General features: G+C 35.4%; 3 protein-coding genes across 3 annotated transcripts in view; all 3 read left to right on the top strand.

Moving 5' to 3' along the window:
* Positions 1–6,192: 6,192 nt before the first annotated feature.
* Positions 6,193–19,188, top strand: LOC135154645 (phosphofurin acidic cluster sorting protein 2-like). The gene is made up of 6 exons (XM_064101459.1): positions 6,193–6,261; positions 11,183–11,254; positions 14,466–14,686; positions 16,992–17,106; positions 17,523–17,861; positions 18,448–19,188. The coding sequence occupies exons 1-6, from the start codon at positions 6,193–6,195 to the stop codon at positions 18,607–18,609; spliced, it is 978 nt and encodes a 325-aa protein (XP_063957529.1). The 3' UTR covers positions 18,610–19,188.
* Positions 19,189–28,281: 9,093 nt separating this feature from the next.
* On the top strand, positions 28,282–44,066 carry LOC129265345 (phosphofurin acidic cluster sorting protein 2-like). Its single transcript, XM_064101460.1, has 10 exons — positions 28,282–28,290; positions 28,849–28,955; positions 31,525–31,679; positions 32,339–32,449; positions 33,779–33,927; positions 34,662–34,713; positions 36,421–36,547; positions 36,964–37,199; positions 38,490–38,600; positions 39,461–44,066. The coding sequence occupies exons 1-10, from the start codon at positions 28,282–28,284 to the stop codon at positions 39,577–39,579; spliced, it is 1,176 nt and encodes a 391-aa protein (XP_063957530.1). The 3' UTR covers positions 39,580–44,066.
* Positions 44,067–62,281: 18,215 nt separating this feature from the next.
* The window catches only part of LOC129264656 (mdm2-binding protein-like), a 20,424-nt gene continuing 10,984 nt past the window's right edge, over positions 62,282–71,721 (top strand). The window contains exons 1-9 of the mRNA XM_054902571.2: positions 62,282–62,635; positions 63,017–63,078; positions 63,491–63,798; positions 64,429–64,605; positions 65,158–65,252; positions 69,797–70,008; positions 70,772–70,942; positions 71,116–71,235; positions 71,589–71,721. The exon at positions 71,589–71,721 is cut by the window's right edge and continues 164 nt beyond it. Of these exons, the coding sequence (XP_054758546.2) occupies positions 62,574–62,635; positions 63,017–63,078; positions 63,491–63,798; positions 64,429–64,605; positions 65,158–65,252; positions 69,797–70,008; positions 70,772–70,942; positions 71,116–71,235; positions 71,589–71,721 (1,340 nt within the window). The 5' untranslated portion in view covers positions 62,282–62,573. The remainder of the gene's footprint in view (positions 62,636–63,016; positions 63,079–63,490; positions 63,799–64,428; positions 64,606–65,157; positions 65,253–69,796; positions 70,009–70,771; positions 70,943–71,115; positions 71,236–71,588) is intronic.

Here is a 71,721-nt window from a genome sequence, read left to right on the forward strand (position 1 = left end):
ATTCTCCTCATGAGAGAGGCCAGCAACGTTTGAGGTGTTGAATAGATGGAGACACACATACAATCCCGGGGGGGCCACTTACATTGACGAGTGGATACCATGCGCGACCAAAAAAACACGTAAAAAGGTTGTCTTTTTTAAGATAGGGCACGTTACGTACGTAACGTGATAAGGGTGTCAAAAACACAAAATTAATGAAAAAAGGGTATCTATTTCGCTAGGAAAGTTACGTGTTTAGGGTCAAATTTGCGGGGATGATAAAACAAACATAAAATGTTAAAAAGGATGTCCTTTTTGCCCCAACACTACGTGTTTAGAGTCCGATTTGCGCGAGGTGTGGAAAGTACTAAACCAAATGATGTGTAAAGGTAAAACCGACGACCGAAGGACCCGTGACATAACAATAAAATATTCCTGTACTTGTTTAGGGATTCATTTCAGGGAATACTTGTCAACAGTATCGTTTTGTTTCCAATACTTGTTAAGGGTAGGGTTTTACACGCCAATACTTGTTAAGGGGTGCATTTTCAGTATATAGATAATACGTGTTTAGGGTGCTTTTCGAGACCCCATGGTCGCGCATGGTATCCACTCGTGAATGGAAGTGGCCCCCCCGGGCATACAATACAACACATTTTTGGGGTAAGAATATAAATCATGAACAAGTACTGAGTGACAAATGTAGATTCATCTTGAGATTGTCTGTTAAAACTCTTGAATTCTATATTGGTCAACTTATGCTACCACATTGTTGAAATTGTACATTAAAAAAAAATCAAATAAAAATGGAGTTATGCTTTGAAAACAAAAGGGAAATTAGAAATGCAGAATATTCTCTCAAGGCATGACATTTCAGGCATGAAGGTATGATATTACCAATTCCTTTGACAGTTGTGATATTGCTCTAGAAATGAGATAAACATTGAAGTATGGTTGATTGGAAACCGTTTTAGCTGTTGGCAGTTGACCTTTTACTTTAAAGGTCAAGACAACCATTACAGTAAAGTTGATAATACAAATATACAAACATGTGTATCACTGAAAATTTCATAAAAATTTGATATAAAATGGGAAAATTCAGACATTTTGAATTTTCAATTAAAGTCACAAACAGCTCGTCGGCGTTCATACAAACCGTCGTATCAGTCAATTTTGGTTTTAAAAATTGATTTTGGGATTCTTGCAGAAAATGAAAGTAATACAAGTCCTATTCTATTCATAACTAAATTTCTAGGCAGGAGTTTATTTTAGTTTCTGAGATATGTGGGTATTTTCACGGCGATGCCATACAAATTTTTGATAAAATGCGCAAATCCCATAGGAAACATGTACTGTAGCAGAGCAATACGACGTTTTTACTGACTGCGATTTCAATGCGCTCGGTCAGCCAAACCATCGGCACTGCATTGACTTTGCACGTGAACAAGCGATACAACATTTTCACTGATCGCGCGCATTGAAATCACGGTCAGTCAAAACATTGTATCGCTTTTTCCCTATGGCGTTTTTGTACAGGGAAAATCTACATGTAAGCCGCTCAAACAGAAATTACAAGCATGTAGCTCTTTTGCGATATTTTCTCTGATCCTTGATGTTATGTAAAAATAAGGATACCAATGTCAAGCAATTGTCTTGGTCTTTCCATCTAATCCATCCATGTATTTTTCTAGCAATGAATATGTTGTAAGGCTGGGGAACTAAGTGTGAAAACTATAGTAAACTTCGAAGTTGATTTTTTCTGAAATGGGTTTGCACCGTTGTATGTGTGATACGACGGTTCGGATGACCGCCAACACGTTGTAAAAACAGTTGTAACTACACTACAGCAATGATGAAATGAAAATGAGAGATGATGATGTCACACACTTACCTTGCTTTAGTATTCTATTGAACTATAAAATTAAATTTCATACTTTTTTCTTTTTTAGATTTAGGAACTCTTGATGGGATTATATTAAGTTTACAATAATTTTGATTCCACATGTTCAAGATGGAGTCAAACTTTTGTTTACAGTGGAAAGAGTGACACTTGTAAGGTATGACTAATGAAATGCAAAAACAAAATGGTGAGCGTGTGGCAACATTGGTTCCCTAACTGTGTGCGCAGATAATTGTTTTGTTAAACTTTATAAAGGGAGATTTATTAAAATGTAACAATTTTCCTATTTGAAATATGTTTCTCAAACAAAATTGTCAGTATTATTTTTGTTTTATCCAAATAAACTGTTTCTTGAGGTAGACTTGGCCTTTAAGCAATTCAAGATTAATTTCCAACATTGTGTTTTGTAGGAGTCACAGTCTATTGTCTGTACCTATAATGAAACTAGCACTTCATCTAAAAGTTGAGGGGGAGAAAGGGTTATTTACAATATTCATTGAAGTAAAAATGATGAATAGGCGATGATGTGTGATATTTGATCTGAATTCAAGGAAATATTTGAAAGGGGGGCAAATAGTTACAGACAATTTTACAATAATCATAACAGTTACAATCAATTACAATATAAACAGTATCTCTGGGCCCTAGGGCCTACTGTATTCAGCATATTATGTTACAAATTTCAACCTCTAATTTTAAATCATTCATTTTTATATCCATGTTTCATAGACACTTTCAAAGATGCATGTCAACAGTTAAATATTAATGTGTTTGATTACATGTGATTAAAAAAAAAAATGAGCTTGCTAGTAGATGGCCATGACAAATGACAAATAAATGTGAAACAAAAACCTACAAGCAATACAGCAATAGAGATATTGAAATTTTTCTTCACATAATCTACTTGTATTTGATCATGAGTTTGGTAAGGTGCTGAATGTATGGAAGCTAGCTGAGGGGGTTCTAATGGATATCTTCTATTTTGGGAATTTTTATGATATGAGATGGACATGCCCCATAAATTTTGTATTTCAGGGATACATGCACTAGACCGCATTACTGTTTTGAATTGTGAAGGTACCCTGGATCTTGTTTCTTAAAACCACCATGAAACTATTGCTTCATAGAGGCCTGTTCACATAAGCCCAAGGTCTCAAATTTACCTTCCATGTTGTATAGGACAAAAACTGTCCAAACCAGAACAAGTTCAATGTAATTTGCATATAGTTGTTGGGTTTTTTTCAGTTTTTGCATCAATATTAGAAATCTTTTGTGAAGTGCTGCCATAATTGGCAAATCCTCCAGCTAATTAAAAGGTGAAAATTTTGGCTCTGGTTAAGTCATTCATGAAAGGCCAATGCACATCTGTCTGGAAAAATTAAGTGTTATGTGGTCCTGCTCTCCTTCTTTTGTATTGTACAACGAGCACTTAGTTTTATGATATGTCACACTATTCTAATCTTTCCAAAATCTCCATAATAATTAATATGGAGATTTTTGAAAGATTAGAAGCTTAAGTTGTGAAATCTATAGTGTGACATATCATAAAACTATTTGCTCTATATTATAGACAAAACAAAAGCAGACCAGAAATTCTTCTTAGGCCAAAGCCACCATACCATGTAGGCAACTACATTACTCATGTATAATACAACAAACCCAGTGCAGAGCATCACTAATGCAGCTTTATAGGCCAGATTGATGATTGAAAATCACTTTCTTGACCGTACCCCTAAACCATCCCCAGGTCAGGATGGCTTGAAATCCATGCGGGATATTCTGTCAATTAGTGCTTTCTACATGACTTCCCTCTGACCATTCCACTAATTACATAAGTCACCATCTTGAAAGCATCTCAGAATAGAATAGTCTGTTGGGAGAAGATTTTAGCATTTATTTTCCCCGAGGCCATATTCTGAATATGATGATAATAATCTTTTGCATAAATTTGTATTCTGAAGATTATGTAAATTTTTCTCTTTATCATTTCTTGTATCTTACGCACACTGAGTGTGCATGATGTCAGAGCTACATACATGTATGCGTAAAGTTGCATAGAGGCAATTCCATAAAATATGTATGTTTGACCCCCTATATGTGGAACCTTCAAGAAATTATCTGTCTCTGATTTCTTGTTCTTTTGAAAGTCTGTAATGTTCTCAAAGGACCATGACTAGGTCAGTTTATGAAGTGAAGAAAATCTCGAGAAAAATGGGCGGGGGGTTGGATGTACAAAAAGTTTATCATTTTATGGAATTGCCCATAGTAGTGCATAAAATAATATATGCACCAAGATAATATCTTGAGATGATAGGTATTCTGAAATGCTATCTTATCTTTTTTTTATTTGTACTTGTAACTTTACAATACCTGGGCTATATTGTATCTCAATTTTGAATGTATTTTTCTTGGTCAACAACATTAGACCCTGATTGCATTTTACAAGAGGAGACATTCCAACGATGTTGCAGAGTAGAATCTGCAGACTTTTCAGGCATTTATAAATAATCCCATTTGAGATGATGTATCATGATCATCATCTTTTCAAAGATGCTATGCCAGGAAAAAATAGATTACTTTATTACACAATAGCGCATTAGCACAATATTCACAAGATATATTACTCTAAAGTCAATAATGCAAGAATTTATTATCAAACATTGAAGTGCTTAGTGATTGGTTTATAATAGAGTAATTTGAATGTCAAAAGTAAATAAAGGTGATCGTTACAGAGATACCAACATGCATCTAAAATGTAGTGCACAAGTGTATATATTTTAGTAAATACCCGAATATTTGGGTCACTATTTCAGTTATGGTGTCAATGATATGGTATATAGTGTATTTAAGTGGATGTATATTGCAATTTCACATGAAAATCTATTTTGGTTTGGATCCCAACCAAAATAAAAATCACTGCATTTTTTCTTTTAGTTTTGGTACGAAATCTTTCTCAACCACAAAATGGGTTGAAAATTGGAGGATAAAATTTTTGTTTAGGCCTATAGCTTTCTTATAATATAAAGTCACTAAATTTGTTAAATAAATGTTCTATTGGCTTTTTTTTTTTTAAATCAAAATTTTTATGAAAGATGGGGTCAAATATTCTTGAATGATATTTAAGTTTTATCTGATGTGTGTATTAAAGCCTGTTGATTAAGCCACCTAATTTTGAAAAGTATCTACTATAATTAGGAGGGAGGGGGGTTCAAGGTTATTATGAGTGAGTTCCTTTCACAATGTAAAAAATCCCTGGTTTTCTCTGATTGGAAAATCTACCCCAAAATCAATATATACCAAATATTCTCAATTTTTTTTTCAAGTTGGTCTGAAAGGGACTACGGTGAAGTGTGTATTTTGTAAACTGGTTTCTTGATCTCATCAGATGAGGGTTTTATGTCAAGAATTGTGTCATGGCCATCATCGTCTTTCATCACCTCCTATCCAAACCCTTCATCATCTCAAGTTAATGCAGTGAATACGGACTGTCAAACCCATGTCATCTTCTATTTACTTGGACATTGAGCAGAATGATATTGTAATTTGGAGAGCAGCGGGCCAAGAGAAAAGTATAAAGAGAGTCAGAAGATTGCTTAGGCCTATATAAGTTATATAAAGTTTGGTGTCTCTATCTGAACAAACAACATTTTGAGAGGATGTACTTATATATTATTGTATCCCCCGAACAGAGTTCGGAGGATACTAAGGATTTGGCCTTGTCTGGTATAGCGAAGAAGCCTATCGATTTTGGTGTGGGCGGAGACATCGTTTCCATGGTAACAAGAGTTTTTGTGGAAATAGCAGAGATGTCCTTGTGAGCGCTCTACCAGCTGCATTTCTTCTCCAATCATCGTCAAATGTGGCATGAAGGTCCATAATGGTAAAGTGAGGCCGTGTGGGCGGAGACTTCGTTGCCATGGTAATGAGTTTTTGTGGAAATAGCAGAGATGTTCTTGTGAGCGCTCTACCAGCTGCATTTCTTCTTTGATCATCTTCAAATGTGGCATGAAGGTCCATTATGGTAAAGCAAAGCCACCTATTGATTTTGGTGTGGGCGGAGACATCGTTGCCATGGTAACAAGTTTTGTGGAAATAGCAGAGATGTCCTTGTGAGCGCTCTGCCAGCTGTATTTCTTCTCCGATCATCTTCAAATGTGGCATGAAGGTCCATTATGGTAAAGCATAGCTGCCTATTGATTTTAGTGTAGGTGGAGACATCGTTGCCATGGTAACAAGTTTTGTGGAAATAGCAGAGATGTCCTTGTGAGCGCTCTGCCAGCTGTATTTCTTCTCCGATCATCTTCAAATGTGGCATGAAGGTCCATTATGGTAAAGCAAAGCTGCCTATTGATTTTAGTGTAGGTGGAGACATCATTGCCATGGTAATGAGTTTTTGTGGAAATAGCAGAGATGTTCTTGTGAGCGCTCTACCAGCTGCATTTCTTTTTTGATCATCTTCAAATGTGGCATGAAGGTCCATTATGGTAAAGCAAAGCCACCTATTGATTTTGGTGTGGGCGGAGACATCATTGCCATCGTTGCCATGGTAACGAGTTTTTTGTGGAGATGTCCTTGTGAGCGCTCTACCAGCTGCATTACTTCTCCGATCATCGTCAAATGTGGCATGAAGGTCCATTATGGTAAAGCATAGCTGCCTATTGATTTTAGTGTAGGTGGAGACATCGTTGCCATGGTAACAAGTTTTGTGGAAATAGCAGAGATGTCCTTGTGAGCGCTCTACCAGCTGCATTACTTCTCCGATCATCGTCAAATGTGGCATGAAGGTCCTTTTCACCAAACTTTGCAAAGTTGTAGAGGAAGGTATACCTAAGAGGTGCAAACATTAAAAAATATGGATTCATGTGCTTGTTTTCAAACTATCAGCACTCTTATACCCTTTTACACAGGATTTTCTTAGCCCCGGACTATCGCTAACCCCGTACTATCCTTAACCCCGTACTATTTTTTTTTCCTTTTCACACATGCCAAATTGTTATTGCTAACCCCGGAAAAGGAATGCTTGCTTTTCACACATGAAACTTGCTAACCCCAGACTAGTGGTAGCTCATGAATATTCACGAGCGCACTGAGGGGTCATTCGGGTCATATCCAAAATCACGCTGAATTGTTTACCGGCTATACGATAGACCTAATCACCGTGTTCGCTGTTCATGAATATCCATTATGCTTACCTCTGATTGGACAACAGGGCCGGCTCTGTTGCGGGGCATGAATGGGAGCGCTTAGCCCACTTTCGTTTTACACTAGCGATCTTAACCCCATACTATCGCTCTTAGCACCGCAATTGCTGGGATAACCCTGCTTTTTTGCAGGGCCAAATAATCCCGTACTAAAGGTGGGGTTAGCCCACTTTGCAAAAATGCTGTGTAAAAAGAAAGTGGGCTAAGCTTAACCCCGTACTATAGTACCCTTTTTACACACGCTAAAATTTCCTTAACCCCGTACTATAGGTGGGGCTAAATGGCAATTTAGCCCCACCTATAGTACGGGGTTAAGCTTAGCCCACTTTCTTTTTACACAGCATTTTTGCAAAGTGGGCTAACCCCACCTTTAGTACGGGATTATTTGGCCCTGCAAAAAAGCAGGGTTATCCCAGCAATTGCGGTGCTAAGAGCGATAGTACGGGGTTAAGATCGCTAGTGTAAAACGAAAGTGGGCTAAGCTTAACCCCGTACTATAGGTGGGGCTAAATGGCAATTTGGCCCCACCTATAGTACGGGGTTAAGGAAATTGTAGCGTGTGTAAAAAGGTACGAGTGAAGTACTTGTACTACGAATGATCGACAAAAACCACTAGTCCGGGGTTAGCGAGTTTCGTGTGTGAAAAGCAAGGATACCTTATCCGGGGTTAGCAATAACAATTTGGCATGTGTAAAAAGGAAAAAAAAATAGTACGGGGTTAAGGATAGTACGGGGTTAGCGATAGTCCGGGGCTAAGAAAATCCTGTGTAAAAAGGGTATAGGTGGGGCTAAATGGCAATTTAGCCCCACCTATAGTACGGGGTTAAGGAAATTTTAGCGTGTGTAAAAAAGGCATTATTAGAGCAAATTTGCTTCTTAAAACACCCGAAAACTTTCCAAAAAGCAGTACCTATGTGAGGAAAAATTCCGAACCACTTTTCCATTTATTCAAACTCGGAGTCATATTCATCATACTTTGCAGCACTACAGAGAAACTATTTTTAAATTGTAGAGGAATAAAAAAAAATGGTCCATGGAATAATTCCAGTTATTAGCTTCATAAAATAACACATCAGATCTGCAGTTAGTGCAGATAAGGAGAAAAATCAGCTCACATTACCTACAGCTGATTAAATCACCAGTTCATCCATTGTGACGTCAGCATGCAGAGTGTAAAATATGCGCAGATCATGATGCGCAGAAACATAACTGTGGAACGTCCTTAAGCAAAGCCGCCTATTGATTTTGGTGTGGGCGGAGACATTGTTGCCATGGTAACAAGAGTTTTTGTGGAAATAGCAGAGATTTCCTTGTGAGTGCTCCACTGGCTGCATTTCTTCTCCAATTATCTTCTGATTTGTCATGAAGGTCCATTATGGTAAAGCAAAGCCGCCTAATGATTTTGGAGTGGAGACTTGGTTGCCATGGTAACCATATATTTGTGGAAAATTTGGTAAAACCTGTAACTTCTGCTTGTTTTTCCAGTTTGTCATAACAGTTGGCACACAGAAGCAATATTAGAAAGTGAAGCGAAGATGCCTATCATTTTTGATGGGGGGTCTTAGGGTTAGGTTTAGAAATTATATCCAGATAACTCTATAATTGTAATCCCCAACAGGTGATACTGGACAATACTTTAGGTTCTGCAGAGTCACGCTGCTACGTCATATTATTGTCATCAAATTTGGTACCCATAGGCAAAATGTGGGCAGGGTCAAATTTCTGTGTGAGCTCTATATATCGCAATTGCAGATGACGGGTTGGGTTCGGGGGATACATGTGCTCGGCTGCGTGACCCGCCGAGCATCTCTAGTTTAAAAGGGCTTTTAGTTGAATTGACTATGATTGGATTAAATATTATGTTGCCAATTTCCTTTTTCATTTCATTTATTCCTCTTAAAAAAATGCTAAATTTCAGAGACATATACCGAAACTTGATTATCAAAGAAATTTATAAAATTTTCATCGCATTGTAATTTGTGATGAGAAAATAAACATCTCTCCACCTTTTAAAGTTGTTCAGTTTTATTTCAAAGTCCAACCAAATTATGAATTCTTTCTCTTGATTCAACTAATTATCAAGCTACAGCTCCAAATGAATGTCCAATATCAAGGAAGTAATATAATGTCTTTGTATTCAATAATACCAATTAAGAACAGTTGAATACATAAATTGCCTCTTCTACTTGATTAAAAACACTCAAAAATGTCATCCAAGAGTTGTCATTTATTTCAATACAAAGGACCATTTCACAGTTGACAAGCATTATAGTTGAGATGTATTATGAATGCATACAAAGCTAATAGACAAAGGAGCATATTGGTTTGAAAATAAATTGAGCATACAATTCACTCTGAGGCAGCACTCTCTCGTGATCATGGTTATAATGCAGTGACATCAAAGAATGTTAACCTACGTTCACGATCAATCTAATGTTTGATATATAATGCCTAAATATGTGCTTGTTGATTGCTATTTTGCAGTACAATGTTTTGCATTGTTCATCATGTAACTATAGATCTATGTTTAAAGAACAAGTCCACTGAAAATTTCATCAAAATCAGATGTGAAGTAAGAAAGTTTGTTGACGATTTCAAAATTTCATTATATTTCACATCACAGTTATATGATTATCATGGTCTGTATGCAAATGATGGAATAGATGATGTAATTGACTCACTATTTCTTTTGTGAAATATAAAATGTCTTGAAAACCCTTGGAACAAGTGGGCTTGTGTGGAAAGAGAAAAATCATAGAATAAGATCAAAGGAAGTTTGAGAAAAATTTGACAAATAATGAGAAAGTAATGAGCATTTGAATATTGCAATCACTAGTGCTATGGAGATCCTTTCATTGTCAATGCGACAGATATGCGTGATGTCACATGTGAACAACTTTCCCTTTGATGGACAATAAAATACCCCCAAAAAGTCTCTTTTGCTCTTTCTTATGATGATACAAACTCTTTATCCATAATATATTCTTCCTCCTATAGAAATAATTCATGATCTACTGATAGATGTTATAAAAGAGGCATTTTAAGTGAAATATATACAAAAGCAATGGGAAAGTTGTTAATATGTGATATCACACATCTTTGTCGCATTGCCAGTGGGAGGATCTACATTACAATAATGATCTAAACTTCAAATTCTCATAACTTTCTTATTATTCATTCACTTTTTCTCAAACTTTCATTGATCTGTTTATTTGATTTTTCTATTTTCACACAAGCTATCTTGTTCTAAGGTTTCGTTTTTCTTGTTATAGTATGAAACAAGGTTTGATTCCTCCCTGAAAACATATATGTGGAATTGTCATTATTTTAACCTATTCTGTTTGAATGATGCTTTTTGTCAAATCTCCAAAAATTAAAATATTATATATTGCATGTAATAAAATTATTTTAAAAATAGTGTGCATGTGACATCGTCAACTCTCTCATATAACTGCAATTTGCATATGTTTTGTGAGGATAAGTGAAACTTTTTTCAAATCTTTCTCTGATGAAATTTTCAGCATTATGCTTGTTTGATTTTTCTTTTTTTGCCGGGGTGTACTTGCCCTTTAAAGCAGTCTTGGAGTGTGGAAGGGCTATGAACGTCTGCCCTGTCCTGTTCATGACTATGGATTATAGGCAAACTTTTGTCTGAATATGAATTATTGAAAGGTTGAGGGCCAGAATTTGTAATATATATATACCACCGATATAATCCGTGTGGATGCATCATGGTGTCACGGTCCTGCTGTTCATTCAGAAGGTCCTTGGTTCACATCCTACTCCAGGCATTAATTTCCTTCTGCAACGTATTCATCCATATTGTGCTGCACTCAACCAAGTTGAGGTTAATAGGTACCTGGCAGGAATTTATGTATTCCTTGAAACACGGACACGTACAAGCTGCTCTTCTACAGCACAAGTATTTGTGCTGCATTTTATTTAAGTGCAGTGTAAGCAAGTATGATTATGATTATAATTGTTATTTTTATACAGAAAATATGAAGTTTTTCCTAATTGTACATGCCGTTTTCTCTTAACCTAAAACTAAGTTATTTGATTTATTATAATGTGATTCAATTTTTTTCTTTCTTTTCTGTAGGATCTTCTTGGTGAAGGTGAAGAGGAGCATGAGCCAGGGAGGAAAGGGAACAAGATTCACAATGTTACTAGGGTAAGGATACAGAATATATTACAGGGCTTAAATTAATCAAAGACCATCAAAGACCATGGCCTGGATAATAATAATAATAGCTGTATTTATAAAGCGCCTTTTGCCTGAGGATACAAAGCGCTGCTATTATTACCTCGGCTTTAGCTCGAGCTACCATCACCGGCGCTCAGTGCATACAAGGAATTAATCCTGCCGGGTACCCATTCACCTCACCTGGGTCGAGTGCAGCACAGTAAGGACAAATTTCTTGCTGAAGGAAAACACGTCATGGTTAGGATTCAAACCCACGAGCCTCTGTTTGAAAGGCGAGAGTCAAAACCACTAGACCACGATGCGTCCGCCCTGTTGAATGGCTGTGATACCCCTCTCATTGGTCTTGGAGATTTAGGTGCCCTTTATATTTTCCCTGTTTGTGCTGTAAATATGGAAATGTGCCTTCAGGAAAAAGTGGCCTTGCCCTAACAATATCAAAATTTGGGGTCTGTCATGGCATCGTCTGTCTTATCAAAGCTTTTGTTAACATGAAAAGATAGATTCTGGGGATGTTTCATAAAGCTGTTGTAAAGTTATACATGAACTTAAGGACTATCTGAAATAGGAAGTGATGAAATGAGATCCCAAAGTATTTTATAAAATATTCTAAACAATGACTGCATTTCAAATTCTTTGCCCTTAATAGTGGATAAATGTTAACAAAAAATATCTACTTTGTTTAATGCGATCGAGACATACATTTGACTTGCCATGTTGCAATTGTCTGTGGGGTTCTGCGTTTAAGAAATAGTCCCCTGGGATCTGTTTCATAATACTTGCATTCATGGTATCTTGTTGTTGCTCAACATCCAAACTAAATTGAAGATCCCTGAAAGCTATCATTAACCACAAAGTTACCAAAACCTCAAATTTCTTGTTGAAATTGCGGTTCGGTAATTGCATGACATAAACTTAAGTTCTAGAATTGAAAAAAGTAGGATTATATTATAGACTTGTAGCAGCTGCATGTCTCTCCCCCTTGCATTGCATATCACCCCCATTTATGCAGGAATTAAGGCTTCTTTTATCATATTATCTTCTCTCTGCTCTTAACTCCCACTCCAATTTAAAAGAAAATGCTGAAAGCGATGCAGGTTGCGTTTAAGCAACATTTCTCTCCCCACAAATCATGTTTTTGGAATGTGTAAAGATGGAGAGATGGTTTCACTCATGCAAATTTTTATAAATCATGATCAGAAAACACCATCCTCCAATGTCAGAGAGGATATGATTGATTCTGCCAGAATCATCTTGTCAAGAGTTGCTAGAGCACAATGGAAATCTTGATAATTGATGATGTCTTGCCATGCTACCATTAAAGGGCATGCAGCAAAAGTTGACTTTAATTATCATGAGGTCACATTGCACTGTACAGGGTAGAATATAACGTAGAATTTGGCAAGGGTCAGTGTTGACAACTAATGTTCATAATCAGTTTATTCCAGAAAGTTTGTTGAAGAAACATAATTATGAAAAATGGTTCATGTTTCTACTTTCTTTGCATATAAATCTGTCTGAACATGACATGTAGGGCATCCTTGGATTATGTAGCTGGGAGGAATAATTATCACTCCATCCCTTTCTCTGTAGTATAAGTTTATATTTTTTTGTTATCATCTGGAATACTTTTTTTTTCAATCAAGTTGTTTTTGTTTGTCTTCTTTTAGAGTGAGGGGAATCATGTTGAAACAAAAGAAGCAGAAATTTCAATCCAGTTTCTTACATGAAACGGGTTGTTTGGTAGAAAGCAATCTATTTTCCAAGGCACTTCTATACTTTTTTTTCCCTTCCATCTCCAAAAGCTGTTGTGTGTAAGAAAAACATATCACATTGCAATCACACAGGTCTATATTGAATTTTCGTTTTTTGTTGATTCACTAAATCATCATTAGTGTTACATGAAATGTCCATTATAGAGAAAAGTCCGTCATTTGCCATTCTTTATTTAATGCTTTTAGGAGAAAGTATAAAATAAACCCAAGTTGTCATAAGATACGCGTTTTTCTTTTCCAGGGGATTTTGACACCTTATTTTTGTCAAGAATCTTCTCATCAGGACGATTTAATTTCTTATTCCCTGTATATATTTTGTCTGCTAGTTCTTGTTTTGTTTCTTTAAGCATTAGTGTGTATTAATGTCTTTGCGTGACATGAAATGGTAATTTATATTGTTTCGAAGGAAGGAAGGAGATATATAATCTGATTTTGTGTTACTATGAATATGTTTTTTTTTTTTGATTGATTGATTGCATTTATTCTTTTTCATTCCAAAATTTAACAAAAGTAACAATGTATAGCAAAACACAAAAAATATAATATACAGAAATGAAAAAAGGGAACCCACTGGAAAGCAAAGCTTGTTAGTATGGGTTCCCTGCAATAAATAGTTAATTAAAGTATATCTTTGATCACTGAAATTCAATTCGTAAATTAAAAAGGTTTGTACAATGAAAAAGAATACTAGTGGGGTTTCATGTTTTGAACTCAGGGAATGCAGAAAACAGTGTGTAAAATCAAAAGTCAGGACTTTTTCAGCTTTTTACATCTGACAGATTTTATACAACATATGCAAATTTATTCTGTTTTTCGATACAACATTGTGATTCCATTTCATAAAATGACAAGGCTGGTTTCCATTGGCAAATTTGAATTTTACCAATTACACTTTGTGATACAGGGCCCCACTGTATGTCATTTTCAGGCAAGACTGGACATTGATCAACAAGAGACAAAAGTAAATGAAAACCCATTTTGTGACAAAGACAAAACTGAATTCATGTTGTAGTTATGCCCAGTAAATTTTGATGAGCCCTATAATCATGCAAAATGCATCAGAAGAAAGAGAGAAAATTATCCAGACATTGTACCAATTTTACTACTTCAGTATCTTTTGCTAAATGCTAAACATTTAAGAAAAATGATCATTAAAATCCATATCACTTCTTGGAAATGCTTTGGTAAGTTTTGAATCACTGCTATCATTGCAATTTGCAAATATCTAACTTCTATAAACTTTTTTTATTTTGGGGGGGGGTGTTCATATTTATTTGTGATACAAAAACTTTAAAGGAAAAGTGTAGCAATGAAAGAAAAATACCAATGCTGCCGATTGGAAGAATGAAAGCTGATCAAATAAGGCCTCAAATCATTGATTTTCCTAAATGGTCATGATTTTACAGCAAAGAAATTTCAAGCAAAAGTTCATCGCCCTCCTACGGAAGTTCAAAGTCGCAAGCGATGAGAGCGACACGGAACCGTTCCCCTTTGAGGACCAGGATCAGACACCAATTGATGAGGACTTCCTCTACGATGATCTAAGTCTCATCAATTACAGTGACAGCGGACCGGATATGGATCCTGATGAGATGAGCATTGAATCAACGCCGAAACCCGTCCTGAGGTGAGTTCATGGTAGTGTCAAGTCACAGAAAGTTGTAGAGGTCATAATATACATGCACATGTACTTGATAAATGGTTTTGAGCAAGGCCTGATTCACAAAGTGATGATTTTTTTTAAACTTTTAAGTTGCATTCAAAGCCGTAGTTGCAGTCATCAATGATTAGTCATTACTAGGTTTAATAAGAGGTTGAATAAAATAGTTGTATGTGTACCTGTTATTCATGCAATGCTTCAGGTCACACTTAACCACCGTGAAGAGTATTATAGCCAGGATTTTCAATATAATTATGATAAAAACAGTGACTACTATTGTAACGCTTGTATCCATCTCATGACCCTCACAGCGTTTAGACACCATTACCCCATTCATAGCCGAGTTTCAAACCACTAAAGTAATGGTCAGTGCTCTCAAGCACATTGGGTAGCCATTAACACCTAGTCTGCTGGGCAAACCCTTCACTCGAGTTAAGGGTCTGAATGTGCAGCCTACTCATGCCTTGTGTACTGAAGGCTCTCTCACTCAGGCAAGTTTTGTATGTGCTAGTCTTTGCGTGGAGGCACACTTATTGATCAAAGTTCCAATCAGGGTCTGTGCCTGCAGACTAATTAACACCTTGGTGGAGAGTAGACAAGTGTTTTGCAGAGAATGATAGTGCCATCATGATGATTAGGTTTGAACCCCAGACCTAGTTGTTCAAGGTCTGCAGACTTATTCAAAATCTCTACATATCCTTCGAGTGCCATCATTATTTAAAATATGGAAGATATTAGATATTGAAATAGATGGGGGAATACATTTGATGTATTTTCATTTTAATTTAACAATCTTTACTGCAGCATTCATTCTAATGGTTACAGAACAATAGGCATTTCTAGCTAGAATTTGAAAAGAGAATAATAATGCTGGTGAAAACTAGAAGCAAAGAAATTAGTCATATTCTATAAAATTCTTTGAGGGACAAAGAAATTTCAAAATGATGATTGTTTCTTTCTTCTAAGGGAACTTCATTTTCAAGGTCAATGTAATCCTCAGAACAATGCACTACAGCTTTATTTGGGTGTACTCTTCAATTTATCATATCATCATTAGGAGCTTTTATACCCACTCAATCATCATAAGAATACCCATAAATTATGAGAACTCATTCAGGCCACTAAGTGCCTGCCTCAAATTGCCTGATATTTTTTTTTAGTGTGATCACACCCAAAGTTCCTTTAGTTATAACCCTGCAACAAAACTCCTGCATGTCTATACAAAGGATATGCATTCTTCTTGCCTCATATACAAAGTTCTCATCATTTTCTTTCACACTGCAAAAATCCCTGTGCCCTCAAAGAAATTCATTCAAAAGTTATGTGTCACGTACATATAATTAGCATGCAAGTATTTTCTTTTGGGAATATTACAAGTACTTTCACACTGCAGAAATAATTAATATTTTATGATCTGGGTAAACAAATCCCAATCTATAAACGCTAGGTATTTTTTATGTAAATTATAGCATTTAGGCTTCAAAATGCCAGGTATTTTCTGTGATCTAGTGACTATGAAAGCCCCAAATAGTAGCACAATCAATTGACCGTGAAGTGCAGTAGATCATTTTGACTAGATCAAGGACTTCCTTCCTCTCTGGACTACTGTGGGTCTTCTACCTGAGATCAAGAGCTGATCTTTCAAGTTTTGAAGTGACACACAACTTCCTTTAGTCAAAGGTCACTCTAAGGTTATTTCTGTTTAAGTGCAGAGATACATTATCACTATCATTACCATTATCATTTTCATAATTTTTCTGTTTCATTAATCACAAATCAGTGTATGGTTTGATGCCACTTTAGAATGTAAATGTGTTGTGATGTTCTCTGTAATGTACAAATGCTGAGGGGTTCATTTCATCACATTTTCACAAAAATTTCCCAAGAGACAAGAAATCTGATGGAAAAAAGAGAAAAGGAAAAGATATTGCAACTGAAATTCAGAATGTTTGTAGTCTCACAAAATTTCAGAGTCTTTAACAGTCTCTTTCAATTTGTTAGATACTGTACTATGCTGGTTTCAAAATTCAATCACATAGATTATCACTCCAAAATAGCTTTTAAATATGTTTTATCTCAAAATTGTTCATATCCTCTGAAATGGTTCATGAAAAATTTGTCTGGCTTTATAATTGTTACATCTTTTGAGGTTTAAAAGAAAACGAAATGATAAGTGGTTCACAAAGTAAGTTTCAATGACCTGTGATGATATGAAAACCCTCCCTTGTAGAATGTCTTGATTGATAATATCTCATTTCTCCTGATTTTGCAGACCATTCTTCTCGCAAGGCATCCCCACATCAAGCTCTATGGCTGAGGACATGGAACATGTTGGTCAGTCTGAGCCCTCACCGGACAATAGTCAGGACACGGTCAAACACACGCAGGTAGGTATCTGAATGCTGTGCCCCATTGCATATGTTAACATTCCAACATCCTTTATTTTTGTTTGCTGTGGGCATGGTTACCATTTTATTTTCCAATTGGCTGGAAAAGTTTCCATTGACTATTTTTATGCTACAGAGCCCTAGACTGAGCCTTCATTATGTATTTCATCAACAGTATCTGTATACATCTTTATCTGTATCATTTGGAAACAACTTTCTTTGTTTATTTGTATCATACATGTACGAGTATGACTGTCTCGACATCAGTACGTAGCCTTGTATAGTTAGAAACATATATAATGCAGCTTCTCAATGTGAGTTTAATTTCAATGTATTGCAACAGTTTTTAAGATAGGAACAAAATTTTAAATTTCCATTTTCATCATCTGAACTTGTGATCATTCCATTATATGCAGGATTTCTACTCCAAGGATGCAAGTATGGAAGAGTTAACCATCCCCGATGGCGACGCCGACAACACCCACATCGTGGGCGATCACCGGAGACAGGGTAGCAACGGCAGCTCGCACAGCGCCACCGACGCCAACAAGAACCCTGTCCCTGCAGCCAACGGAGACCGCACCACACCCATGGTTGGGTCCCAAGCTGGGGCGATAGGGGCTAGGGAGGTGGGGTACAAGCGGAGCAGCAGCGCAGGGAGAGAGATGAGAGTTGGAGGAGGTGGGAAGGACGGGGAGCACCGGAGGAATAAGTCGGCGGAGAGGTCCAACAGTCTTGGGACAGGAGATAAGAGGGTAAGTGTAAGATACGACACAGTCTTGGAGTAATCTCCATAGAGAGTAGCATGATTTGTATGCTTCTTATTAGTGAGGTGGGGGTGATCAAAATCACTCTTGGCTTAGGCCAATTTTCTCATCATGTTGGTGGTAAAGACCATAATCAAAAGACAATTTCAGAGATGAGAAATGCAATGTCACATGATGCATTGTAAATTTACATAGATCACTCTTGTGTAGTTATGTATTTCTAAGAATAACCATGAAGTGGAATTTAGACTTTTGATATTGAGGATAAACTGTTTCTAAAATATTGAGGATAAAATGAGATATAAAATATGATGGTTAGGGAGAGAAACATCTGCAGTGCTCATAAGATTATAAGATCGTGGAAAACAAAACTGGAAAATCATTGAATTTTCTTAACAATTCAGAGTACAAAAGATTGAATTTTTATGACATTTTATACAGTAATTATATGTTTCAATAACTTCAATAACTGATACATCTGCTTGATATATGCCAGTGTATGTTTTTACTTAACAAATGCTAGACTTTTTCCCTGCCTATTTATTCTGTAATCCTTGTCTGCTTGAACTTACAGAAACCTAAATTGCCAATCACGGAACAGCTCTCAGAGTTATGGCTCACAGATGAAACAACTCCAGAGAAGATCTTATTAGTTAACATCTCAGAAAAACATGGACAGGTAAGTTCTCATCATTTATTCCAAAGCTCTATCGTCAAAATCATTCTATTTTCATAATTTCTTATTCATGTGCACTCTAAATTTTCTTTAAAATGTCTGATTACCCTGTCTGGGCGGTCCATGTATGTTTGGCTTGAAGGGGAGTTTGATTACTTTTTGTGTGTGTGTGTAATTAACATTGTACCCTATCTGAATTGAAAATGGGCCCAAAATTGAAAGACAAAATGGTGACCCCAAACTGGATGTTGGACAGTCTGGCAAACAATTTTTTTTTCAGAGCTTACAAAAAGTTTTCAAAAAATCCAAAGGTTTCCTGCTTGTTGGTGTATTCAATACAATATTGAAAGTTAGTTTGACTTATAGACTATGTCATTAGTTTGATAACAAAGTCTATTTCTGAAAGACTATCATTAGTTCCTAAAAATATCTTGGGGTATTTTTTCACAGTTGGTGATTAAAATAAAGCAACATCATAATTGTGAAATTGAGTGAAAAGGATACGATAAAACCGCATTTCAGGATATATTGGTTCCATCACAAAAATATTTGTACATGAGAGTACGGGGTCATCAGTTCATCTAATGTTACCGAATATTATTCAGAAAGAACTGAGTCGTTCTTATTACACAAAACTAGAAAAAATAAATAAGAAAAAAATAATAATGAATAAGACATTGTTGTTACTCTTTGTCTATAAACTTGTAACTCTCCCTGTATGTCTATACAGTATTTAATTTCCTTGTGTAATTGAATCTAAATACAATGAGGTCACTTTATTGTAGTAGACCATAACAGAAAATGTGGATAATGGGCTGACTATTTATATTTGTTTTCCAATAAAGATGACTCGCCCTCAATAGAAGGCTGTCACTGTTTGGATACTAGTTCGAAATTATGGTCTGTTCATATTTGCTAATATGCAATCAAAACTCCAATTTGCGTTGATTGACAACAACCCTCTCAGAAAGCTGGCTTGTATGGAACAGATAGCTGTCCATGGCACAGAGTCATGGATACTGTTCAAGTCTAAAGATAGTAGGATCATTTTCATTATGTAGCACTTATCAGGAACCTTCACCATTACAGTGACATAGTACAAGAGCCATGATGCCTAGTATTAAAGGGGAAGTTCACCATGACAAAAAAATTGGTTTTGATAAAAGCAGAAAAACACGAGAAACATATTAGTGAAGGATTGACGAAAATCCGTCACATGTTAGCAGACTTGCAGAGTTGTAAATCTTGAGGTTTTTATTTTTGTGATGTCACATGTGACATACCTCCGTATGTCATGTACTATAAATTCCATAAAATTGTTTTTTCCCTTTGTATTCTGTTTATGATCAGACACAGATCTGCTTTTCTAAAAAAAATGCTGCCTTTCAGTCATAATGAACAATTTTTTGAAAAAGAGAATTTTTTTAATTTATATTTCATGTCATACATGGCAGCTGTTTGCATATAACTGTACCAATATTTAGCTTGATTTGTTTTAAAGCTTTTATTGACTCCAACTTATCCTCAGAGTTAACATCCCCTTTAAACCTATTATTTCTGCAGAACATCCATCCATAACAAGCCTGATTAGTGTTGATTTAGTTTTGCCCCTTTTCTGCATTGAATGGGCTGTGATGAGCATTGTCCTGTGTTTTTGACAGACAATCCCACTCGTCCTTCCTGGAATGAAAGCTAAATTCTTTTTGACCTACAGCCAATTCTACTAAACACATGTCCGAAAGCCTTCTAGTCTTGTACAACAGATACTTGTATAGGTTTTCCAGGTCAAATGTCCGCAGATTGGAACCAATCGTCCATATAGGTATTTCAAATGTCCGTGTACATGAACAAATGTCCGCATAAGAATATGGATGTCCGACTAGGGATTTCAAATGTCCATGTAGGTTCAAAGTGTCCATATAGCTAAATCAAATATCCGATTAGGGAGTTCGAATGTCCACGTAGATTCAAAGTGTCCATATAGCTAAATCAAATATCCGATTAGGGAAACCAAAAGTCACATAGGGAACTAAATGTCCAATTAGAGAGTGTAATATCCCACTTGGGAAAACAAATGTTGTATAGGGATCTCAATTGTCCATGGTTTGAAATAATGATTACTCGAACATGATAACTTCATTTTTTCATCTTTCGGCTTTTTCATTTTCTGTCACTCAGCTTTCCCTTTCCCTTCCGGCTCGATCTATCAATATGTCAGGCAAGGGATTCCCCCCCCCCCCCCCCCCGCTTCATTTCACAAATTTGCTGACCTCCTTGATTTTCATCCTTATTTTTATTTATTGATTTATTCAATTTTTTTTCTATTTTTTTTTTTTTTTTTTTTTTTTGGGGGGGGGGGGGAGATATTGGCCCTGTATGTTGTATTCGTCTTATTTATTTATGATTGTAAACATTAATATATTTCTTCCCTTTTCATTCTACCCCGCCCCTGTTTTGGAGCCGTTTATGTCTTGGTGGAGATGGAGCGCCTTTTTGTATCACTAGGCTCCTTTCTCTTCCTTCCATTCATTCCACCTTTTCAACTTTTCCTTCTCTACTCATTTGTTATAAAAGTAGGCAAACAAACAAATGTCATATAGTGATTTCAATAGTCTCTATGGGTGTGAAAAGTAATATGTTTCTTAAATATTCTGTTGTTTATTTACCAAACTATTATTATTCCTTCCACTACATATCGAACGCCACACAACATGATCTACGGACAAACTACGGATATTATTTACAATATTTTTTTACTCAAACCCAGAATATATAAATCTTAACATGGCATTTAATTTCATAATATATATGAAAAACTCATTATTTGTAAAAATGCTTGTTCCTCACAGTTATGAAACCTATTTAAGTCATAAAAATAATTATTGTTTAATTCTTCTAAGTATCAGTTTATATATATATAGATAAATTTCCTCAGTCTCTCACCCATCCCAAACATGTAATTTATCTTCTTGCAGGCACAAATGAAAATTATTTCTATTTATATGTCTGTATTTTTATCATGAATACATCAACAACCTTATTTTTTGTGCCATATGCTAAACCATCTCTTCATGAAAATGCATGTTAATTCATAACAGTTTAATTTCATACACTCATTTGCATTACTGAGGCATAACGTGCTGTCAGAAATCCAGTTCATTATATTTTGGTAATTCAGATAAACGTCCTAGACGTTATAATTTTCAATGCTGGGATTGATTTCAATTACTTTAAGTCGATTTAATTAGACGGAGTGGGTAGGGTGTATATAGCTCGATAAGAAGTAATAATTTTGATAGGCTCACTCAGGCAGGGTATAGTATTTCAAATTCTTGTACTTCAAAAACCATCATTATGCAACTAACCTTGATTCATAAAAATTACCTCTTATTCCTTAATTAATTCAAACATTAGTTCTGTCATCTTTATTGACAATTATTCATTTTTTTCCGTATCTTTTTCATCATTGGTTGATTACCTTGTTTTAGACCCTATATGAAAGACTAGCAGAGTGATGCCTACATTGTCAATGTTCGATGAGAATATTTAGACATAACAATCAATTTCAACGCATGTTACTTTAAATAAATATGTTATTTATGTTACACTCTCGGTATGAAGCATGTTTATTTCTGTTAAGCTTTCAATAAATGTTCAAGTATTTTTCCCCTTTTTATTTCAATAAACCAAAGTGTAATTGGTTCTCCCCTATTGTTTGAATAATCTTTACTACTGAACATAATTTCGATACTTAATGTGTACATTCGTCATACATTATAAGAACATTTCAATCTCTTTTTCAGCATCATTAGCAAATGGACATTTGAATTACCTAAACGACATTTGATTTACCTATGTACGATTTGATGCCTTAATTCATACATGATTATGTAACAATTGCTATTGAACGGATATTTGATTTCCCTATGGACATCTTATTTACCTATTAGGACATTTGATTTGCAAGATGGACATTTGATTTACCTATTGAAAATAAATTATATTGTGCGGACATTTGACTTCTCTAAGGACATTTTATTCATCTATTGGGATACAATTCTGCCTAATGGGACATTTGAATTCCCTATTGACATTTGAATTACCTAATCGGACACTTGCTCTGACACGGCGGACATTCGACCTGGAAAACCTATATTACCAAGTCTAGTCTTGCCCACCATACCCTCATGTTGAATAGTATTAGTTGGAGAGTGACTGCTATGTCTGTAGTTTAGAAGTGGATGTTCAATGAAAGCTGAATTTTCTTTGGTACATTTTCAAACACTATGCAAGCCATGGTTTTCAAGTAAAATACTTTTACTTAGGCAGTTATTATCAGCCTAGACTTTTCATTTCTTCCTTTGTTGTGATCAGTGCTTTTTAATTTGGGGAGAAAGAGCTTAATACAAATTGTGTGGTTTTTATTTTCGGAAACTCAATTTAAAACTTTTAGTATGTTCAATCAATTAGGCTAGGCTAGATTAGTATTGCACAAATTGTGTAACACGATACATGTTTACAATATGATAGAGTTATTATTTTTTTCAATCAAAGCTGATTCTTCCCCAATTTCAAGCCCACCCACCTTTCTTCATACTCATAGTTTGACCCAGGAAGTATTGGTCAACTTAGAGTGTTGGCAATACCTGAACAATTTGATTGAGAATTATGTTGAGTTCATTCAAATCCTTGGTTCAGCGGAATCAATTTCAAAATGCCCCTTTTCAGTGTTCCGTGACTGCTTTTTGAATTTTTTTAACTACCATTAAACAAATGAATGAACGCATCGATCTTAAAAAGCATGTTTCAAGGATGAAAGTATGTCAGTTGCATGCAGCCTTTGATATGCTGGTATGATCAAACAACAGTTCACATTTTAAGTATATTTCAAGAGTGCTGGTTCATTAGATTGAGTCAATCATGTAAAGCTTTGTATTATTCAGTATGAATGGATAGAACAATGCACTCGATTGTACCTAGACCTTCAGAGATGTCTAAAACAAATTACTTTATGATATTTTCTGTTTGCTTCTTACAATGGTTCGATTTCAGAAATATATGCTGTCCCTGTGAGGAGTATTGCCAGTTGCAGACACAACAGTTTCACAAATTTCAATTATTAAAGAAATGTTTGTTACAGAAGTTATTTGAATTAGTAATAATAATAATAATAATAATACAATATACTTGGAGATCGTTTAATTAAGAAAGAAGGATGTAACAAATTCATCTGGATTTTAAAGCAAAATGGTTGCTTTACTCTGAATGTTGTAGTTGTGTGGAAACATTGAATTGAATAAGAAAAATAATTAATGATCATGATCATCATCACCATCATCATCTCCACCATTATTTTTTACCAGCATCTTTTTAGGTCAGCGTAAATTTATTATGTTGCTTATATAACGTACCTTGAGTTGGTGTATGAACACATTCATCTATACACCTGCAATGTTGCCTCATTACCTCATAAACAAATAACAGGTGTGTTAACATTCTAGTGAATCTATAATGCCATTTAATAGCAGGCCATCAAACAGCTGTATAGTCTTTTAAATAAGTGAATTGCATAATGGAGATGACAAGGCCAATCTCTGTGACATTTATCATAATCATATACATTGCTTAATTTGTCATATGGTATGATTCCAAGGTCATAATTTTTCCCAGTTAAAACCCTAATTTGTATTGGCAAGTGTGACAAATAACAATTCATTGTTTTTATATGACATTTTATGAATTAGATTGCGTTTGTTAAATTTGATCTCGAGGATGGATGCATCCCTAGTAATAGGTCATTTCAATCGGCAATAATTTTGATCTTCATTTATTCTATTTTTATTACGTATTCAGCATTTATCATAGGCCTACAGTTATATGATTTTAGTTACATGTTCATAATTTTCATTAAATTGTATTGTTGGAATGATGTTGATCAATGTTGGCCAATACAAATTAAGAAAAGAAATCTGTTATGAAATTGCAAAGAAAAGGATAAAAATTAAAGGGTTTTCATTACCTTTTATTTGTTAGCACTTATACCACTTTCAAGTAAAGATGCTATCAGACAGTCTCAATGGTTTGAAGCACTAGCTATTACATGTTCATAGTTTTCATTCAATCGTTATTTTGGATTGATGTTGATAAATGCTGGCCTATACAGATTCAGAATATAATTCTGTTATGAAATTACAAAGAAAAGGATGGAAATTAGCAGGTTTATCATTTTATCTGTTAGTACTCGTATGTCATTTTCAAGTGAAGAAGCTATTAGACAGTCTCAAATGGTTTAAATCACCAGCTATTGTCTCATTGTGTTTTTTTTTTCTTAAACTTTAATATAATGGAGACAGAAATCTTCCAGCCAATATTTTTTTAGTAAAAAAAAATGCTGCTCCATCTAATATTTCAAGCTTGGGCACGATCTTCGTAGAGCAGTTCACCTTATGCATTCTGTCTGTCTCACTGTTGCATGGGAAGACCCGAAGCTGCTGTATCTATTACAAGATAAGAGAAAGAAGAGAAAACATCATCTTTTCATATGATTTATTCAAAGACAATCATCATGATCAGCCATTATTTCTTCCAAACAGCCCCTCTTCCTCATTTCTTTTCTTATTTCCCCTCTCCTCGCTCTCCCTTTTCACCCTCTTTCTCTCCCTCTCTCTCCTGTTCATTTTTCTTTTCCTCTCCCTTTCTCTTTCTGCCTCTGTTTTCCTTTCTTTCTCTCATTCACCAGTTGCATTTATTCCCCTTTTTCTTGGCCCATTGATTCGCAATCTTGTTATTCTTGTTTTTTGTTTCTTGTCGTATTATTTCTTATTTTCAGCTATTGAATTTTTATATGATTATTTCTGTTTGCTGCCTCATTTGTACGTAATTATTCAGCCTAATTACACTTTCATTTCTTCTCTTTCTTGATTTCATCTCTCTTCTGTCTAAAATTACTTATGGTATGCCAAAGTTATACTCTCATTCATTCTTCTTCCATCACCCATCCTCTATTTTTCTATCTTTTTCTCTGTCCCTCTTCTCTCCTTTCTTTCTACATCTTCTCTCATTCTCTCACTATCTCCCCCCTTTCCCCTTTTCTCCTCCCTTTTTCATTTCTTTCTCTTTTCCTGTATTCTTCATATCTATCACTTGTCTTTGCTCTGATTCCGTATTCAAAGTTGTCTCCCTCCCACTCTCTGTTATTCTCTCACTAATGCACCTTCCTACGTGCAGCCACAGTTGAAATACTGATTATTCCCTTGTCGTCCTTGTACTAATAAGGCAAAATCAATATGTATGCATTAATCTCGGAAACTATAGTAGTCTAGATTGAAATTGAAATGTTCTGCTCTGAAAGCAGATGAAGACAAACTTTAAAAAAAACAAGCGTAATTGAAAATTCATGTATTCCGAATGGCCAGGAAGCATTTTTTTTTTCCATGCATGGTCTAAAATTACCTCTCATTATAATTGCATGAATTGCTTATAGGAATAACTGGCAGCGCTGTTGGTGCGTAACCTGAAGCTGGTCGAGGATATGATGTGATTAGAGAGGAGGATTATGCAACCATCCAGTGAATTATTCATGATCACATGACATTACAATGTTGAATGATATGTTTAATGAGCAAAAGCATAGTGTACATGCTGTACACATCACGTATCATCAGCTATATCAGCTTATATTGAAATTCACAATGTAGCGGAAACAAGCCATTTTATCCTGTAGAAAACATAACCATTCTCAACCCAGGACATAAGTGGGTACCATTAGCATGATGCTGCGAGTATCAAATCGGTAGCCATCATGTAATTTTCAGTAATGTTGATTAATAACTTTTGCTGAAATTCAATTCTGTTCATTACACCAATATATCAAATATTGATTCTTTTGCAGCATGTTTGAATGATATGCATTTTTTGTGAACAAAGGATTATTTATGATAAACCTACATTGCCAGAGGCATAGAACTGAAAAGGCAGTGGCGTAACTACGGGGGGGGGGGGGGGGGGGTTGTGGGGGCACGTACCCCCCAATCGGCTGGCCAAAAAAAAAAATGGGGAAAAGGAGAAAAATACGGAGAAAAGAGAAACGTAGTGTGAAAGAAGATATTATTGTTCATTATAATGTTATATTATATTATAATTATAAGAAACATTTTTTTTCATAACTTTATGAAACGTACTTTGCTCAGGGCCTATGTCTTCATTGTTCCTGGTGCTCGCATTGTCTGTTTAACGAGATATAAAATCCTGTTGTACTAAAACCTCCCCTTTTCAAGTCAATATACACCAAATATATTTCCTCGCACTTCGAGTTATTATTGTTTTATGTAGTGACATATGCTTTTTTTCATGACTACTTAAAGTGATTGCCCCATTTTAAGGTCTTAATATAAAACATTTCCTGTCCGTGATTTTGTTCGCCTTAGTGGATTGGTGAGATATGTCTGCTTTTCATGAATTCCTAAAATCAGTCCTTAAAATGTCCCTTTTTTCTGATCTGAATATAAACAAATTTCAGCTCGCGCTTGCATCATTTGGTTAGTGAGATGCGTATGATAATCATGATTACAATGACTACAAAGAGTGCTTCATGTGTTTAGATGTAATTCTAGCAAAATCAGCAAGCACTTGGCACTCGCATTATATGACTATGGTGAGATATGTATACTCTTAATGGATTTCTTAAAAAAATATTCTTTAAAATATCCCTGTTTCGGGTCAATATATAAAAAATTTCAGCTTCTGCTTTGCGCTCGCATCATTTGGATAGTGAAATACGTATGGTCTTCGTGAATTCCCACAAACCAGCCTTATAACCCTAAATAGACTGGGCTATTTCGACACCTAAGAAGACTGGGGGGGGGGGGGGGGCTGATTCAGCCCCCCCTTATGATCTCGGCCGTCGATCGCGCGAAAATTGGCACGTGCGTTACCCATGGCATTATCTACAAAACTATAATATCAAATTCTGCGAAAAATCTCATTGCTCATTAATTATGCTAATTTATGCGTAAAATCATAAGATTGCTCTAATTAATAAAATAATGCCCCTAAAATGCTAATTTTTGTTTCACATACTCTAGATAGGCATCTGATCAATTTCATTTTTCAAAAATTACAACATCACATTTATTTTCTTATGTATTCTATTGTTTTCTAAATTTCTTATGTATTTCTTTGTTTTTCGACTTTTTGTTTTTTATTGTTTTTTCAATGGAAATTGTCAGGGACTTTATTTTGACCATAAACAAGATAAAATAAATTGATTTTAAGCAGTACAAGGAAAAATAATGATATATTTATGAATTTTGGCTAAAAACACTATTTGCATTGGATTTGTACACAAATTAACGTTTTTGAGTAATTTTGGGTCTGCATGCACTTACGAAATGTTGCGTAATTTCGGAACCGCGTACACGGGGGTCACAATTTTGGTCTCAAAAGTTGCGCGAGACTTGAAAGTAAAAAGTCAGCAAGCGACGCGGTCAAAAAAATTTGAGCGGCGGATTTATCGCGAAAAATGTCGAGGGGGGATTGAATCAGCCCCCCCCCCCCCCAGTCTTCTTAGGGTTAAAATGCACCTCTTCAGGTCTGAATTTCCTAATTTTCAGCTCGCGCTTCGCGCTCGTAATATTTGATTAGTGAGATGCGTATGTTAATCATGATTACAATTGCTTCATGTGTTAAGATGTAATTCGAACAAAATCAGCAAGCACTTGGCACTCGCATTAGATGACTATGGTGAGATATGTATACTCTTATTAGATTCCTAAAATATAGTCCTTGAAATAATTGTGGTCAATATAATATACAAAAATTTCAGCTCGCATTGTTTGTTTACCGAGACAGATACGTATCATGATTACAAAAATGAGCTTAAAATGTCCCCTTTTTAGGTCTGAATATCAAAAATTTTAAGCTCGCGCCTTGCGCTCGCATTATTTGATCAGTGAGATACATATTCGTTTAATGGCACTGTCCTTAAAATTTTTCTATTAGGTCAGTAATCCTGGCAACAGCACCATTCGTGCGCTCACAAAGTGACTCAAAATTTTTGCTGGTGCCCCCCCAATGCTGTGACCCACGGTACGCCACTGTGAAAAGGTATACATGTACTTGATTGATTCCAAGTATATGAATACTGTGTGAATTGCATACATTCTTGCAATACTTTTAGAGAGAAAAAAATCCATAAATATTACTGTTTTAATATCTTGGTCTGTCATTTTATTCATGCAATTATTCTATAAACATGACATACTAAGTTGTTGCTCTTTTTATTTGTATAATTTTTTTCAGTTTATTGCCCAGTGCTTACAAGGAACAAGGATAAGCATTGTCAAGACAACTGGTGCAGCTGATGTGGAGGCTACCATCCAATTCATTGTTCACAAAATACAAAAATTGTAAGTTTAATATTTAAACTTTTGTTTTAAGAAGTAGTTAAGACACCAAGACAGCTCTAAGGGCTTTAAGGCCATCGCACACCTTGATAATGATTGGTCTGTGACCCGATTTTGGAATAAATTGTTTGTACATCTGATTTGAATATTGGAACATGAAATATATTCTAATGTCAAAAGTCTGAATCACCATATAAATATTCAAATTCATGACTAATGCAATCATCCTTACAAGTAAATGCAATTGAATCTAATCAAAACGACATCATGGCAATTGTATGTTTGGCTGAGATTCAAAGCCAATAAAGCTAATAAAGACTTCCAATCACCCCAAGTTTAATATTACCATTCCAGCCTCAAAATAGATATATTTGTTTACATTAGATTTTCAGATAAAATGTGTGGTTTGTTTCAATTTGGGATCATAGAATAGTCATAATGTCTTTGATGGTCTTTACTTATTGCCCCTAATTATTACCCATCAAGAGAATAATTGACTATAGAATGTTGTGGGTGGACCGGCCCAAATTGGCCGAACATTAAGAATCCCCCCCCCCCTCCCGCTAGCTGCAAATGCTGTAGCTGTTTTACTTTTCGATGGAATATATGAATGGGGTCTGTAAATTTACCAGAATTTTGCTTCTTATTCAGCACCGACTCTTGTTGCTAGGATGAAATTGCACAAAACTTTATACTGCGATTTTTTTATTGTTATGCAGTTGACTTACTGACTGATGTACATATATGTCTCAAATAAAAAAAATGCAATATTGTAGCAATATTGTGATGTTGTGAAGCATATATAAATAGGGGCTTTGGAAGGTGCTTACCAATGTGTATACTGCTGTGTATTGGTAATATTACTGTAATATTGCAGTTTATACATGTATGACCAGGGGCCCGTAACACAAAGCTTAGCAATCATTGTAGAACATTTTTCTATGATTGATTGCATTGAGTACAATGTACAATCAATTGTTAAAATCAAGTGTACGATTAATGGCTAACCTTTGTGTTACGGGGCCCAGTTCTATTAATTCATGGTAATATTTGTTAAAGGGAATGCTTCGCTGTATACTTGTAGTGAAAAAGTAACAAATTGAATGGTTAACCAGTTCGATTTTACTTGCTATGCACCACATATTCATTATTGATCAATCATTCCCTGAGGTATGAAGTAAACTTTGTACTTGAACATTAATGTGCTTGCCATTGAATCTATAATGAATTTATTATTCATAATTTGAAAAAATGCAGGATGACCTCTATGCACAATTTTCCCAATTATATTTCTTGATTTTATAATTTCTTGCTCATATGCCAAGGTTGATTTTATTCACATTTGCAAGATTTAATTAATGTCAGAAGTCATACAAAAATGAGTCAAATTTACACATTGATATAATTTTCTTTCCAAAGTAAAGCTTAAACCCTATGGTTTCAGATGTCTCATACTATACCTGTTTTATGAATATATGTTAAACCAATATCTAGATAAGTTGCAAATTGAAATTATGATGGTTTACTTTTACTAAGAATGTAATTGTCTCTTGAGATTGATGTCAAACTGAATTCTATTGTTTTACATGTCTCATACTCTCTTTCTTTCATTAGGAAGTCAATGACATGTTCCTAGTTGAGTTACAATTTATCCTTACTCGTACAAAGAAAATACTGTCTTTATGAAATTTAAATAGCTGATCCCTATTTTGGAAAATGTTTAATGTCTTTTAAACCATATAGCAATTACCAATATCAAAGATTATTGCACTAAAACATTTGTTTATTTTCTATACAAAATCCATGATTTTGTGTTTGATCTTTTAAAGGACAAGTCCACCCCAACAAAAAATTGATTTGAAAAAAAGGAGAAAAATCCAACAAGCAAACTACTGAAAATTTCATCAAAATCGGATGTAAAATAAGAAAGTTATGACATTTGAAAGTTTTGCTTAATTTCACAAAACAGTTATATGCACATCCTGGTTCGTATGCAAATGAGGAGACTGATGACGTCATAATTTTCTCCTCATTGTCAAGTGAAACAGTGATTAATTCCTCCCTGAACATGTGGAATTAGCAGTGTTTAATACTATATGATCTAGTCAACTTGGTCCTTATTGTCAAATCTGTAAAAAATGAAATATTGTGTAATTCAAACAATAAAAAACAAAAGAAATAGTGAGTGATGGACATCATCGACTGGCTCACTTGCATGATACTGAGTTGTGCATATCACTGTTTAGTGAAAAATAAGCGAAACTTTAAAATGTCATAACTTTCTTATTTTACATCCGATTTTGATAAAATTTTCAGCGTTAGGCTACTTTGATTTTTCTCTATTTATTCAAATCAACCTTTTTTTGGGGTGGACTTGACCTTTAAAGGACATTTTTATTTTTGCTTTGAGAATTTTGACAATTACAAAAAGGGATAAATGCTCATTGTTCATGATCATGGAATCTTTGTTATGCAATCTCAATAACCATGGTAACAATGCTCAGTAGCCAATCACAATCAAGTGTTCCATGGAAGTTACTATTGGACTCTTTTTTCTCCTTATTATCTTTAGTTGCAATCAGAATGCCAGAGTCTTGTCACCCATTAAGATCGGGGTCTGTGGAAGTGATGGCTTCATTGGCTCTGTCCTCAAACCCTACGTTGAGACGTTCTCAGCCAAATCATCAGAATGGCTCAACTATGTCAAATTCTACATCGTCCCAACAGGTTGGTCATTGTATTAAAAAAGACAAAACATAGTCAGCTTTAATGCTAACGGTAGAATGGGTTTAGAAGAGGCATGTAGTGTTGTACCTTTCTAACTGTCCTTCCATTCATCCGATCTTCCTTACAACAATGTTTATGTTTGTATATCCCATGTGATAATGTGAAAAATATTGGACAGATTTGTCATAAATATTCATTTGGTCAAAAGTCACATGACAACATGAATAATGTTGGGCAGATATTCATTTATGGTGTTTAGATACATCACACTAAAACAAGGGTCAAGTTAAAAAATCAAGGCTGAATTTCTCTCTATATATGCAAATGTGTTTCCATGTTGAAACATAGAAAAATGTTATGCACCAAAGAAGTAAACAATGCTTCACTGATCACATTCAGTAGTGTATCTGTGTATATGTCTAGTTATATTTTGTTTAGTTGTTTACATGTCTAATGCAAGTTCATACTTGTACAATAATGACAGATACAACAATGTCAAAGGTCACATTGTCTCACCTACTGGTTCATTATAACCGAAGCCCAGTTTCCCCAACAAAAGAACATAAACGCACGTTAATATTTCAGTTTCCTTTATCTAAATATCCCATTCCATATTGGAAAATTGGAAATAGTATGGTGTCTAACTGTTATCTTTACAGGTAACAACTCTGTGGCCAAATATTTGAGTTCTGTTGACACGAGGTACAGCTCATTATTCCAAGATTCCCTCTGGAAGGAAGTCTGGGAAAAATCAGACAAAGAGGCTGCAGGTAAGACTATTCAAAGTATTCAAGATCGATGAGGAAAGGGTCATTGGCCTGTATTCTGAACTTGGGTTTGATTTAAACTTTGGTCTAAAGTTGTGGTTTAACTATGGATAGCCAATTGTGACAGGTGTCTCTAGAATTACATGTTCATTTTTTCTCCGTTCATTTGCCACTTGAATCATTCATAAGTGACTGGGAATAAATACTGAAGTAATACTCTTTATCATTACAACATGGGGAAAGAGCCAAGTATGGTGCAATTTTGACATTTTTTTTGCATTTTTGGCTTTCCATAATTTGAACGCAGGTTTAGACCATGGCCGAAGATCAAACGGACTTCAGAATACGGGCAATTGAGTTAATGTTTTGTTTTAAGTTATAAACAAGTGTTTGAGTGTGTCTTCAATAATAGTTTTCTATACCAGTTCTTATCTTAATTCCTAATTAGAATACACTCTTTCTCGGATTTCTTTCATTTTCTCTCTGTCAAATTATGTTTCTTGATGATTCCCTACCTCTATCTCTCTCCTTTTTGTTGTTCTTGTTTTCTTACCTTTTTTTTTTGCTTCCTTTCCTTTTGCTTTTCACAACCGATTACTATTTCTATACATGTATCATATCTTGCCATTCTTCTTCTATGTTCTTTTTTGCCAATTAACAGCCCAGTCTAACACCTTGTGTAATTCGTTTAAATCTGAGAAAGAAAATTTCTTGGAATAGATGACAATGACTCATTGTGTAGAAGTAACTATCAATGAATCATTATGGAGCATTGCATAATCATTATGTAATCATTGCCCCTTTTTCAGCACCTGTTGCCTTTGTTAAAGTACTCTCTCATTTGACTTCAGAGAACGTTAGCATACAATTTAGAAAATAAATTAAAGATGAAATAGACATATGGATGATGTTGTAAGTTATTCGAAACTCACTATTAGAAGCTAGAAATAAGAGGATCACATCTTCACAAAGAATCAACAGATAAAAAAAATTAAACAGTCACTCTGATTATGTAAGATTGGATTATACTCCAGTATAATTTACATTTTTAGCCTTATTTAGATCTTAAGTTACAAAATTATATGACCAATATTTTTTTATGTTCTTTTTATATTGATTATTCAAATCTATATTTGTTTGAAAATGCAAACAGTCAGCCATTGATTATTCAGTTGCGGAAAAAGAGGTAGAGAAATTTCAAGGGACAATCAAGTTTTTATGAAATGGAGGTACTTAAATGGTCACTAAAAATCTATTTCTAATTTTATTGATTCCCATTTTGTAGAACGTTCTATTCCAACAAATTCTTCATTTAATTGTGTTTTATGACAGCTGATAAGCGAGAAATAGCAAATCGTGTTGAGAAATATCTGTCTGGCGCCACCACGAGTCTTGGTCTGCCCATCGGAGAGGTGATGCTCACATGCAAGCAGAGGGGATCTGATGACGAATCTTGCCAGAAATTTGTTCCATTTATTAGTGTGAGTAGAAAATGCTCTTGCTGAACAAGAAAAGCATTCAAGGCACTGTCCGGAATTCTGAAGTCGGATTTAACTTAAACTCAGGTTTAAAGTTTTGGTTTAAGTATGGATAGCCAATTGTTACATAAAACACTAACAGTAGAGATATCATATTTCAGCTCATTTGGTTCTCAAATCATTCATAATTGTCTAGAAGTATGAATAGATGATTGTCTTCACCATCGATGAATCAGGAAAGAGCACAGTAAACATAAGAAACATACAACTTAATAAAACTTTTGACACTTTTGGCTTCCCATAATTTTAGCAAAGTGAAACCTGACTTCAGAATACAACCACTCTATTTTGCGATTTAATGGGGAGTAGATGACTGCAGACTCTCTGAAAAGCACTGGTATTACCTGTAATAACTGTACCGCCTGTTTTGTTTTGTAATTGCCGATAAATGAGCAAAATAAGAATGGCATCCCAGTCAGATGTCATGTCTTTTTCTAAGTAATAATGATACACTGTTCCCGCATGTGCCTGTGTGTGTTAGGAGATCTTCAGTGTGATCATTTTTCAGCTAAGATTTCAGGAATTGACAAAGTTAGGTTTATGTTGATGTACCAGATCTAGATTCTAAGATGTAAATATAGTGACAAATGAACCTTGATTTTAAAGGCATTCTCTTTTTTTTTTTGCTGCTGCAGCTACATTCTCTTAAATTCATTATTGTCTATTTCTATTTTCAGAATGTTTTAATCGGTCCTCCAAGTTCAGCATTAGGAGCAGTGGCCATTGCGGGTGAGAGCTAAATATCATCCAATACAAAAAAGAAATAATAAATAGTATTGCCCTTTTTCTCCCATGGACACTTTTAGTTATAACATTGCACCCAATATACTTAACCACTTGGGCCCGAATCCAGGGATATCTTGGGTTATAGTAATGGGAAACGTACTGTAATCAAATTGAGTTAAAAAGGTTACTAGAATGTAGGTCCCCTACCACACAATAAACCACAAGGGTGAATATTATTGAAGTCCCCCACCACAATGAACAGTTGTCCCAGCCACATGTGGTGCCTTACAATTCATGACATAACAATACAAAGTGTTTAAGCTATCACACTTGCCAGTTTGGAAAACTGCCAACACTTTCACTTTTCTCAGATGAATGAAATAAATACACTTGTTATTTTCTAACCCCCCCCCCCCTTCCGGAAAAAGAAGGGTAGAGAGGCAATTAAAAAAAATAACCTTATACGTCTGACCCCCTTTTTCCTCAATTCTTACTTCGCTTCTTATTGAAGCCATAATAATTTGAGAGCACTACAACTTTTCATATGAACTATAAATCAAATAACTTACAACCAAAACAATAATCAGTTCAGTTGACCATCTACACCCTATTAATTTGTTGTGACTCTCTTTTGTGTGTAATGTTGCAAATGAATAGTGCAAGCCATATGAAAGATTGTCAAGCCACAAACCACAATGTGCCAGAGTAGAATTCAGCACTTTTGCAGTCAAGAATCTTCAAAGCAGTATTAGTTTAAAGAAGAAAATAAATTGAGGGAGAATTAGTTGTGAATACTCTGAGCTTGAAAGACTTAGAGAGAAGGCAGGATGTTCTGTTGGCATTGTCTCAGGGCCTTCCGGAACTGTTACGTTTAATTAGCAGCTGTCACTTGTAAACTTAATCCTATTGATTAGTCAACAATAAAAGGTCTGGCACTTGTTTCCTACTGTTATAATAAGGGGGCTGTAACACAAAGCTTAGCAGTCGATTGTGTAGTATTAATTGCACAAAATATTGATGTAATCAATCATAAAAACCCGCCCTACGATTGATAAATAACCTTTGTGTTATGGGGCCCAGAGGCCTGCAAAAAAAATTATTTCCTAGTATTATGGTAGAAAATCGTTTTTTTTTCTGTTTTTTTTTGGGGGGAATTGGATTTGATCACAAATATTTCTGCAATGGCCCCCACATTAGATGTTCATGTTGAATCTTATTACTTTAATGAGAATGATAACTACTTGCTCATATTTGATATAATGATTTCTACCATTATAATCATGTGTTATTATTATGTCAATTTGTATAAATACATTACTTATTTAAATTGTTTATAATGAATTTGATATTGAATTCTAGTTATACACAATTGTATCGGAAATTAATGAAAATTAAGGTCAATCTAATATTATAAATATAATAGCGCACGTATCCACCTTGGTAGGTGCTCAAGGCGCTTCTATTTTACCCCGGCTAAGCTAGTCTACCGATTCTGGTGTGCACAGCTTTTTGAGGAATTACTTCCTGCCGGTACCCATTTACCTCACCTGGGTCGAGTGCAGCACAGTGTGGATAAATTTCTTGCTGAAGGAAAACACGCCATGGCTAGGATTTGAACCCACGACCCTCTGTTTGAAAGGCGAGATTCAAAACCACCTGACCACGACGCACCCACATTATCTTTCATGTTTATGATTAATACTTTTACAGAGAGTGAAGAGTATGCAATGGGAGGTAGTCTGCTCTCGTCAAGTCCACCCTCATCAGCCAAGGACAAGGTGGATGGGAGTACCCCACCCCCAAGCCCAGCTGTCAGTACTACCACCGTCCCACAGAGGTATGTATAACAAGTGCCCCTCCCTCAAGCCTCGCTGTATAAGATTTTACCTTTCAGAGAGCTGTTCGAGGGAACAAAAAATTGTTTTTTCCGTTTTTCCTTTTTCCGTTTTACCACTTTCAGTTCGCATGGTTGAACTATTGGAACAGCTTAAATGCTCTCCCTCAAGTTCAACCTTAAAGTAGGCTCGGTTTCTGTGCTAAGGATAGGATTTATTGTCTTTTTTATTATTCTGTCCAAGGAATACTGAGGACCCTTGTCCTGCACTTTATTTCAACTGCTTTTTTTAAATTTACTATCCATTATTACCCATTCTTCACACTGTACATAAAACACTTATTTGTTTCATTTTCTTCTCATTCACCACTGCAATCCTGAAATATTTTATTATTCCCTCCCTCCTCTGTCCATCCTAGCAGCAGCAGCAGTACCTCTGTCACCCCTACCAGTCCTCCCACACCAAGCGGCAACAGTGAACTCCTGGACCTCCAGGTGGAGTACTGGCCCATGTCGGGGAGCAAGAAGGATAAATCGTCCCTCAAGACCGCGTTCCGCTCCCTCACAGTCTACCGTTTACCGTCCACCAGTGAGGCTCCCGCGGCGACTGCTGCCCTCTCCATGGTTGTCGTCACCAAGGAAAAGAATAAGAAAAGTAGGTTTATATCTTTAGGTTATAGGCACATTGACCAGCCAGAATAGTATGGCAAACTTCAGTGTAATGTCCATTTCATAATATGAATTTTTTTAAATCTCATCCACTGCCAAGCGCAAATTTGATGCCTTATTTGTTTTCAGCTGTAACTTTGTGTCTTGTTAGTGAAGTTTATCAGTAGGAGGATTGGATTTGCCTGAATACTAATAAAAGTCATGTTCATTTCTTTGTTTTTTTTTTCTTTTATCAGTGGTAATGATGATAGAGAGAAAAATGCAGTCCCAAGAGCTAAACAGTAGGATTTGCTTAACCCTAAAAAGACTGGGGGGGGGGGGGCTGATTCAGCCCCCCCTCGACATTTTTCGCGATAAATCTGTAACGCGAAAAGCTGGTGCCGCGCCGTTCCATGACTTTTTTCTTTCAAGTCTTGTGCAACTTTTGAGACCAAATTTGCGACGCCCGGGTACGTGGTTCCAAAATTACACAACATTTTGTAAGTGCATGTCGACCCGAAATTGCTCAAAAACGTGAATTTGTGTACAAATCCAATGCAAATTGTGTTTTTAGCCAAAATTCATAAATGTATCATTATTTTCAATTTTACTTATCAAACTCAATTAATTTCATCTTGTTTACGGACAGAATAAAGTAGCGGACGATTTCCATTGAAAAAACAATAAAAAACAAAAAGTCGAAAAACAAAGAAATACATAAGAACTTTTAAAAACAATAAAATACATAAGAAAAGAATTGTGATATTGAATTTTTTTTAAAGTACATTTGATCAGAATCCTTCAAAGTGTCTGTGAATAAAAAATTAGCAGTTTAGAGGCCTTATTTAGTTAATTAGAGCAAATCTTTGATTTTACGCATAAATTAGCATAATTAATTAATTATGAGATTTTTCGGAAAATTTGATCCTACAGTCTTGGAGATTATGCCATGGGTAATGCACGTGCCAATTTTCGTCGCGATCGCGCGGTCGACGGCCGAGATCATAGGGGGGCTGAATCAGCCCCCCCCAGTCTTCTTAGGCATCAAAATAGCCCAGTCTATTTAGGGTTATTATTATTATTTTATTCGGCACTTCATCAAAAACAAAACAGCATGTACAATGCAAAATTGAGAAAAAATACAAAAATACAAATAATTTTTAGACCCTTTCTCCCCCAACCAGGTAGCCTGGGTAGGGAATAGGTCAACTTAATGGCCATGGCCCACAGGCCTTCCCTCCCACTAAGTTGATGATTGGTGTAACTTAAGTTCAACTTGTTTACTTTCTATTATCAGCAGTGATGAGGATAGGGAAGAAAACTGCAGTTCCCGAGCTCAAGAGTCAAACAGTAGATGGTATCTACAGGCTGGTCTGTACATCAAGAACACAGGACTACTCCCTTACAGGTAGGTGTTGGTTAGTCCTACCCCTAACATCACATAGTTAATAAATTCCACCCACCTTCCTCAGTGATAAACATGTTCTTATGCTAAGAAAAGCTCCATCTATAGCACTATTTTCCCCTCATGATTGAGATCTCTGATTCATTCAATTGACCCTGGTTATACAGAATCACCTTACCTAATGCACCTTATCCAGCATTTCTTGTTTCCCTTTTGAAAGATGTTTATTTTTATGACCTTCAGAAATTTGGCTGAATACAATTGTAGTCTGATTTAAATTTCTTCAAAAAAGAGTTTTTATTAATAAAGAAGGTTATTGAACACAACATTAAACAGATATATTGCGCTATGCAAACACTGAATCATAATCATCTGGATGGTGTCTACAATCTATAAATTAACACTATTTTCAATATAATTATTATTACACATTCCCATTTATCAAAGAAATGTTATGAATTAATCTGTACTTCTCTAAAGTACAGATTTATTTGGAATATTTGCTTAAATATCTGGTGGTATGAAAGGATTATAATATTAGTAATGATAAATAGCTTGTCTGGAATTGCTGCTTATTGTCTATGGTATAATGTAGAGACCTTCCTAAATATGCAGGTAGAGGGTAAATGTAAAAACAATTCATCCAAATTTAATTTCTTTTAAATGATATTCTTTATTTTGTCACATTGAACCCTTAATAAAATTATTTTGATTTTTCCAAACTGTATCTGTGTTTATCAATATCGCAATTTAACCACTTGCCAATTTATTTATTGATCACTGTATGAATACTTACTATAATTTCATTGTGTATGAGCATGTAATTGGATATTTCTCTCAATGTAATTCCATCTTCCCTACAGTAACTATTGACGGCAACGAGTTATCGCGGGTGAAATTTTTCCAGCTGTCTGCACAGTGGCAGACGCACGTGAAGCTCTTCCCTGTCGCACTGTTCGGTCACGTGGAAGCGCCCTGCTAGGTAGATGGCACCAGAAAGACAGCCACAGGATGGCTTGACGGAGACAATCAATGTATGCTGCTTTATAGGTCACACGTAAGATGGACCCTGCGCACAATCAGGATAGCTATTTATTGCGATGATTATTGTGATGATCATTTAACCTTTTTGATGATCAATCATCACTCTCATCAGGATGTCGGTGACGTTTGTGTATAAAGCTACGCAAGGTCTGAGACAGACAAAATGTTGCTGCTGAATTTTATTTTAAAGACATTATGGTTTCATGCTTTGCCAATCTCATGTCTCTATAGTTACTGAACACTGTCCCTGAATTCCAGCAGATCACTTTTTATATGATCTTTGAAAGAGTTTACTCTCTGAATATGATCTTTCCCTCTGAAGAGAGTAGTCATTACCATTTTTATTTTATTTTTTATGTTTTGTTCACAAATCATGACTGACACTCAATTTTAGGACAGGTTGCAGAAAGGGTGGTTAGCAGTTCAGAATCTCCTCTGAACCTTGTAGCATAGATAGGATATTTCCATCTGATCTTATGCATTAGATGCTGCAATGGGGCAAAGAATATGAAAGCAACTTGTCCCCAAGAGAAATGGTATGTTTTATGTTAAGCAACCAGTTCTCCATGTTATTTTTAGTTTCTTGTCCTCGTAAGTTGCTGCTGCTGCCACTCACAACCTTTGCCGGTTTCTGTCCGACACCATCAGTATTATTTTCCATCAATCTATGCTGTCAGTCCCCTCAAATCATGATCTCTTCTGCTCATTTTATCATTTTCTTATCATCAAAAAGAAATTGTTTGTTACATTAAACTTTGTTCTTTTATAAGAGGTGCATATTTCAAATGATTTGTTTAAAATTTGGTGCTAAGTTTGGCTCTGTTGGTCATTGAACTAGTCCATGATGATAAATGATATTCAAAACATTTCCTGGGACATTTTTTTGCACATATTGAAGTACTGAAAAGTTTCTCTTTATCGATGTCCAGGAATGCTTTAAAGACAGTTACTTCATCGTTTATATGCTCAGTAAATTTGCTCAAGATGCATTTTTCAGTCTGTATTGATCTGGTCTTTTCCCCGCTAAATCCAAAGTTGATATATGCAGATGAATATAAAGAGGCTGGATGGACATAAGGTTAAAGAGTCATTTGATATATGAAAATTAGGTCTTATGATGGCTTCCTATAAAGTGTGTATCTGTCTTTTCCCCCATTGTTTTAAGGGGCTGGCAAACATTTTAATAGTCTTTCCAAGTGATTTGTCTGGCCAAAAGATATTATGAGAGGATCCACTGGTTAAGCATATGAAATGGTCATACAAAAAAAAATGTGATACACACATTCACTTCATTTAAATTTAAAGAAAATAATTTGGAAAATAAAAAGGAATGCTTCTGCTTAAGCAGGTTTTCACCCTTAATCATTTTTTTTTCAATTCTTTTTCTTTTTTTTAATTTGTAAATAATTGATTGCCCCTTTCAAGCCAGTTGTATATGATTTGTTACATGCCCTCATCCCCCCACCAGAAAACAAACAAACGGGAAGACAATGAAAATTTTTTAATTTCTATTTTCATTACCTTAATATCGCCATCAGTAATGGTTAATTATCAGGTAAATTTGAATTTGTTTCGAATCAGAGATGGTCCATAGAGGAATTGTGCCTACCTCTTTACTGCATGTTTTTCTTTTCTCATTGTGATATTTTGAGGACACATTCAATGTTCTAAAAAATAACTTAAATATTTTGCAAAAATGTAAAAATGACAATCAAATAATGATCACAAAAATTTGTGACATAAATCATTAATTCACTGAGGAACTTTTCTAAATTTGAATTGAATCAATCTCTTTGTCTAATTGAAATTAAGATTTTAGCAACAAATTAAAGTTGTCAAAATTCTGTTTCATACAAATTCCTACCTTGGATGTCTTGTTCCTTTTCATCGTCATTTCAATCTCCTCATCCTTTTTGTGAAATCCATCATCTGGTATGAAGCTTTATCACTTCGAGGAGCATTGATCTCCGTGACTGCCAACGGCATACATTTGTGCAATATATAATGATGAAGATGAACTTGACTAATGCCAAGCATTGAAGAAATAATATGTCCAATTTTGATCCCATTTCTAATTTGTTGATTTTGTATATTTCAGAGTCCACATGTTTTGTTTTCCTAAAAAGCCATAAGTTTATGCTTCATTCTAAACAGTAATGATTGATAGTAATGTACCATGTGTAATATCAGTTTACATTATGAATGGGATGTGTAAGTAAATTATATGAGATTGCAGTAAATATAATTTATCTCCATGCCAAATCAGAAAATGGCTTTAAAGTTTATTGTTGATGTACACAGTAATAAAAACAGTAGTAATATACATTCATTGATATATAATTGTCTCTAATTATGTCTTAGTTTCATTACCATGATTTTATTTTGTAATAATTATTTTGTAAAATGGGCTGCAAATTTGAATGCCAAAAGAAGAATGTGAAATATTAATTTTATTTCATTATTCTTTAATTTCTTGAAATAATTTAGTGTTCCTCCAACCCACCCCCCTTTGCCAAACACATAATGTAACCTTGGTAAAGGTGATTAGTAACATTGTTCAGGATTCAAAATGAGATTCATTCATTCAACAGTGATTCCAATCATAATTGCAATCCTTAAGGTCAGACAGGACTGACCAGAGCTTTATAAGCTGAGTGGTCAGTTTTTCATCAAGCTATCCATGATGTTATGATGAGGGTTTAGGGTACTCTACGATCATTAAACTTCCCCTGTGTTGGTTTAAAATAACAATATGTTAAACTTTTGATTACAACACGCAAAGAAATCTCAAAGAGTTACCTCAAATTTTTGGCTACAGACTGCATCCTTCCTCAGTGATGTGACCCGATTTGACCTTTAATAGTGACATAGTGATTGATGATCAGGTCGTAAACATACAGAAAATTATCCATCCTTGTTGAGGGAATATTTTGAGGTAATTCTTTGATGTTTCTTTGTGTGTTGTAATCAAAAGTTTAACATTTTGCTAAAAGTACTCTATGTTGTTACACAATTCTTCTGGCAGGCATGCCTAACTACATACTATGCTCTGATGATATAAAGGATGAAATACCAAACTTTTGAAATCTTTTCAGTTTGCCATGAAACATTGATCACAATTTATCAGATCAATATGTGTGTATCCATTGCCACCACTACAGAGTAACACATACATTCTTCATATTCCTTTAAAATTTCTCAGCACATACATTCACGTAACTATTTTTCCAGGTGAAAAGGTGTTCATAAACTAGTATTTCTTTGTTCAATATGTTTAGTAGACAGCGATAGTATTCATATAGACATAGCAGACATTGTCCATGCTGTTTTGCAGTGATTTCTATCTTGACCCCATTTCTGGAAATGCGGGCTTCATGAGGCTGATGCAAGAAGTATGACAATCATCTCACTAGCCCCACTATACAAAATTAGCTATTGATCGTACGCTTGATTCATATGATAGTTCGAACATAGTGATTAATGGAAACAATCATAAAAAATCTGTCATTACGACCAGTTGCTAAGCTTTGAGTAATGGGGGTCATGATTTTTATTTTAGTTTTCGTAGGATTTGACAAGAATGAACAGTAGAGCATTGTGTGCTTTAATGATTTTGTGTTATCAACTGTGCCAGTTTGTAGTGTGTTCATATATGACATACCTATAACGTTGCAATGGGTGCCATCATTTTTCAGAAGACTAGGTATCAATGGCAAATGTTTTAAATGTATGAATGGTTGCCCTTGGCCAATCAAATGGCTCCTGTTCAGTACCTATAAAACTTTTTCTGTTTATCACAAGGTTTATGCAACAGGGCCCCTAGTTTGGTTTATGTATGGGTACAGTTCACACGAAGACTGAACGGTCCCCAAAGTGGTGTGCTCCATTGATATTGTGTGATGTGTGAACACACTCTAAATGATTTGGCCACAAAAAGTGGCTCAAAATCTCAATAAAATGACAGTAAACAGAAATGCCTTGTGATTTATTACCCTTTTAATGGCATGTAAGAGAAATTCTATATTTAAAAGAAAAAAGCAGAGACAAGAATGAAATTCATTGGTGCTATGATTTCTGTAATGCTTGTTGATATTATGTAACAGATGTTGTGTCCCATACATCTCATTTATAATTCATAAAGGCATGCATCTATACTGTTATCTAGTTCAACTTCACAACTCATGAAAAGCGGTCTCTTATATTTCTGTTCAGTTTGGTCTGTAATGATATCTTCGTAGATGATTTAGCTCTTCCTACTTAAAATAATGAATGGAGTGTCTGTTGCACCGTTCTATATTGTGTTGAACTGATTTAAATTGTGTCTATTATTTTTAATGCTATGCAATTTGATTTGTACCCATTTTTAATGCATACAATGCTAATATTTATTCATTTCTTGGGTAATGTTTACATGCTCTTTTTTAATTACAATGTAAATGTTTGTGAGAGATACACCAGTGCGTATATTCAGCCAATTTGCTTTATGATGCACTGGATCGTATGGTCATTATCTTTAAGGCAAATGATAGAAATGTGTGTAAATAATCAATTCTGCTGAAGAGTCTAATCTGTGTATGTATATTCTATTGTCTTTACATTTTGATCAAAAGCATTTTAGAATATGATGTTGTGCTTGTAAGATTGAATAGAGTATTTGCCATATATTATCAATGCAGCGTGTTTATTGGAGTTGTCACTGTATATATTCTGTGCATCATGCAAGTCTAAGTGATAGTATATATAATGATCAAAGTGTAAATAGCAAACATATATATTTTTTTCGTTATTGTTATTTATCATCATTTTGATAACTATGTTGAAAGTGGCTGATGTTTTGTATTTTTGCCATCCACAATTTTTTTTGTCCTCCTTTAATAATATTTTCAAATTTGTATTGATCGGTTTAATATTAATTCCAATTTGCAAGATTTAGCTAAGCTGGAGAATGACTTCCAATGGGAAAACATAAAGATGAGTTCTTATCTATAGGTTTATGGCAATAGAATGGAGTTGGTAGTTGTTGAATTGGTTCTGAGAATTTTTATCATGGAATGGTAGTGCATACATTGTATCAGAGCTTGTGGAATTTTCTATTCTTTTACAAGAAAATTCATGTGTATATTACAAGAAAACGGAATCTGAGAAGCAATCTAGGGCCCTGTTACAGCAAGGGGAAAAGGTGTAGATTCCTAAAGCAGCAATAGCAATAAATGAAAACAGTTCCGATGATAGCAAGAGGCAAATATATGATTCCCTATCGCAGTGCAAAAAAAAGTAGTAGTAGTAGTAGTATAAAATGCCATTGACAGTAATGGATGATTGCATGATGACCCAATATAGCAATGGAGGCAAATATTTTTCGAATTATACTAGAAGTGATAATTGTTCCACCGAAGCATACAAGAAACTGAAATCCTCCCGTCTCAATTCATACAGGGGTGTAAGGTGTTCATAGTAATATTGGACGAATATGCATTTAATAAGACCATCACAGTAGAAACAATCACATATGTACTCTTTTCATTCATAAGTACTGACATTGGGACTTATGTATATGCAATCCCCCTAAAGGCAATCATAGCATGCATAAGGCTCCCATAGTAGATCAGTAAGCATACAATCTCCATGAAAGCAGTTTACAAATCTCTCCATAGTAACAATGTAACTATTATTTCAGTAAATGAAAAATCCCCACACAAGTTATGGTAGCAGGCAAAAGAGCCACAGTAGCATTGTAACCAGGTAAAAGTAACCCGCATCCCTTACACGATTTAAAGTCGTAGCAAGCATAAGAGAATCCATATTAAAGTAGACCAAAATCCTTATACAGGCAATGGTAGTAGGTATAAGATCCCCAATACCAATGGAACCAAAAAAGGTAAACATAATTTCCCCCAGACAAACAATGGTAGTCAGCATAAGGCACTCATTAGTAGCAATGTACCATTATAGAGGCAGTGGTTTTCACTTATAAAGGAATTGCACACCACAAGCTCGATATAGGTATGCACGGGTTAGCAGTAAGCTCTCCTTGTCGAAAGTGACCAAGAGATTTTTTTGTCTTCCCACATTGTTCTATAGCTTGCCATGTATATATATCTGATGGATGTCATTCTTTCTCTTTGTGTTTCAATTTTCGAGAGGACCAACTCAGATCGTAAATCACTGTGGAATTTGATATCCAAATGATTTGCAACCCATCAAGACAAAAAACATGACAAATTTCAATCTTTGGTTTTTGTTTAGTTGTAGAGCTATTGGCAAACTATTCTAAATGGACGCCTTTCTTCTCCCTAGGTTGTTCATATGGCTATGCTTTACAGATACTGTTTGAATTACATTACATATGAAAAGTCTGTAAAGAAGAGATATCACAAATTTGTCTTATACAATGGCCCATATTCTGATAGCAGTTTTAACTTAAACTCAGGTTTAAAGTTGTGGTTTAAGTATGGATAGCCAATTGTTACATAAATCACTAACAGTAGAGATATCATACTTCAGCTCACTTGGCTCTCAAATCATTCATGATTGTCTAGGAAGTATAAATAGATGATTGTCTTCACCATCGATGAATCGGGAAAGAGCACAGTAAACACAAGAAACATGCAACTTAATAAAAATTTTGATACTTTTGGCTTCCCATACTTAAACTACAACTTTAAACCTGACTTCGGAATATGGACCAATGAGTTTTCATTTATGTGAAATGAACTGTGTCAAAGTTTATTAAAAACACATGCAAAACAACTCAAATATCTAGATACTCTGCTCTGTGTACATCATCAGAAAATTATTTCATGTCATGCCATGTCGTTTTCAATCTTGATTGATTTCAAATATGAAAATCTTGCTGTATCCATGTATTTTTTGTATCATGTATTCTACCGTGTGTCTAAATTTCTATACGGAAGTGGTAATGTTATTTTGAAATTGAATTTATTGTATTAAGCTCTTTTTTCTTGATACTGAACAATACTTGGAGCTTGTTTGTGAATGTATCTAAGGATATTTTTTTTTCTGTGCTTTTATGCTTGAGGAAGGGGAACTGATTTATGAAATGACGATGCTGGCCATCAAATTTATACCATATTTGTGTTCCCCACCTACATTATTTGAAGGCTCCAAAAAGCATAGCCCCATTATGCAAAACTCGCAAGCTATTTCCCATGTCATTCTTAATCCAGGAAGAGGTTGTTTTATTACAATCAACTGGTCTAGAGTTCATCAGTATGTAGAAAATTTATTGAAAGGAAGCACATGCCTACATTCCCACCAGTCAAGTTTTCAGATTATCTTGCAATTAACCAGCTATTTCTGATTTTAGTATGTGATCCCCCATTGTATAGCTTCTTTACCCATTATATCATCATCATACTGCCACATGCCTTTAATGGGAAGAAAATATATGTTTCTCACGAGGAAAGTTCTGTTTATTTATTCACATTCTGGAAAAAACTCATAGGATTTAATGGGTATGACAGTAAGAGCCAATCAAAAATGCCCCTTTGTAAGCTTGAAAATTTTCTTCTTCTTTCTGGAGACTTTGAGTACATATAAAGTATCTGTAAAAGAACTTAGTGTCCTTTTGTAAAAATAACTCAATGATTGTTTTATTTCTACATATATCCTTTATCATCCCTGCCTCCTTTATCATCCCAGGCCAGAGATCCATTCCATGAAGACTTGTAATGATAACAAATGCATAGTTTCTATAACAAGTTTATGATCAGCCAATCAATCTGAATGATTTTCATAGCTTTAAACTGTTATTGTAATAAGTTTTATGAAACAGGACCCAGGTTTAGAGGGAAAAAAAATTCCATGATCTCAAAAATGAAATAAAATATGGAGAATCTACATGTATAGTCCATTACCTGTACCAATCATTTCATTTAAAAGTCTTATTTAATGATGGATATGGCATGGGAAATGGCTTGTGTATATTTTTCTTTTTCTTTTTTTGAAGTCAGTTGGTTTACTGATTTAATCTCATTTCTTTCTATTAAGTTTGTCATAATATTCCAATTATTATTTAACAGTAATTGATAACCTTTCCTTGTTCTCTTATGATAATCTTTCAAGTAGATTTATGAATTAATGTGAGGATTTAATGGATTTTATCACAATTTGAACTGTTTCATTGCAATGTTGTTAAACTTTTACAGATTGCCAGTGTTATGGTGCTAGATCAAACTTATTGGGATGGGTTTTTTTTTTAATGAACATTACCCATACTTGCCCCTGTCTTACAAATAATTACAATTGATCCAATCATTCTCAACCACATAAAACCTTTGATATCATGATAATTAATGAAAGAGGCATTAGCACTTAAAGTTTGTATGTGTAAGTGAGTGCACCGATTGGTCTAACCAATGACACATGCACTAGCAATTTTCATTTTAGAGAACATATTAAATGGATGCATGCCTTCTAGATAATGATGTGGTTGGCTTTCCATAGTTGAGATTGATTGGAGCAGGGCCCTGTAACACAGAGATTGGCACTTTATCATAATATGGATAAAATGTATGATTGATTACACATAGTGATCAATGTAATCAATTGTAATTAACAGTAAAGATCAAACCTACAATCAATCCCTAAGCTTTGCGCTTCACGACCCAAGTCTTTTAAGATAAGAACAGTAGATCAGTTATTACCTCTATTTGTCATAAATGAAATATTTGATTATGTTAGTATTTCATTTTTGATAAAATTGAATGTAATTGCAGCCAAAAGGGATTAGAAAATGATTTTTCTCCTAACATACTTGAGAAATGACAGCTCTTTGTGCATCATGTGGTGCCGGTTGCCAACTTTTGTATGTTTGGGGTTAATGGGAAGTCCACCCTAGATTTCAAGAGACCATTTCATTGCCTTGCAGTATGAAAACACACCCAATCTTGCAATTGTTATCAAGCTCAGATTTGTGGCAAACTATGTACTATTAAATTATTTCAATAAGAAGACAATTTGATTGCTTCTCTTTATATTATTGGGCACAGATCAGTAAGGATAGAATAAAAATCCAATCAAAATGTGAAGTGTTATGCTGTTATCAGTCAAACAAATATCACATTCCCTTTCCTTAGTAGTATAAAACAAAATATATGATTCGAGAAAGAATTTCATCTGATTTCTATCAATAATATTGAATTCAATCACCGATATATTTTCAAAATAAATTGAATATTTAGGATATTTGTCTTATTTTTCATAATATAGTATGGACTTCCCTTTGTCATCTAGCAGAGGACTACTGTTTTAAAATGTATGAAAAGACACCTTTAATATATCAGAATCAATATTGAATTTCCAACAGTATGTTTCATAGATTATCTCCCATTGTCTGACTCTTGTGGCAGTTTGAAATATGAACTTTCTACACAGACAGTAAATCTTAGTAAACAATAATATTCAGGGTAAATTATATTGTAAGTTGTTCTAAGATAGGAGTCACTTTATCTTATGGAGTATGAAAATATGTTATTGTAAATCTTGAGGCTGATAGTATGTGATATTAAATGGCCAAAAGTTTGTTTTTAAGAGGCATATCATATGTTATCCAGCGAATAACATACAGTGCATATGGTTTGATTTATTCATCAAAATTGCATTTATAACAAAGTGAAAAAATAAATAAATAAATATGGAATTGCAACCTGCTTCTGTGCCCGACTCCTGTGTTGCTTGCTTTATCATTTTTATTTCAGAGTATGTTAACAAATCGTTTTTTGTTTTTTTGTTTTTTTAAATACTTGAATGCTAGATGAGTTTCTTAATCAGACAAATGGCAGATCCTTTTATTTGATTTCAAAAAGAGAGAGGGGGATAAAGGAAGAAGAGAAAGAGAGTGGGGAGGAAGGGAGAGAGAGTGTGTGTGTGTGTGATAGAGGGGCAGAGTAATAAAGCAGGGGAGATGAAAATAAATTGGTTTAGAAATCTTCTTCTCCTTGACAAAGAAAATATTTCAGAATCCAAATAAAACATTTATTTTTCTTTCTTCTTCTTCAGCTCATTTTCCTCCTTGAAAAAAAATCAAAATCCATATTAAACATTTATTTTCCTTTCGTCTTTTCCTTCTTCTCCTCATCCTTGAAAAAAAATAATTTCAAAATCCAAATATTACATCTTCTTCCCCTCCTTCCTTCTCCTCCTTCCCCTACTCCTCTAGAAAAAAAATCCAAATTAAACATTTATTTTCCTTTCTTTTTCTCTTCTACTTTTGACTTCTTCTTCTACTCTCCTACTTTAATTTCTTCTACATCTACTTGACCTTTTTATTCTCTTACTTTAACAACTTCTTCTTTCTCTTCCTTCTCCTCCTTCTTCTCGATCCTCTTGTCTCATCGGGCTTCCCCGGCCCCCGGGGCTTCTCCTAAGACCTTCCCCTCATCAGTAACCGTGTTTTGCGAATTGTCGAGATGATGAGGAGAGATATATATATAGCTTAATAGAATTAGAGAATAGAGAGGCGGCGGACTGAGACCAAAATTGTCTGCGTTGTCTTCAAAAGATAGAAAAACTTTCATTTCTTCGATGGATTCCTACTACAAATTTAGCTTGCAGATCCCAAGATACATTATCGCTTTAAGCTCTGAATGGTTAGCAGGTAAGTCTTTCCTTTTTTTTATGTTGGATATTATTTTCCAAAATAAAAAGCGATCCACAAAACAAATGCAGTTTTTCAGCCTCGGTCCCGCACGTTCACTTTCCGGTTTGATGCGAACAAAAATTTATCACTCAAAACACCAGTCACTATTAAACTAAAGTAAAGCCTAACGGAAGCAGGTAAAATCTGAGTGGTAGTCATTGATACAATCTTGCTTTGTAAAGCTGAGCTGTTCCATGATAGGTACCGTATGGGCACTAGTATTCAACCCGGCATAAATCAAAGATTTTGACAAATTCCCCCAAATATTTAGAAATAGGGAATTTATCTTAATTTCATACCTTTGTTTGTTATTTCCAGTGTAATCTGTTGTCGGTATTTTCTTTATCAATCTGTCGACTGTATGCGCGGAGGATCGAATTATGCGGCGATGACCTTTTGCACTGAAATGCACTAGTATTCAACCTAGTGATGATAGATGGCTAATTTCAAAGTGGTTTAGATTGCTAAATTAGATCTAGATTTATGTAAGTCTCTGGCTTTGATTAATTCCCTGTTTGGTCTCATCTAAATTGGTCTAGTCCATAGTCGGATGGGACAAGGGCAGATTGAAAGACGGGGCCATCTTTCATCGCTAGGTTGAATACTTGTGCCGACGGATTGAATACTAGTGCCAAAAACCATCTCCGTATAATTCGATCGCCCGCGCACACAGTCGACGGGTTGAAGAAAAAAATAACGGAAAAAGAATAACCAGCATTTGCTCTTGGAAATAAGACGGGTCTGAAATTCAGGTAAATTCTATATTTCTATATATTTGAGGAAACTCTCCAAACGGGTTGAATACTAGTGCCCTTACGGTATGACAAAATAATTTAGACTAGAGTAAGCTGCCCAGGCGCAGGCCGGCAGAAGTTTTTTCATTGCAATATTTTTTTTTAATTAAAAATGTCTTTTCACAAAATGAAATTTGCATCAATGTTTGTTGAATATATATTTTTTATTGCAATGTGTATTTCCTCCTATCTCAAAAATCTTGAAAAGTATCACTATGTTTTACGCAGCCATTCAACAGCATTGCGCATCACGGCTAAAAGTCGATGCGTACGAGAGCTGCTGAATTTGCGTCGCATAGCATGCAATATGCAACTCGGAAGTTGCAGTGGCCATTCTCCCCTACATTCAATCGGACACCATGTGGAATGGAGGCCTACCGCTAGCATTCCATTAACTTGATTTCTTTGCAAATTCAATGCGGTAGAGCTTTTCAGTTTTTTCTTTTTTCATTGGTCATTTTGAAGGTATGATCCTAAATTTGCAAAAATGTTCACAAACTCAGAACAAAAGAATTAATTAAAGGAAAGATTAAGTGAGGGAGCAGCGTAAGATCAAGTTTTCATATTCAGAATGTAAATTTGGCCATTTAAATATATGCACTGGCAATTAAAGACTACTTCACACAACTTTACTTCATTTTGTTTATTTAAGAAAATATGACTTCAATAAAAATGAAGATGTTTGGCAAGAGTTCCATATGCACCCCCCACTAAAATTGAAAATAAAATCATGGAGAAGGTTCAGAATAATATATCTAGCCATAATATAGAACATATACAGGCCTCTACAAAAAAATATTTCGTCACTTGCCCTGTCGGGCAAGTGATGAAAAAAATTGCTTGCCTGATAGATAAAACTGCTTGCCCTATTTGTTTTATAATTATTTTTATTGACGGCACTACTCTTATTTTTAAAGGTCATACAAAATAACAACAATTGAGAATCATGTACAGTATAAAAGAACACACATTTAAAAGTTTATTTTCAGCAACGTAGGCCTGAGTCATTACGTTTATTTTGATTTTTTTTTCGCTATTTATGAATGGGGCTTAATTTAAGGTTTAAAAAAAACTTCACCAAAAGTTGCTAAAATTTCATATTTTGCATCTTTAAATCCACGAAATGGTTATCTGTTTGCCATATTTCCTTAGAATTGTTTTGATTTAGTTGGAAACTATAAAGAAAGCCAGTGAAAAATATTCAGCTCTTTATTGACTCTGAAGAAGATTGTTTTATGATGTTTAGAAAAAAAAGAATCAAAAGTGGAGTGGCTAAAATTTCACATTTTGCATCTTTAAATCCATGAAATGGTCATTTATTTTCCATATTTCCATGATATTTTTTAATTAGTTGGAAACTATCAAGAAAATTAAGAATATTCACCTCTCTCTTGTCTTTTCTTCATCATTTTATGATGTTACACTCGGTCAATATATTTTTTTATTGTAGGCCCGCATGTAGACTTTCATGGTTTTTTTTCCATGGTGTTGCAGCATTGATCGTTGATCATATCGTTTGATCGTTTTACACTTGGTCAACATGAAAGTCTACATGTGGGCAAGCCTTGAAATAAGCACCTGTGAGCCGGGGGCAATTTTTTTTGAAAATTTTTTACAGGAACCGGGGGCAATTAAAAAAATATATATAACGGTGAACAACACCGCAAATTTGTTTATAGTAAGCGCAGCTCCTGCAATTTTTTAATTAGTACATGAATAGCATATGCTAAGTATTAGGCTTATTCAAACATTTAAGAAATCAGATTTAAATGTTTAAGTGTGTTTGGACACCCTCACTCCACATCCCCTTTACAACCACACACACATGGGCTTATTTATTTTTCATCTTTAATGAACCACGATCAATGAACCCCCCCCCAAAAAAAAAAAAAAATCTAAATAAATGAATAAAATAAAAATTAAAAAAAAGAGAGAGAGATGGAGAAAGATAGAATTCAGATCAAATAATGATAAATTTAGAAAAAATAAATAATTTATAAGGTTTTTTTTCATGGTTAGAATGTGGGTGTGGGTGAGTGTTTGTGTGTGATTGTGACTGTGAGGTGCACTTGGATTGCATATAAATTATGTTAAAGAAATGAAGAAATGAAATCAATATCTAACTCAGTCTATTCAAATTCCAGCACATAGCCACAGGCTAGCTATGTGCATGTATTGTAGGTTGAATCAGGGACAACTCGGACCACGGGACAACTCGGACTGTGGGCCGAGTTGTCCCACCCGTTTCGTGATTTTTTTCTCCACAAATTTTCGTCTATTTTTCCGTCATTTCGAAATTTCTTGTAAAGATTTTCTAGAGATATGGTCTGATGGTAATGTTCTTCACTTTCTATTACTTTTTTTTTGCTGAAATAAATAAAAAAGTGTAATTTTAGGCGTTTTTTTTGACAGCTCGCGATTCCCATAGGCGCGCGTGTATTAACTGTGTAGGTGCTCGGCTCGGCCCCGCTCAACAACTGACTTGATTATGTGATCATTTCTCCTCAAGTTACCACTTTTATCGCAGAAGATGGACTTTCTTGTATTCCATTAACTCCATTTTCTCATCAAAAGGATAAAATTTGGAGTATTTGCAAGATTTTCTTAAAGTTTTTCACCTTTTCTCTCTGGTCGTAAGAAGCGAACAACCGATGAACGGTCCGCTGCTCTTCATCGCAATTCTACGTAGCTCGGCCGCCTAAACTGGCGGGGTGGGATTCAGCCCGAATCCCCAATGGAAGTGGGCGTGCACAGTCAAAGAGCTGAGCTTGACTGAGTGAGAGAGTGAACTACAGCTTGAAGCTTGGCAGTGTCGTATAGGCTCTGCCTTTTTTTTGTGTAAATATATATATATTTTTTTTATTTTTTCTATATTGATTTTCCCTGGTGTAGAGCTTTAAGATTGTAATAATTTAATATGCTTTAATTTCTTTGACTGAGTGTGACTGTGGTGTGGATGTTTGAGTCGCACAAAAAATACTTTTACGTGGGTGGGGGCTCGGGACGGTTCACTCCTGCCCCCGAAATGTGAACAATATTTGCGATGTCGCTGTGTTGGCATGCCGGGCTGAGGGTAGCCATCAATAATTTTTTTTTTTGGGGGGGGGTTAATTTTTAATCAAATTGATTATTTTTAGGCCTATTAACTTTGTTTACATTTTATTTTTATTTTTTATATTGAGTTTCCCTGGTGTAGAGAGCTGAGTTTTAAGTTGCAATAATCAATATGCTTCAATTTCTTTGACTCTTGAGTGTGACTGTGGTGTGGATTTTTGAGTTGCACAAAAAATACTTTTATGTGGGTGGGGGCTCGGGGCGATTTCACTCCTGCCCCCGAAATGTGAAAAAATATTCGGGGTGTAGCTGTGTGGGCATGCTGGGCCGTGCTGAGGGTAGCCATCAATAAAAAAATGTTTCATTGGGGCTTACTTTTTTAATGGAACTATAATTATTTTTAGGCCTATTTAATTTTTATATAAATTTCATTTTTATATTGAGTTTCCCTGGTGTAGAGAGCCGAGTTTTGGAGATGACGAGAGGGACGAGGAGGTGAGGGATGAGGATCTTTGATGAGAGGGGTGCATGGAGATGGTGAGAGGGACGAGGATGTGAGGGATGGGGATGATCATGGGAGGAAATCCCAGGGGGGGACGTGTCCCCCTACCAAAATAGTAAGGGGGACACAATATCAAATGTCCACCCTACTATTTTTCTTCTTGAATAATGGAGAACAAATACATCATTCACAATCGAAATAATACATGTATTTAGGACTAAATGACCCTATATTTTTGAAAACCCTTTTTTTTTCTTGTCAAGTTATTGAATTTTAAAGTTAAACAATATTTTGTGAAAACAGTCGTCATGAATATTCATTAGGTGGGCTGATGATGTCACATCCCCACTTGTTCTTTTGTATTTTATTATATGAAATTAAGGTTTATTCAAATGTTTTCCTCCAAGAACTAGAAAAATTGGATTGACAACTGATTTAGTGCATTAGATATTTATTGCTGCAACTTATTTCATTATAAGGGAGACATATTATTCACACAAGTATGAAATAATGAAGAAAAAAAAATGATTTATGTAATAACATAAGAAAACGGAAAGTGGGGATGTGACATCATCAGCCCACCTTATGAATATTCATGACGACTGTTTTTACAAAATATTGCTAAACTTTAAACTTCAATAACTTTATTATTTGTTAACCGATTTTGATGAATTGACCGAATTGTCGGCATTTTGCTCAGTGAATTCTACTCTATGTATTTAGATATAAATATTTTCAGCCCGGACCATCCCTTTAACCGAAGGTTGTAAGTTTCTGAAATGACAGCATAACTTACATGTAGAAAGTATTTGGACATAGTTCATGAAACTTGGACAATCAAGTATCACTGAACATCCTGCAGCAAGTTTCAGGTCACATTATCAAGGTCAAAGGTCATTCAAGGTCAATGAACTTTGGCCATGTGGGGGTATTTGTTGAATAACTAATTTTGAATAACTATTTTATAGTAGTTTTCAAAGTCAGCACTGCTCCCGGGCACTGCTGCTATATTGAATCGTGTAATGCAGGTGAGACTGCCAGAGACGTTCCACTTGTATATGTACAGGGCTCTCTTTTAACTCAGTTTTTTTTTTTATTGAAGAGACCACTCTTTCTCTAGAAAACAGAAATAATAAATAAATCATTTAAAGGGATGCTCCGGGATGAAAATATTTATATATAAATAGATATAGTAACATCACATATTAAAGTGCTTATTTCATAAAAATCTGATAACAAATAGGGGGGTTATTAAATTGAACGTTTAAAAATTAATCTAATTTCATATAATAAAATATAAAGAAAAAGTGAGGATATGACATCATGAGCTTGCTTATTGAATATCCATGAAGACACGCCAGACCTGTTTCACCAGAATAATGCAAACCATTCTTTAAAATGCAGCGATAATTTTGTTATTCCTTATCTGATTTTGATCAAATTTTCATTGTTTTCTTTGTTCAAATCATATCATTTTCAGCCTGGAGTACCCCATTATGACTTATCTATATAACTCATTAATATTGCCACAATTTGGTCCAGTTGTTCAAATTATCTAGTAAATACAATATATTTTATTATTAGAAAAGCTTGTCATTAGAGTCATTGAGAAGGTGATCATAGAGCTAATGCTTGTGTCAACAATTTATCAACTACGTGACCTGCAACTTGCATAATTTATGTAAATATATACCAAAAGTCAACAATTTTCTAACTGGTACACCTTAAATGATTACATCCATAATTATGATACCAGGAACTAGAAAATGTAGATTGGAAAACAACACTAGGGCAACTTAGTGTTAGATACAGATTTCAGTTTTCTAGAATGGGTGATATTCTATTCAAAGAAAAACAAAAACAACATCACTCCAAAGGAACTGCAAAAATTATTTGATAAAAACAAAACCCTCTTCATAGTTGCTCTTTGCAATATCGTATTGACCACCCTTCTCCTGTTTTTAAAACCCAGACAAGCATGATTTGTTGCTACCCCCCCCCCCCTTCCATGTACCTGTCATTTCTTTGTATTTTCCCTCTTTTTCTTTGTTTTTTCTATTGATCGATGTATCAGTGTTTAGTATTGTTGTCTTTTTTTATACCAGTAATAGAATATAAATTTAATTGAAATGAGAGTGATGAACATAATGAAAAAGGGAGACAATGATAAGATAAGAATGGAGATAAAATATTACAATTTACAGAATATAACATATACATGTATATTTCTATTTATTCAAAGTTCACAATTCATTTTTATTCAGGTTTACATTTAAAATTTAAACAAGTTAATTAAGTGATGCATTTTGGAACAATACTAAATTAAATACATTTTATATTGAATAAACAATAATTGGTAAAAATACAAAACACAAAACTTCTAACTCTATTCTTTCCTCCTGTAAAAAATTACAAACTAAATGAAATGGACATTAGTTCCAGTGGCAAATCGGGGGGGGGGGGGGCACATTCCGCCCCCCCCCCCCCCCCTTGAGAGGTACTCAAAAGGCAACTGCTTGTCAAATTTTTCCTGGGAAAAATTATGATTTGGTAGTGAAGACCTTTTGTCAAAAAATTCCTATACAAAATGCCCTCCGGCCCTGTAGGGAAATTTTGGATCCGCCCTTGATTATATTTCAAATGGGAATAAGACCGAGTGGCCCTAAAACTTGATTGAAAAAAATATTCACAACTGCAGGGCAAGGCTTCAGTCTCCAAGCTCACGACTGTGCAAGTACATCCACTTCCATTGGCAATTCCGGCTGAATTCCACCCTGGCAGCCTGACATCCACCCTTACCAAGAAATAAAATTAAAGAAAGTAAATCAGGGAAAAACAAGGAATGGCACAATGAATTACATCAATTTATTTTAAATCCTGTAAAAAATAAGTAATCATTAATTCAATTAAAAATTAAGCCCCAAATAAAACATTTTTTTATTGATGGCTACCCTCAGCCTGGCATGCCCACACAGATACACCTAGAACATTTTTACATTTCGGGGGCAGGAGTGAAAATGCTCCGAGCCCCACATAAGTATTTTTTCCGTGACTCAAATTTCCACACCACAAAGTCAAAGAAATTGAAGCAGTAGCATACGCAGGATTTTTTAAAAGGGAGGGGGTTCAAGCTGAATGAAATGTTGATCAACAAAGGAAAAAAAAGTTCTTTACCACCAATTTTAGGTCGTTTCCTCCCAAAAAAATGACAAGCAAACAAACAAACCCCCCCAAAAAAAATTAGGGGGGCCGGGGAATGGGTATAAAAAATTTTTTAGGGTGATTGAACGCCTGTAATCACCCCCTACGTACGCCACCAAATTGAAGCATAATTATTGCAACTTAAATCTCAGCTCTACACCAGCGAAACTCAGTATAAAAAAAAAAGGATATAAAAAATAGACCTAAAAATAATTAATTTAATTAAAAATAAAGCCCCCAAATGAACTTTTTTATTGATGGCTACCCTCATCCCGGCATGCCCACACAGCTACACCCCAAACATTTTTTCACATTTCGGGGGCAGGAGTGAAATCGCCCCGAGCCCCCACCCACGTTAAAGTATATTTTGTGCGACTCAAACATCCATACCACAGTCACACTCAGAGTCAAAAAAATTGAAGCATATTAATTATTGCAACTTAAAGGAAAATGAAACTCTTGGAGCAAGTTAGCTTTTGTGAAAGCAGAAAAATCAAAGAATAAGATCAACAAAAGTTTGAGTAAAATAGGACTAGCAATAGAAGAGTTATGAGCATTTGAATGTCGAGATCACTAATGCTATGGAGATCCTCCCATTGGCAATGCGACCAAGATCTATGATGTCACAGTTGAACAACTCTCCCCTTTTGGACACTGAAAATATACCCCAAAACATCTCTTTCTGCTCATTCTAATCATATGACAAACGATTCATCAATGATATAATGTTGTGAAACCTCTGTACTTGTCCTCTCATAAAGAGAACACCTCACTTTGTGATAGACTCTATAAAAGTGAGAATATAAGTGAAATAAGTACTAAAGTAATGAGCGAGTTGTACGTGTGTGACATCACAGATCTTGGTCGCATTGCCAATGGGAGGATCTACATGGCATTAGTGATCTCAATATTCAAATGCTCATAACTTTCTTATTATTCATTCAATCTTCCTCAAACTTTCAACAATATGTTTCTTTGATTTTTTTCTTTGATATGGATTCAGCTGGTTTCAAGGGTTTCATTCTCCCTTAAACTCAATATTAAAAAAAAAAAAAAAAAAAAAAAATGTAAAGGCCTAAAAGTAATCAATTTGATTAAAAATTAACCCCCCCCCCAAAAAAAAAAAAAAATTATGGCTACCCTCAGCCCGGCATGCCAACACAGCTACACCACGAATATTTTTTCACATTTCGGGGGCAGGAGTGAAATCGCCCCGAGCCCCCACCCACGTTAAAGTATATTTTGTGCGACTCGAACATCCATACCACAGTCACACTCAGAGTCAAAGAAATTGAAGCATATTAATTATTGCAACTTAAACTCAATATAAAAAAAATTTAAAAAAATAAAAAAATATATATAAAGGCCTAAAAGTAATCAATTTTATTAAAAAATTAAGCCCCCAAAATATTTTTTTTTTATTGATGGCTACCCTCAGCCCGGCATGCCAACACATTTACAACGCGAATATTTTTTCACATTTCGGGGGCAGGAGTGAAATCGCCCCGAGCCCCCACCCACGTAAAAGTATTTTTTGTGCGACTCAAACATCCACACCACAGTCACACTCAGTCAAAGAAATTAAAGCATATTAAATTATTACAATCTTAAAGCTCTACACCAGGGAAAATCAATATAGAAAAAATAAAAAAATATATGTATATGTTTACACAAAAAAAAGGCAGAGCCTATACGACACTGCCAAGCTTCAAGCTGTAGTTCACTCTCTCACTCAGTCAAGCTCAGCTCTTTGACTGTGCACGCCCACTTCCATTGGGGATTCGGGCTGAATCCCACCCCGCCAGTTTAGGCGGCCGAGCTACGTAGAATTGCGATGAAGAGCAGCGGACCGTTCATCGGTTGTTCGCTTCTTACGACCAGAGAGAAAAGGTGAAAAACTTTAAGAAAATCGTACAAATACTCCAAATTGTATCCTTTTGATGAGAAAATGGAGTTAATGGAATACAAGAAAGTCCATCTTCTGCGATAAAAGTGGTAACTTGAGGAGAAATGATCACAAAATCAAGTCAGTTGTTGAGCGGGGCCGAGCCGAGCACCTACACAGTTAATACACGCGCGCCTATGGGAATCGCGAGCTGTCGAAAAACGCCTAAAATTACACTTTTTTATTTATTTCAGCAAAAAAAAAGTAATAGAAAGTGAAGAACATTACCATCAGACCATATCTCTAGAAAATCTTTACAAGAAATTTCGAAATGACGGAAAAATAGACGCAAATTTGTGAAAAAAAAATATCGTAATGGGTGGGACAACTCGGCCCGCGGTCCGAGATGTCCCGTGGTCCGAGTTGTCCAGACCCCTTGTAGGTTCATGTACCTTAAGTTTTTCACAAGTTATTTGAAAACGCAGATCTCCACAGAAAATGCCTTTCATTCATGGAGAGTCTAAATTTGGTGAAAATGTATTCATTAATAACTTGAATATTCATCACAATGAAGAAATCATAAAGTTTTTTGACAGTTTTCAAAAATTAACATGAAATCTAAACTCTATCTGAAATGGAAAATCACCATCACTTAGGCCATTACTGATAGAATTCTCACCCAGAGCTCTGGCAGAGAACATGAGCTCAAACTGGCTAGCTCTAACACCACACTCAAGTGCACGGCGTCCTCCTATTTTTTTTTTAGATGGAGCCTTGTTTGATAATTTATTGTCTGATATTTACCCCTCTCCAAGAAAAAAATTAAAAAGCTACAATTCACAACTATAAGCTAAGTGATTTTGGATTATTAAGGCTCCGTTTTGACAAGCAAAGTCGGCGACTGTGAGGATAAAAGACTCGCACATCGTATGTGCTGTGAACAGGGATTTATCTCCTGTGCAATTCGAATTACTATATCGCAGAATGGTGATATCCCAACTGGAAATGTGTGCATTAGAAATTGAACATGATGAAGTATGGGAAAACCGCTACCGGAAGCACGCACACATGTATTACCAAAAAAAAAAGACACACGTAGCTCACTTTTTATGGTACAGAAAAAAGACGCACTTACCTGTTTATCGTAAATTGAAAGTTACTTGATTTTGGCTTTTCAGATATTTAAATTACATGTATGATATGGCTTGACTGCTCACTCAAGGCGGGCGCAATTACCTGGAAAATATTTGCGCCCGGTCGTCAAAATTTTGATGATTTTGGGGCTTTATGGGCGCAATTGATGGCTTTATGAGCGCGAATTTGCGCTCAGCGCCCGCTTATTTCAAGGCTTGCATGTGGGACCACAATAATAAAAAGCATTTACGAGTGTAACATCATAAATCAGAGTAAAGAAAGAGCTGAATATTCTTCATTTTTTCAGTAGTTTCCAACTAAATCAAAACAATTTCAAGGTAATATGGAAAATAGATGGCCATTTCATGGATTTTTGCAAAATGTGAAATTTTAGCCACTTTTGGTGGGGTTTTTTTGGTGTGCATCGCAAATTGCTCAAGTAGCGCATGCGCAGTCATTGCACACGTAGAACGTAAGATGCGATGGCACGGTTTTTCGAACGAGGTACCTGGCGATAAATTATTGGTAATTGGCGCTGATTTTACATCAGTTTCCACTGGTTTGACATAATCTGAGAGATAGTTGTGATTATCCAAAAGATATTGAAATTTAGAGGGTCTACTGATATTTTATTTCCAAAACAACCACTTGCCCGATCGGGCAATTGACTTTGAGAAATGCTTGCCCGCACGTCATTTTCACTTGCCTCGGGCAAGCGGGTTTGTAGCGCCCTGCACATATAATGGGGGAGTGGAAATACATACCAAAATATGGCTTTATTCCGTCAAATTTCAAGCAGGATCTAGTGCGTGTAATTGTCCATAAACATCGGTTTATTTAGTCAGTAAAGGGTCTGTGAGTCTTGACTAGTCAAACTATTGGCTGATAATCGTAAAAATACCCCTTCCGGTATCGGCGCTTCTCGCTAGCATAGCGGGAAGAGGTCTTGACTGCAGATAAAACAAGGTGAGTTCGAGTCCCAACTAAGGTAAGCAACAGTAAAAAAATGATAGAAAAATCTTAGGTGAACGAACCGGAAGTCTCAACAATCTTTTGTTATTTTTGGTGGGGGGTGCATATGGAACTCTTTCCAGATGTTTGAACAGGCCTCCCACCTCTCGAACATGTGTTTGGATATATCGAGCAGCAGAAGTGCATTAGAATTCAAATCAAATATTTGGCTGATTCAGTGTGATAATAATAATAATATCATGTGTGAACTTCACTTTCTGAATTTTTAGTTGTGATAAAAAATAACTTTTTTCTCTTGCTTTTCTGGCAAAAAAATGCTTCTCACTTCACTACTGCCATCTTCATCACTGCATGGTGTGGTTCACTGATGCTGGAATAGCTAAAGTCAAATTTCATAAGATTGATTTTGTTTTATTTTTTCCTCAAATCTCTAGCTGAAGATGTACAATTATTCCAGCACCTGGCCAAGTCCTTGTATACCAATGAGGAAAGAAGCAATCACTCACCTACACCTGAGCATTCTGGGAGGACTACCAATGATTCTTCCTCTGGACCCGAATCAGTCAAACAGGCACCCATCGACAATGTGTGGATTAACATTGTCGTTCCTGAATATGGGGAGTCATCAGAACCAGGCGCTACAGACACCGTCTTTCATTCAGGATGGAGTAGGGTGCATGAAGAGGATGTTGAGGTCGATGATGACGGCCAGCAGGTTGTTTTTGCTGACATGAGAGAGAAGTTTGGGAAGGCGAGAAGTGACATGGAAAGTCTTTCAGTGACTAAAATGAGGTGAGGCTGCATCATGTTTGAATTGAATTTGAATGCAAAGGTTATAACAAGAACTCTGAAGCAATTACAATTAAAAAAAAGATATGAAGCTATTTTCTGTATACTAGTTTTCTTTCTTATTTGTTGTTATAATAAAAAAATATAAACCACAATTCATTAAGAAACTGTTTTGATGAAACTGTCTTTATAAGTGTTTTTGTGACTAGTAATATGCATTTATCGATGTACATATTTAAGTATTATATGCATTCATATTTTGTCAATATTATTTTTCATACAATGTTTGGACTATTGCAAATTTCTTTTAATGATAAAGGGAATCTCAATCATTTAATACCATTTGTAATATTTTTTTCTCTCTCCTTGTCATCTTTGCAAAAGAGAGTACACAGGGATGGTAGCATCTAAACTGGACAAGATTGCAGATGAACTCCCAGTTGGAGGTATGTATCTATGTTTGCAAGCACTTGTCAATATTACTTTGTACCAGTCAGTTGATTTCTGCCTATTATTTATTTTTAAATGATTGTCACTAATTTTATTATTGTTATTTTAATTACTATTTAAAGTACCAATGTCATCACAATATCATTGTTGCTTCTACCACATTTGTAATTGCTGTAATAATGGTAGAAGTAGCATCAAATCAATAAGAAAATTAAGCCATCTGTATAAATGTGACTCATCACATATCTGTTTGGTGCTGGCATGCTGTCCTGTCCTCTATGAAAAGATAACATGTTATGCAGTCGCTTATTCTTGTTGAGTGTCTGGGTTTACTAGTAGACCTGAGTTCCCTCATACATGTATTCAGGGTATGAGCAGAAAACCACAATTATTTTTGTTTATGTCTAGGTTATCTCCTTGATGTTGTTTGGCTCATGCCCACCAGTACTGACTTTCCCATCCTGGAGCGTCCGGATGCTTTCCTCTTCTCTGTGCTGCGACGCCTAGAGGTGTGGCACCACGCCCGCATCACCATCATGCTAGGGAAGGGTATGGAGGGGCAAGAGCACCCCTCCCTGACCCACTGGAAGACGTTCATAGAGAGCAAGGTGGTGGAGTTGAGGTCGTCAGATGGCAAGGATGCCAACGTGGATGACATCTTGTCAGAATCAGGCTCTCTGGCTTGGCAAGGCCAGGTCAAGTACATATCAAGTCGAGTAAGTTGTGTTGATTCCGAGAGCAAAATTGCATTAGACAGGGGTGTGAGAGTTCAGATTTTTAGCTGATTTCAGATTTTTTTTTTTCAGCTTAATTTCAGCTTATTTTTGGTGTTCCTCTGTACAAAGAGTATGGGAGCTCTTTTTATTTCAGACTTTTTCTTGTGACCACTCACACCCCAGATTAGAGGGCCTTCAGATAGTTAAAAAGAATACCCCTCTTACATAATAAATCTTGTATAAGTCAACTCGTCCATGTTTTGAAGCAAAGACTATTTTATCCAATAAAATATTCACCTTTACAACTTTAACAAGTTGAATAAACTAACTGTATGTGGTCCTTCAACATACCACTTTTACAAAATGTGTATTGTGCTGTAATATATTGTATCACACACACAAAGATATAACCCCCCCAAAAAAAAAAAAAAATAATAATAATAATAATAATGATAATAATAATAATAATCTATAAATAAATAAAAATAGAATAAAAATTATTTTCCTGCAAATTATTACTTCACTCAGAGTTAATTTCTTCTTCTACTCATGACAAATACATGTATGTACTTGAATGAGTCCTTTGAATTTTGTTTTGTTTTTATGAATATGTGATGTATTTGTTTGTAGGGTACTGCTTTTCCTCCATGGCAAGGGTTTAGTCTACATCGTCTTGCTGATGACAGCAATAGATCAGAGCCTTTCATTGAGATTCTTAATCCTAGTGCTAATTCTCAGCAAGACGTCGCTGGAAGCCAGCAATCGATGGATGATTCTTTTGTCTCGATATCAAATCATGAATTAAAGGTAAGCTTGATATATTATGATTACTTGTACTTTGCATTTTATGATTAGTTCAGCTTGTATGTATCACAGGAATTCTGTGGCTGCATCGCTGCCTGATCCTAAAATGCATTTAGATTAAATTTGATGAACATATATATTTTATATTATATATTTCAAAGTATTTTTCCTTCCTGGTTGCATTTTCCGTTTTAAAGTCTATGTATCAGAAATGAATGAGTAATATTGATAAAGAATGTGAATAGAATATAGAAATTTGTTGGTTTTTGTAGAATGTAGTGGATTTTTGCATCTCAATTTTGTGCTGATCATTGAATAAGTGATGCCATAAACATGGAGCATAATGTTTATTTGTATGATTTAACAGGCTCTGCATCAAAGCATGGTCAGTCTTTCATAATCTTTAACCTCTCGTCTGATTACTCCTCTTTACTCTATCACTATTACCAATTAAGCATGAATATCTCAATCAAATGACCATAACTCTATTTTTATTTAATGATTGAAAATGCATTTGTAATTCCTTACTGTCTCATTTTATTTTCTTCTGAACAGTCTAAGTATGTTGTGAATGAAACACTTGAGTTCATCCATCTTGCCAATCTACATGAGATCCCATCCTGGTTTATCCTACCTGGAAAGTTTGAACTGTATCCTTTTTATGCTGAGTATTCATTAGAATACAGTCCAACTTAATATACTTTTCTATTTTCTTCTGCTCTTATAATTGATTTATCAGGGTGAACCTCCCCTTAAAAGGCATTACATAATTACTTAACTTAATATATGATGACCAACTTGAATGGATCCTAAGTTTTAATTTCTCTGTTTTTATTTTGTTAATTTCTTTACAAATGTTGTCTATAGATCCATGGTCATTTAGAACTTATTCAGTTATTTAGTGAGAACAGCTGTCGCAACATTAATTGCATTTTTACACATTCTTGATCACGTCAATTAGGATTGAATTGTAAGGTAATGTAAGGTGGTGATTTTTTTACCTGATTGCTAAGAAAGCATGAATGCTTGTAAGCAAGCAACCAGAGGACCAATGGCGTAAGGTCCTCTCTGAGGGACCTGGTAATTATGATTTAAATGCCTTACCAATGGGCGCTAGTGCACCAAGTGGGGATCAAACCCAGGTCACTGGAATGCGAAACCCCCGCTCTACTGACTGAGCTGTCGCGCCTCCTCAGACAGCAGATGATTTTTTTCCATACAAAAACTAACTTGATTTATATCTGATGTTATTTATGCAATCAATGTTCAGCAGTTTAAACTCTCTTTCATTACTTGTGTGAAACTGATCACTCCATACTACATACATACCTCTAACCATTCCAATTTTGGCGGAATTATCCCGATTTTTCGACCTCCATTCCGAATTTTAAAACAAAAATTTTGATTTTTGGGTTAATCAATATAGTGTTGAAATTATTGAAACGGCTGTATGATGCGACTAATGCATGCACGTCTGTAAGATTCGACAAACGCATAAACGACTGGAGCGCGCGGCTACGCAAATACGCTAGCTCCACTATATACACAGAGAGCGACTTTAAACGGTGTGCAAAAACTGCTATTACCACGGTCACATTTGCTCTACGGCGGCCGTACAGCGAGTCGAAAACAGCCGTTTTATTCATTTTTGTCTCGCCTGCATAGCAGAGCGAGACTATAGGCGCCGCTTTTCTGACGACGGCGGCGGCGGCGTCAACATCAAATCTTAACCTAAGGTTAAGTTTTTGAAATTACATCATAACTTAAAAAGTGTATGGACCTAGTTCATGAAACTTGAACATAAGGTTAATCAAGTATTACTTAATATCCTGCCTGAGTTTCAGGTCACATGATCAAGGTCAAAGGTCATTTAGGGTCAATGAACTTAGACCATGTTAGGAGAATTATTTTCAAAATCTTAACCGAAGGTTAAGTTTTTGAAATGACATCATAACTTAGAAAGTATATGGACCTAGTTAATGAAACTTGGGCATAAGGTTGATCAAGTATTAGTGAACATCCTGCTCGAGTTTCAGGTCACGTGACCAAGGTCAAAGGTCATTTAGGGTCAATGAACTTTGGCCAAGTTGGGGGTATTTGTTGAATTACCATCATAACTTTGAAAATTTATGGATCTAGTTCATGAAACTTGGACATTAGGTTAATCAAGTATCACTGAATATCCTGTGAGAGTTTCAGGTAACATGAACTTGCTCAATGGTCATTTAAGGTCAATGAACTTTGGCCGTGTTGGGGGTATTTGTTAAATTACCATCCTAACTCTGAAAGTTTATGGATCTAGTTCATAAAACTTGGACATAAGAGTAATCAAGTATCACTGAGCATCCTGTACGAGTTTCAGGTCACATGACCTTGGTCAAAGGTCATTAAAGGTCAATGAACTTTGGCCGTGTTAGGGGTATTTGTTGAATTACCATCCTAACTCTGAAAATTTATGGATCTAGTTCATAAAACTTGGGATATAAGAGTAATCAAGTATCACTGAACATCCCCTGTGAGTTTCAGGTCACAAAACCAAGGTCAAAGGTCAGTTAAGGTCAATAAACTTAGGCCATGTTGGGGTAATTGTTGAATTGCCATCATAACTTTGAAAGTTTATGGATAGAGTGAATGAAATGTGGACATGGGTGTAGTTTACAAGTCTTAAGTCACCGTTCAAATGTCATTTATGGTCAATGAACATGGTATTATGTCATTATATGAATGGTGTTTTTGTGAATGATTATTTTATAGTAGTTTTCAAAGTTAGCACTGCTGCTATATTAAATCGCGTAATGCAGGCGAGACTGCCAGAGGCGTTCCACTTGTTATTCAAACCACCTATATTTAGCTGGTACAAAAACTGTTAAAACGACTGTTTTTTACTCGCCGTACGGCTGTTGTAGAACAGATGTGACCGAGGTATAAGTGCGCAATTCCATTGCAAATGCATGTGTAATAACAAGCGTACACACAACGGCCGCACTTAGGGCGCTACATTTTGAGGTGTTGTCGTATTCTTCATGTTTTTTATTATTTTTTCTATATTAGCGTTGACTTCTGGGAAAAAATGGCGGCTGACGTCGGCTAGCAAAAGTGCCAGTTTTTAGTGAGGACATGTTTTCATAATCCACAAACATCTGAAAAACCTTTAAAAATTCACTTTTTTAGACCTCTTGTTTCGTAACTACGATGTTAAGAATCACCGATGATGATATTTTTTACGCGAAATATGGTGATTTAGGTAAGAAAATTTCACTTTTTATTTGAGGTCTTGCCCATGTCGCCGGATGATTTTGTAGTGTGAGAGTGAGTTAGTGAATGTGTAGTGTACATGTCTAGAGTGTGTTGGTGATTTCAGTGGTTGCTGAGTCTGCTGAACAGCTGCACACCAACCCCGGCCACGCACCAAGTTAAATCTATCCCTACGCAATTTTAACATTGATCTGTACTTTATTTTTAGAATAGAATAATTGTCAAATTTTTGAGAAAGAAAGGAGATTATCAACTTCCGATCTCAAGTTGAGCCTTCGGAGCCGAACACCAAATCTACTTGCTTCGCTTGCCTTAACTCCCGGCGCCTGCCAAGTTGCTGCGCCTTAGCCTCCCCGGCGCACCGCAAGTGCAGTGGTGGGTGCGGGTCGGGCGCATGCAGCTGTTAGTTTCGGCCCCGTTTTTGTCATGGTTGATAATCTGCTTTCTTATACCAACAAGCACTTATCCAATGTAGGTTATGATATAACCTTGTCCTCAGTCAGTAACCGCTGTGTGGTGAAATAACATGAATAAGATTGTCAATGTTTGGCTTATTTTCTCTTGATGCATGATTGATAGATAGGCTGGATAAATGAATGTTTGATTTTTTTGGCACATCAGTTTTTAATACAGTAGGGCTAACTTAAATCTAAATTCATCATAAAAAATATGCCTTGGCCCAAAATTCAATTGAATTCTTGAAATTAATTTTTTCTAATTAAAAAGAGAATCTGTGGAGATGAAGATCTGCATCAATCTCACTTTCCACCAATAAAGGGCCTCACAAAACTATGCTCTAAATTAAATTTTTTTAGAGCTCTGGTGAACAAGAAAAATTATTCCTAGTCTATATAAATGAAAACAAATCACACCTGAATGAAACTGGGTGGTTTTTTGTCACAAAAGTGATATTTTAAAGACCTTTTTTTTAATTTTTAATTGATAAATGAAGGTAGACTCTACATATGTACATAATGGTTAGTTTCGGTCATGTTCGCGCATTTGGTTTACGTAGCAGATGATGCTAGCCTGCTAGTATATATTATACATACACAAACCCTATTGCAAATCAAAATCAATTCCGGACTCGATGTTTGCTTCCTTAAATTGTAGCTATATTATAAATATCTGTAGGTAAAGCTTTATAGTACAAGAACATTGTTACTTTCAACATTAAATGCATTGATTAAGTTTGTTTGGGCTGTATTGTTTCAAATGAAAAGGGTCTAGGAACGGAAACTATCATATGTTAGTCACGTGACATTGTACAAAGAAATATGCCATGTTCTGCCCGCCAGATCTCAAAGTTTGGGAGAAAAATGAGATGTAACCATTATACCAGTCATAAAGTTTTATACATCAAACTGTAGGTAATCTATTTAGCATTGAGATGACGATCAATCTCGACCTTTTTGACCCATAGGGATATTCCAATGGGAAAACAAAGGTGCCAGTGTCTCGAAAATGTGGGTGGTTTCAGACCATTTGCCATAGCAAGAGTTGTGAACATAAATACTTAAATACTGAATTAATTGTAATAATATTTACATCAAATTAATGGAATTGGATAAAATTTTCACACTATTATCAATCTGGTGTGAGATTATTAATAGTTATAAAAATATACCCAGATTTCTGCAATATTATGTTCATGAAAACCACTGTTCCCTGTGTTGAAGCTGTGTGTGTGGACTTTCGGACACTCAAATGCACGCGACTAACCATTATGGGTCATCCTCTGGTGTGGTAATTAGGGTAAATTTGCTTTAAAAAGTGTAGGGAAATGCTACTTTTACATGCTGAAAATGCAAAGAGTCCCTACCGTTGCAGCGGCCGGACACCCACTTGGCGCCCTCGTAGCTTTGATACTGATTTTTATTATCAAAGGTTGGCAGGTATGTACATATACAACAAAGATCCTTGACTATCACTCACCCAGATGCCTGAAAGATAAAGAAAAAAGGCAGCGCTTCTCTCGGTCTAAGTTCTGGATGCAGTACCTGACCCATCGATTGCCTGGTGATGGTCAAGGTGCTATATGTCAGTTGAGCTGTCTTGAAGTGGAAGGTCCTGTTCCAGAGGCTCAGAATGCTGGACTAAGTACCCAGATTTGGACCAATGGCATCACAAACAATCCTCTAAATCCTACTGGTAATGCTTTCCACTTACAATCATTCTTGGCCATGTTTTGTGTCATAGCAAAGTGTTTACATTGGGGGGGGGGCACAATTCATGAAGTTTTCAGCACTGACTAAATTAGCAGGGAAACAGTTGGTTTTGATCAGCTGAGAAACACTGTTACTATCAATGGTAAAACAGAGGAAGGCAACATGTCAGTAAAGACAACTTTCACGAAACAGTCCCCTGAATTGCAGTTGTGATGATGATTGCAAAGTGATTAACAAAATCCAACAAAATGACCAGCCAACTGTCTGAATGTATAAAGGAGTATTATGTGCCAAATGAATGCCGGTAGAAAGTGAAAGCTTGTCCAGTATTTGGCAACATAAGCATGGGATCTTGTCAGTAGACAGCCCTTTTCCAAATGCACAAGCACAATATTTGTGTTGGATATATTCAACATCCCTCCTATTCAGCTCTAATTTTCATTGTTCAATATTTAAATCATTTCAATAATCTTTGATTTGCTTGCACTATGTCAGATCTTACTAGATATAGATCTGTAATGATATGAGAACACTTCATCTCGATGTCAAAATTTTTCCACTTGAAAGTATTGTTCTCTGCGACTTCCCTTAGCTTTAACATTTTAGCATGTTTCAACCTTTACAATGTTACATCATCTTGTTAGTATATTCATCCTCCTCTGATCTTGACCTTTTACCCATTTCTTAATAAATCAATAATTAAATTTTTTAATATATGCTTGTTGTCTATCTCTCTTTTCTGACAGTTCCAAATGTGCAATTGAAAGGTACTCGGCATACATTCTTCTTTCTGGTCCACGGGGATAGGAGGGGAAGGTGTATTGCCTTGCCACTTGTCTCCCCATTTATGTTGAATGGAGCAGCCCATGCGTTATTAGCCTGTCATGAAGAAGAGGAACGTTCCAGTGATGCTGAAGGTATGTCAATTTAATTACACATATGTCTTTTGGATGGTGAGGATAAGCCTCTTGTAACTTGGGTATTATTTGTCCTGAATAATAAATTTGTTAAGTTACGGGTATTTTCCTATAATCAGGTAGGCATGAATTAGCTCTCTGTCTTATATCTGTTAAATCTTTATCTTTTATAGAAGAAGATCAATCAGCCAGGGAGGTACTTGATTCCCTCCCAACCGTCAGTGGTCGACGGCTTCGTGAGGAGGAAGAAGAACTGGCTAAGATGCAGATCAAAGCCCTGGCAATGGTTATTGGTAAGGAGTGTGTATCGATTCTATCTGACTTTTGGGGTGTTTCATCATGCTGTTCATAAAGTTAATATTTACTTGACAAACGACTGGAATGTGAAGTGCTTGGATTCAAGACCATGGTTTCATTTCACTGTTTAATAAGGTCGGCCAGTTTTGTAATCATCTTTTGAAGATGTGATATTAACTTACACTGGAATATTATAAATTATAATTATCATGAGTATATGATAATTTAAGCTAGTGTGATTAATGGCGAAAGAGATACTCACTTGGCTTGCATAAAGCTTCTAGTGTCTTTATAATCAGTGTCAATGATGTAAGATTGCTTATCTACATATAATATATTTTTTATGCAGAGAAAATCCGCTCTGAAGGTCTTGAGATCAACGTGACACCATCTCTCCTCATCTTCCTCTTCAACTACATGAGGAAGGTGTTCTATGAAGGGTACAGTATTGATGAGAACAGATCCAGCCCAGCAAATCAAAG

Source organism: Lytechinus pictus, chromosome 7 (genome assembly GCF_037042905.1).
Source record: "Lytechinus pictus isolate F3 Inbred chromosome 7, Lp3.0, whole genome shotgun sequence".
In the NCBI taxonomy this organism is placed as follows: domain Eukaryota; kingdom Metazoa; phylum Echinodermata; class Echinoidea; order Temnopleuroida; family Toxopneustidae; genus Lytechinus; species Lytechinus pictus.

Coding starts and splice junctions, on each gene's coding strand:
- LOC135154645 (XM_064101459.1), top strand. CDS start 6,193: ATGAAGGTCCATTATGGTAAAGCAAAGCTGCCTATTGATTTTAGTGTA. Junction 14,687..16,991: donor ACGCCGAAACCCGTCCTGAG/GTGAGTTCATGG, acceptor CTGATTTTGCAG/ACCATTCTTCTCGCAAGGCA. Junction 17,107..17,522: donor ACACGGTCAAACACACGCAG/GTAGGTATCTGA, acceptor CATTATATGCAG/GATTTCTACTCCAAGGATGC.
- LOC129265345 (XM_064101460.1), top strand. Junction 34,714..36,420: donor AGGAGCAGTGGCCATTGCGG/GTGAGAGCTAAA, acceptor ATACTTTTACAG/AGAGTGAAGAGTATGCAATG. Junction 38,601..39,460: donor ACAGGACTACTCCCTTACAG/GTAGGTGTTGGT, acceptor TCTTCCCTACAG/TAACTATTGACGGCAACGAG.